The 70,917-nt window shown below is 33.6% G+C and overlaps 8 protein-coding genes and 2 long non-coding RNA genes across 13 annotated transcripts in view; 4 read left to right on the top strand and 6 right to left on the bottom strand.

Annotated features, from left to right (window-relative positions):
- Nucleotides 1–6,164, top strand: part of LOC108469418 (protein disulfide-isomerase 5-3) — a 13,427-nt gene extending 7,263 nt beyond the window's left edge. The window contains exons 10-15 of the mRNA XM_017770304.1: nt 2,785–2,851; nt 2,962–3,081; nt 3,201–3,422; nt 4,428–4,589; nt 5,186–5,263; nt 6,087–6,164. Coding sequence (XP_017625793.1) covers nt 2,785–2,851; nt 2,962–3,081; nt 3,201–3,422; nt 4,428–4,589; nt 5,186–5,263; nt 6,087–6,164 — 727 coding nt within the window. The remainder of the gene's footprint in view (nt 1–2,784; nt 2,852–2,961; nt 3,082–3,200; nt 3,423–4,427; nt 4,590–5,185; nt 5,264–6,086) is intronic.
- Nucleotides 6,165–9,027: 2,863 nt separating this feature from the next.
- LOC108469634 (rab GTPase-activating protein 22-like) lies at nt 9,028–14,625 on the top strand. Of its 2 annotated transcripts, XM_053031489.1 has the most exons (13): nt 9,028–9,237; nt 9,408–9,605; nt 10,427–10,522; nt 10,650–10,753; nt 10,832–10,971; nt 11,053–11,151; nt 11,254–11,376; nt 11,549–11,637; nt 12,212–12,317; nt 12,598–12,695; nt 12,909–13,166; nt 13,728–13,811; nt 14,393–14,625. In XM_053031489.1, the coding sequence occupies exons 2-13, from the start codon at nt 9,516–9,518 to the stop codon at nt 14,405–14,407; spliced, it is 1,302 nt and encodes a 433-aa protein (XP_052887449.1). In that variant the 5' UTR covers nt 9,028–9,237; nt 9,408–9,515; the 3' UTR covers nt 14,408–14,625. The 2 variants fall into 2 exon arrangements, with proteins under 2 accessions (XP_052887449.1, XP_017626075.1); XM_017770586.2 differs by having other exon boundaries at nt 9,028–9,605.
- A 116-nt stretch (nt 14,626–14,741) lies between these two features.
- On the bottom strand, nt 14,742–19,694 carry LOC108469633 (formin-like protein 5). Its single transcript, XM_017770584.2, has 7 exons — nt 18,991–19,694; nt 17,569–18,247; nt 16,778–17,489; nt 16,493–16,695; nt 16,069–16,304; nt 15,099–15,971; nt 14,742–15,001 (listed from the first exon to the last, which is right to left on the bottom strand). Exons 1-6 carry the CDS (start codon nt 19,156–19,158, stop codon nt 15,126–15,128), a joined length of 2,844 nt encoding a protein of 947 aa, XP_017626073.1. The 5' UTR covers nt 19,159–19,694; the 3' UTR covers nt 14,742–15,001; nt 15,099–15,125.
- A 2,062-nt stretch (nt 19,695–21,756) lies between these two features.
- LOC128296332 (casein kinase 1-like protein HD16) lies at nt 21,757–22,736 on the bottom strand. The gene is made up of 4 exons (XM_053031488.1): nt 22,451–22,736; nt 22,278–22,351; nt 22,120–22,189; nt 21,757–21,875 (listed from the first exon to the last, which is right to left on the bottom strand). Exons 1-4 carry the CDS (start codon nt 22,550–22,552, stop codon nt 21,801–21,803), a joined length of 321 nt encoding a protein of 106 aa, XP_052887448.1. The 5' UTR covers nt 22,553–22,736; the 3' UTR covers nt 21,757–21,800.
- A 13,334-nt stretch (nt 22,737–36,070) lies between these two features.
- Nucleotides 36,071–41,504, bottom strand: LOC108469533 (leucine-rich repeat receptor-like serine/threonine-protein kinase SKM1). Of its 3 annotated transcripts, XM_053031441.1 has the most exons (4): nt 38,685–41,504; nt 37,944–38,074; nt 37,228–37,319; nt 36,071–36,308 (listed from the first exon to the last, which is right to left on the bottom strand). In XM_053031441.1, the coding sequence occupies exon 1, from the start codon at nt 41,354–41,356 to the stop codon at nt 40,052–40,054; it is 1,305 nt and encodes a 434-aa protein (XP_052887401.1). In that variant the 5' UTR covers nt 41,357–41,504; the 3' UTR covers nt 36,071–36,308; nt 37,228–37,319; nt 37,944–38,074; nt 38,685–40,051. The 3 variants fall into 3 exon arrangements, with proteins under 3 accessions (XP_052887401.1, XP_052887400.1, XP_052887399.1); XM_053031440.1 differs by having other exon boundaries at nt 37,944–41,504; XM_053031439.1 differs by having other exon boundaries at nt 37,252–37,319; nt 37,944–41,504.
- A 5,881-nt stretch (nt 41,505–47,385) lies between these two features.
- On the top strand, nt 47,386–49,376 carry LOC108469323 (uncharacterized). The gene is made up of 2 exons (XR_001869077.2): nt 47,386–47,637; nt 47,929–49,376. It is a non-coding gene; the product is annotated as an uncharacterized LOC108469323 (long non-coding RNA).
- Nucleotides 49,377–50,677: 1,301 nt separating this feature from the next.
- On the bottom strand, nt 50,678–51,187 carry LOC108468549 (uncharacterized). Its single transcript, XM_017769429.1, has one exon. The coding sequence runs from the start codon at nt 51,185–51,187 to the stop codon at nt 50,678–50,680; it is 510 nt and encodes a 169-aa protein (XP_017624918.1).
- Nucleotides 51,188–57,974: 6,787 nt separating this feature from the next.
- Nucleotides 57,975–59,027, bottom strand: LOC128296675 (uncharacterized). Its single transcript, XM_053032127.1, has one exon. The coding sequence runs from the start codon at nt 59,025–59,027 to the stop codon at nt 57,975–57,977; it is 1,053 nt and encodes a 350-aa protein (XP_052888087.1).
- Nucleotides 59,028–61,660: 2,633 nt separating this feature from the next.
- On the top strand, nt 61,661–62,615 carry LOC108468912 (uncharacterized). Its single transcript, XR_001869010.2, has 2 exons — nt 61,661–61,908; nt 62,199–62,615. It is a non-coding gene; the product is annotated as an uncharacterized LOC108468912 (long non-coding RNA).
- A 3,176-nt stretch (nt 62,616–65,791) lies between these two features.
- Nucleotides 65,792–69,476, bottom strand: LOC108469446 (receptor-like protein Cf-9). Its single transcript, XM_017770326.2, has 2 exons — nt 66,130–69,476; nt 65,792–66,027 (listed from the first exon to the last, which is right to left on the bottom strand). Exon 1 carries the CDS (start codon nt 69,421–69,423, stop codon nt 66,154–66,156), a length of 3,270 nt encoding a protein of 1,089 aa, XP_017625815.2. The 5' UTR covers nt 69,424–69,476; the 3' UTR covers nt 65,792–66,027; nt 66,130–66,153.
- Nucleotides 69,477–70,917: the final 1,441 nt, after the last annotated feature.

Raw genomic sequence — 70,917 nt, 5'->3', positions numbered from 1 at the left:
TCACTCCGAAGTGATTTCCATAAAGAGCTTTCTTTGCCCTCGGATCTAACTTTGACTCCTTCACATGGTAATATGCAGTGGATCCAAACACATGTAAGGAATCATAATCAGAATGGGTTTTCCGCACCATACCTCCATAGGAGTTTTTCTTTCTAATGCAGATGATGGCAAACGATTAACAAGATGGCGGTATGTCACAAACCTCAACCAAAATTGCTTGCCCAACCCAAAGATTGGACAACATACATCGAACTTTCTCCAAGAATGTTCGATTCATACGCTCTGCCACTCCATTCTGCTGTGGTGTATCCCTAATCGTGAAGTGTCGAACAATACCATACTCTTGGCACACATCGAAGAACGGATCACTTCTATATTCCCTCCATTGTCCGTTCTAAGCCGCTTGATTTTCTTGCCGGTCGGTTTTCGATCATAGTTTTCCATTTAAGAAAAACTCCAAGCACTTCATCTTTAGTTTTCATGGTATACACCCAAACTCTTCGGAAAAGTCATCAACAAAAGTAACAAAGTAGTGTTTTCCTCCCAACGAAAGTGTTTTGGAAGGCCCCACACATCTCGAGTGAACATATTCCAAAATACCTTTTGTATTATGGATAGCAGTCTTTCAATTTCACTCTCTTTTGCTTTCCCGAACACAATGCTCGTAAAATTTTAATTTGCAAGCCTTTGCACCTTTCAACAATCCTTGCTTTGCGAATTTGCAAGGATTTTTCACGGCATGTCCCAACTTCATATGCCACAACCGCATTGAGTCCAATTCTTTGTTACTGGAAGTCTGCAATGATCGCTCCAATAACTGTACTACCTTGGTAGTAATACAAGTTATTTTTCCCGATGCCCTTCAATATCACAAGTCGCCAGATGTCACTTTCAAAACCCCATCTCTCATAGTAACAACTGAACCATTGGATTCCAAGGCTCCCAATGAGATGAGATTTTTCTTCAAACTGGGCACGTACCGAACATCAGTTAGAACTCTGGTTGATCCATCTTGATTCTTTAATTGGATTGAACCTATCCCAACAGTTTTACAGGCATTGTCATTGCCCATATAAACAACTCCTCCATTTAGTTCTACTAAATCAGAGAACCACTCCCGGTTAGGGGACATATGATAGGTACAACCCGAATCCAATATCCACTCATCTGAATGGAACGACGATGATGATGCAACCAGTGATAATTCAGAGTCACTGGTATCATGCTTTGCAACACAAGCATCTACAGCAGCTTTTCCCTTATTCTTCAGCTTTGGACAATTTTTCTTCCAGTGGCCTTTCTCATGACAAAAGGTACATTCATCTTTCCCGAGTCTGGACTTTGACTTTGATCTCCCCTTTTGAGTTTTCTTCCGAGTGTATGAACGACCTCGGACTACTAAAGCTTCTGTATTTCTGATTGAGTTTTTCTGTTTGTCCTTCTTTCTCTGTTCATAACTGTATAAGGCCGCACAGACTTCGCTCAGAGATATATCACTCCTGCCATGAAGTAGAGTAGTTTCTAGGAACTCAAACTCCTCAGGAAGTGACCCCAACAGCATCAAAGCCAAATCTTCATCTTTGAATGTCTCATCCATATTCAAAGAAATCGGTGACTAACTGATTAAATTTGGTGATGTGATCATTCATTGTGGTACTTGGGACGTAAGTGAAGCGAAATGTCTTTTCTTCAAGTGGAGCTTATTTTGACTGTTTTCTTCAAAATTTTTCTTCAAGTGCCACCCACAACTTATTTGCGAAGTCTCCTTTGAAAAAGCATACCTCTTCTCGAGAAAGGCATGATCGAATTGTGCCACATGCCAACCGATTGATCGCCTTCCAATCTTTCTCCGTACATCATCTGGTTTCTCTTCATCAATGGCAATGTCTAGACCTCTGAAAAGGGCATCTAGAACCTCACTTTGCCACATACCAAAATGGCCCGTGCCATCAAAGATCTCTACGCCAATCTTGCATTTGCAATTGTCGGTCTTGTCCACATGGACGATGTTGAAGCTCCTACACCGACCGCTTTTCTCCATAATCTTTCAATATACCTAAGGAAATCTTTTCGATGTGGAAGATCGGTTTAAGCGCAACCACAGAGCATACTACGATTAACCTTCTCTCGATACCACTTGTTGTTTCAATAGGGTCGGAGCGTGTAAATTATTGTACTAAAAAATCACACAAAGTTCAATTCCTGGGAAGAGAGGTGGATCACAAGGATCTCTTAAATACCAAGTCTTTCCTTAGTCGAATATCCCTTTATAGTAATTTAATAGCACAATTAAATACTACTATTATACCCTCAAATATTGAAAGAAAAATAGGACAAGAAAGAACACAAGAGTTTTAACGAGGTTCGTAAATTATACCTACGTCCCCTGCACTAACACCGGATGATAACTTTACTATCTCCAAAATATTACAAACAAATAGAATTCCTTAAGAATTCTCAAATGGGAGAAGAGAGAAAACTAAGAGAGAAAGATTGGTTGGGATGATTGAAATGAGTAATGGTTAGGCCTATTTATAGTTAAGGCTCAGGGACTAACTTGCAAATGGCCTAAAAAATTAGGGACCAAAATTGCAATTATCCCATTCAACTTTAAACAAGTTGCTTGCCACTTTTTTTTCTTTCGGTGCCAATTGCACCTCCCACCACCCACCATTTTTGACTTTTCAACACTCTAGATTCTAGAAGATTATTTCTTCCTAGCTATTTAATGCGGCTGAACCTTCTGTATGCGGATTTTCCTTGCCTGACTTGTAAGTACTTTAGGGATGACTATGGACACCATGAACATGAATCTTATTATGGAGATCGTGATACAGACTCACTGGTTAAGGTACACCTAAAATTTGATTTAAAATGGCTATTTCCAATTACTGATCGGTTTCAGAAACCATATTAGATGAAGGTGCATGCATGAACCATTGCAATCGTCGTTTCTTCCAGGCAATGGAAGAACTGGTCTCACCTACTCCATTGGAGAACCAGAAGCCGGCTTTAGAGAAGAATAGACCAGCACCATTGACAGGAGGATGCAGAATTGAAGGATACGTGCGTGTGAAAAAGGTGATAATTACAATCCCAGATTAGATTCTGACAATTGTACTTATTTTACGTATTATTTGTCTGTCCAATCATTTATTTATTTCTTAAAAACTGAAAGCACTTGGTGTTGCAATATGCAGGTTCCTGGCAACCTTATCATTTCGTCTCGTTCAGGAGCCCATTCTTTTGACTCTTCTCAAATGAACATGTCTCATGTCATTGGCCATCTTTCCTTTGGTAAAATAATTTCACCCCGAGTACTAAGTGATGTGAAGCGACTAATACCGTATCTCGGTAGACGCCACGATAAGTTGAACGGTCGATCATTCATTAATCACCAGGATTTAGACGTAAATGTTACAGTAAGTTCATTCTTTCATATGATACTTTCTGTTTCAATTGCGCGTTTTCCATTTTAAGTGCCAATGTGTTGACCGTGAATCTTCTTTTTATCTACCTTTTTCCACAAAGCAATCAATTGGTGGAGTAAGATACTAAGTGCATATTTAAACCACAATAACAATATTGTATTCTAAGAACTCGTTAGGAATCTATAATCTATAGCGTGACTCTTCAGCAGAAATTATGGCAATTGCCATTAGGAAAACTAGATACTCAATTGGGTAAATCGGGCTAATTTATATTAATTCAAATTAAATTTTATTTTGTTTAGTATTATATTTGGATCATTTTAAGTTTGAATTATTTTCAGATTTAAATATTTTCGAGTTTAAGTCATTTTGAATTTAGCTTAAGCCATTAGAAAAATTTGATTAATCAATTGGGTAAATCGGGCCAATTTATATTAATCCAATTTGAATTTTAATTTTTCCGGGTCATTTCATTTTAGTTAGTCTCATATTTAAATCATTTCAAGTTTGAGTGAATTTTAAATTCAAATCTTTTCAAGTTCAAATCGTTTTGAATTTAGTTTTTTTTTTAGATTCAAGTCAACTAGGTTTGAGGTTTGAGTTTTTCGAATTTAGTCATGATAAGTCAGATATTTAATGTTCTAGTCCCCTCTTCTAATTCAGGTTATTTGTTCATGTCTTTTATGTTCAAAACGCTTTAGACTCAAGTTGTGTTAGATTTGGATCAAATTAGGGTTTGAAACAATTTGAGTTCGGATTAATTCAAGTTTAGATTAGACAAATTTAAATAGTTGACTTTTTTAAAATTAAATTGGATTGAATCAAATTTGTATTTTGATTGATTTGATTGAATTTTAAAATTAAATTAAAGACTTAGAATGAACAGATTTGAAAAAAACCTTGTAATATGGTGCAAAATCTGAAAGATAAGCCACAGGAACTAGAAGAAAACTCTTTAAACTTACAAGCATCACCATTCTTAATTACTTTTTTCAGATTGAACATTACCTTCAAGTAGTGAAAACAGAGGTGGTTACGGTCAAATCTTCTCATGAAAGTTCGTTAATCGAGCAATACGAGTACACAGCACACAGCAGTCTGGCACAAAGCGTAAACATGCCTGTTGCCAAATTTCATTTCTGGTTATCTCCAATGCAGGTAATTATTCTTCAAAACTGCTTAATTACATTTAACCAGGTTTTTACCTTCAATCCTTCTGGTTTTTTCTTTAGTTGGACAATTTTCACTTAGTATAATAATAAATTTAATCCTCAACGTTTATATTTTTTTTTTTTGATTTTTATTCTTTTTTGAGTTAATTTTGACCTTTAATCTTTTATAAAAGAGTCAAATTATATTTTTAATGATCTCTAAAATATTAATTTTTAATGTTATTGACTTGATAAATCGTATAACAGTTCAAGTGCACGTCATGGTTTCATCAACAAATAATTCAAAAATTATAAAAATCAAAATTTAGATACATAAAATGTTTATAAAAGTTCAAAATAAATTAGTATGAAGTACTCGTGGAGTATTACCTAGGTTGCTGTGTTTAAAAATTTAACATTTTAGTTGTATTCTTGTTAAAAAACATCATTTCAACTCTTTTTTCAAAAGATTAATGATCAAATCCGACTCTTTTTAAAAAATTAAATATCAAATTTAACTCAAAAAAAATTAAAACTAAATTAAAAAAAAAAAGAAGAAGAAGAAGCAAAATTTGACATATTCCTTTCCTTTTTCTTACACAGGTTTTAATAACCGAAAACCCAAAATCATTGTCACACTTTCTCACCAATGTTTGCGCTATAATTGGAGGTGTTTTCACGGTTAGTATCTTACAGTCTTTCTTGGATCATTTTCGGAATCTTTTATTTGATTCATCTATTATACTCTAGTTTAAAATTTAGATTATCTATTTTATAATATTAATAGTTTATCTAAATAATTAATATCATTAACTAATTCAATTAAAATATAAATTTATATTTTTTCTTAATAACAATAAATCTTTTTTAGTAGGATGATTTAAAAGGGATCTTTTTAGAAAAGAAAACTTGTATTATTATTTTAATCAAAATAATTAATGGCAATGTTTTTAGAACCAGATCAGTAGTCGACTAATCAAGTTATTGGTTCGTCAGTCCGACTAAAATATTAACTTTTTTTTTAAAATTCAATTCAATTGATTCGTACCAGTTTTTAATTCAAACAGTTTAATGTCATTTTTTGAACTAATACCTTGATTGATATTTAGTCTAACTAGCTGTTCCGGTCCGATTCAAATATCATTAATTATTGATGTTAATTATTTAAATTAACTAATGACATTATAAAAATAAAGTACCAAATTATTTGAGAATTATTTAATCTATTATTCTAGATAAATCTCAATTTGAAGTCTAGCTTGGGTTTTAGCGAACTATAGAGATTGAAGTTGAGCATGAACATCAAGCTGGTTTTTTAATAGGTAAACGAGTTTCATCCAGCCTGTTTGAGGGAGGTCGATTTTTATCTGAACCAAGTTTAAGCTTTAAAAATGAAATTAAATTAAATTTAAGTCAAGTTTAAATTTCTAGTGAAATTTTAGTTGAGCTAGACTCAATTACAACCTTAACTCTAGTGTTCATAAATCTTCTCCACGGATTGCAGGTTGCTGGGATTTTGGATTCAATCTTATACATTACAATAAGGCTGATGAAAAAAATGGAGATAGGCAAAAACATTTGACAGGCAAGCAAAAAAAGAGAGACAATTTTGTTACTATGTAAAGATTTGTAACGAGTGATGAGGATGATTTTATGGAAAAACACAGTTGAAATGTAACCATTTTAGCTTCTGCTTGTTTACTGGGAAAATATTGTTCATTCTTACTTTTGTCTTCAAGTTCATTGATTTGCTGGGAAATCAACCCCAACCATAATCCATGTATGGTTTTTTACTGAGAAAATATTGTTGATTCTTACCTTTTTCTTTTTCTTCAAGTTCATTGATTTGCTGGGAAATCAACCCGAAGGTACAATTCTTATCCTCGAACAAGTTTTTTCTCAAAATTGAAAATTTAATTTAATTAATTTTAACTCATATTCAACATTTCTGAGCAACAATCCGAATTCGTATAACTCAAATTCTTGAATCTATAGTAATTTAATTCCAAATTGTCTTGAATAGAAAATTGATATAAATTTTAAATGATTTGAATTGAAACAATTCAAATCCGGAAAAATTTAAATAATTTAGAATGATATAAATTTAAAGTAATCGAATTTGAAATAATTCGATCTCATAATAATTTAACTTAAAAATATGATTTGAAATTCAAAATAATTCATACTCTAAATAATTATAACTCAAAGCGATTCAAATCCAGAATTATTCCTTAAATCGAAATAAACAGAAACTTTAAAATTTAAGTTTGAATTGTTTCATATTTAAATCATTTCGAGTTTGAATTATTTTAATTCAAATTATTTAAACCTTTTTAAAATTATTTCAAATTTAAGATATTTCAAATATAAATCACTCTATATAAATATTTTGAATTTGATTAATTATATCATCAATTAAATTAAATTAGGTTCAAAATTTATATTAATAATATTTTTTGGTGGAATTAATTTTGACAGATAAACTTATTGATAGTCTTCTTATGAAAATATCAAGCTGATGTAAATTTTACTCATCTTCAAGTGTTTTATGAATATCTTCAAATTGTGCAGAAATTAATTCAAAAAGATATAATGGAATTTTAATTTTCTGTTTGTTTCAAAGGAAAATTACATTAATAATGTTGAACTTCAAAACAAATTTGAAGAGACTGCCTTTGACTTTTCTTTTTTTTTTTTAGGTACAACTACTTTTTTTTCATTGGTAAGCTCACCACTTTTGCTTGGTCATGAAGAATGGTTATTGACTTGGCTCCAAGAAGAAATGGTCAACACCTTTCCACAATATGCATTCATAAGTGGTAAAAATATTATAGACATCTTAGCATTAAACATTAAATTATATTTTATTTTCTCTATTAAAAATAAATTTATTAAATTTTATATATTAAATTAAAAGTAAATTTATTTTTTGTTAAAAATTTTATTCATTTCTACTGTTAAAATTAATCATTGTACATTAGTATAATGTATACATGACATGTTACATGTCATTGTTTAGTTATTCTATCAGCCGCGTTAGATTTTAACAGTACAAATGATCGAATTTTTTAACAGAAATGATCAATTTACTCTTTGATCTAATATGTAAGGAATAATTTATTATATTTTAAGGGGACAAAATATAACTCGATTCTTAATATAGAAACCTCTATAATACTTTTCCCGCATTTAACTAATATTTTTAAGAATATTTACTTGATTTAATACTAAATTATGTTTAGATATTTTTAATTATTTTATTTAAATATTGTATATTAAAATAATAAATGATAAAAATGTCATTGTAGTTTTAAGTAAGTAATTTCTCAATTTAAAAAAATATTTATTGAATTATTTTAATTTAATCCGTAACACTAATTCAACAAGATATACTATAAGATATAAATAAATATTTACTATATAAAAATTATGTTCATCAATTCATTGAATAATGTAGATCGATTTTAAATTCGATTTCTAGATTATTTATTTATTTATTTTAAACAGTGATTTTTAGTTGTTTAATTTAAATTTGTGTATAAAATTATTAAAAACTAAAATATCAATATAATAAAATTTTCTAATTTTAAATAATTTTTACTAAATTAATATTTTTATTTTTATTATTCCATGCACTTTTTATATTATTTATAGGAAATAAATTATATTAAAATATCATATTTAAAACCATAATTTTTAACATCATATTATATATTCATCTATATTTAATATATTCTCCAACTTAATTTAACTTTAATTAAATTACTTAAAATAATTTATTTTTAAATTATAAACAATTATCTTTCATTCTTTTACAAGTTTTAATCATTTTTTCATAAGTTAATATTTTTTATTTTTGTTCAACCAATTTTTAAAAAATAGTAATTTTTACAATTTTTCCATATCGACACATAATTTTGATAATTATTGTATCCTGAACCTCGAATTTTGAACTTGAACTCTAAATCTTAAATATTGAGATTCGTGGTTTGGGTTCTAGATTTAATGTTTAGGGTTTGTGTTTTGAGTTCGGGGTTCAAGGGTTCGAGGTTACTGTGTTCGGGTTCAAGATTTAATATAAAAATTACCAAAATTATTTATCAATGACATGAAAAAAATTATTGAAATGTTATTAAATAATTAAAAATAACTATGAATAATATGATGGTGTGAAGGTTCTATAAAATAATTTATATATAAATAAATGTATAATAATAATTTAATGTCTTTAAAATTTGATAACGTGACAAAACTTTATTGGTGCTTAAAAATATTAAGCTTTAAGATCAATGCAAGTTATTCAGATAAAGAAAAATATTTAAACTGCATCAAACTAAAGTGTTCTAAATTTTAATAATATTAACTTAAAAATAAAAAATTAGGATAAAAATAATAATATTCAGTATTTATAATTTTTAGAGTTTAATTTAATTACAATGAAAAAGTGGTGATTAAAATTTAGACAAAAGACAGAGAAACAATAGGGAGACTAATAAAATAAAAGCATAAAACCGCATTTAATGTCTTTATTTTTTAAAGAGATATCATAGATGCCAACCAACATGGCTGCCACTACCACCACCACAACCACCGCTACCACCGCCGCAGTCATCACCACCTCCCACCAACTAAACCCATAATTAACTGCAAAAAAAGTAAGATTTTTTAAATTATATTTTTCTTTAAAGAAAGGGTAAAAAGACCCCAAGAAAAATATAGGATTTTTTTTGTTGTTGTTGGGTTCTTTAAAGAACTTGACTTGACTGGACTGACCCTTCATTTCCTTTGATTTTATTTTCTGGGTATTTATTTTTATCTTCAAAAGTTCTAGCTTTTGGTGATATTGCAGCAAAACAAAAAAAGAAAAAAAGAAGAAGAAAAATCCTTTTTTTTTAGTCCACAAAAAGAATTTTTTTTTTTTTGTTCTTGGTAAATGTGGGGAGGTCCTGCAGAACCTGCTGATTCTTATTATGCAGTCAGACCTGAATGCACTGATGTTCCTAGAACCAGATTTAAGATCAAGGTTTGTTTGGTTGTTTTTTTTTTTTTGCTTTATTATTGATTCTAATTTGATTGAATTTTAGCCTTAAATGAATTTATCCAATTCATTTGGATCTGATATTGAATTATACATATGCAAAAATGCTGTTATCAAATGTTTTTCTTTAGGCTATGAACTTGATGTAGATTTTTGGTTTTTTCTTATCTTTGATCAATTCATTGTTTATCACTGTTACAATGATTCTTTTGCTGTGCTAGTTTTGTTGTACTTGTGTCCGATACATCTTCGAATATAGCCAAAAAAATGGAGAAATTTGAGTATATTCATGTTTGGGGTATACCCATATCCGACCCTCATCTTGAGTTGAAGATCGGTCCACTGTTTCTCTGGTTCGATCCGTACATCCTTTTCATCATATGGATTGTTTGAGCTTAAATGTGTAATAATTAGGGAGGAAAATAGAAAATTGAGTTGCATAATAGGCAACAAGTATATTGATTGATATTGGTGTTCATATAGAATTATATGGCTAATTATAGAAGTAAATAAACATTATTATGTATGGTATTGCATTATTTGTTTTCATATATTTATATTTAAGACACTGGTAGACGGTGTTTGCAAGTTCAAATTCGAGTCTTAACATTCAGGCACGTGTTGGGTTGACCACTGATACTCGAGTCTGTGTAAATTAGTTGTCAAGTCAATGCTTTTCGTGTTATCTTTATTGTCTTTGTTAATTTTGTAAATGAAGTCGAGTTCGAGTTTTGCATTAATTGTTAATAAAAAGAGGTGCTTTTGATTCGATAAAAGATGCTTTTCTCATTTATTTGCTTGTGCAGCCGGGTAAAACTCTAAGTGCAAGAAAATGGCAAGCTGCATTTTCTCTCGATGGGCATTTGGATATTGGAAAAACTCTACATCGAATCCAACGTGGGGTAAGTTCATGTCATGTTCGAATGATTGTTCTTGGTAGAATAGTTTTCGAGTTTCCGAAGTAATTCATTTGAAATAAACATATATTGAGCTGTGTAAGGCTATATTTATTTTTGTTGGCAAACACAGGGGATTCATCCATCAATTAGAGGAGAAGTTTGGGAGTTTCTACTTGCCTGTTACGATCCCGAGAGCACATTTGATGAAAGGGATCAAATAAGGCAACATAGAAGGTAATAAATTGTTCCCGTCTTGTATCAGTTCTCTGCTGGGCTTGTTCTAAGTGTTGTTTTCTCATTTTTATACCTCAGGGTGCAATATGCTAGATGGAAAAATGAATGTCGTGAAATCTTCCCCGTTATTGGAAGTGGCAGATATATTACAGCACCTGTTATTACTGAAGATGGTCAGCCGATTCAAGACCCTTTTGTACTTTCAGAGATAAATCCAGGCAAGTTACAGGCACTGTTACCCCTTTTTATAATGCTGAAAGTGAAATAAACCCGGAACTCATACATGATCGATAATTCAGGTATGAATGGTAATAATACAGAAATGATGAAGGAGCTAACCCCTCGTGGTCCTTTGGATAAGAAAGCAATCCAGTGGTTGCTTACGTTACATCAAATAGGTTTGTTTGTTGTTTTTCGACTTTAAATGCATGTCTCACTTTGATTCGTTGCTTTCTTCTCTAAGTCATGACCTGTGTTTCTCGTATATACGTTTCTGCTAGGTCTTGATGTCATGCGCACCGACAGGACTTTAGTATTCTATGAGAAACAAGATAATTTGTCGAAACTTTGGGATATTCTCTCTGTTTATGCCTGGATAGATACGGATGTTGGCTATGGACAAGGTTAGTAATTACACGAATATTTCCTTTTTAAAACGATAATTATAGTTTCTATTTGTTGACGGCCTCAATCAATCGAAATTTCTTTTGTACAAAGGGAATAATAAATTTTTTTATCTACATTTGTAATCTAATACTAATTCTGAAAGCTAAATTCAATTATAATGCTGAGCAGGAATGAGTGATCTTTGCTCTCCCATGATTATTCTTCTCGAAGATGAAGCCGATGCATTTTGGTGCTTTGAGCGTCTTATGCGTAGATTGGTACCTTTCCTTTCTTTTTTGGCCTTGTTTATCTTTTTGGCTCTGTTTATCGCAAAACTATGGCAATGTGATGGCTTATTTTTTTTCATATGCACTAGGTCGATTTTCGAGTATCTGACTTAAGTTCGAGCTCCTACTTGATTAAATATGTGTTTAAGCATATCTCTAGAGTTGAGAGCATATCTCTAGAGTTGAGAATTAAGTTCGTTTCTTTTCTTTTTTTAAGTGGAATTGTAACCCCTAACATCTTTATGGTCCTTTCGAGATTCACATATATTGGATGTGACAATTATATCTTTAATTACTGCTTGTGTTCGGGATTGTCTAGTCCGAGAATTTCTACTCAGTTCTACATGCTTTGTATCCAGAATGCTATTTTTCCGTCCTTTGGATTCATTATACTTGCTTGCATATATATATTGATATCCAGAATAAAAAGCGTATTTTAGTATGATTGGTTACATGTTTCGTGATTTACGGTACTCGTTTCTTCGTTTTCCTTTTCTAGTATTTTCTTTCTGTGAACTTTGTAATGAGTTTCTAGTGATATATTTTCCTATTTTCAATCTTAAAGCGAGGAAATTTCAGATGCACTGGGAATTCTGTTGGGGTAGAGAAACAACTTAGTTATTTGGCCGCAGTAACTCAAGTCATTGATCCGAAACTTCATCACCATTTTGGTATGGAATGAAATTTATTTCTTTCATTCTCCGGTGTTCATGCATTGTGCTTTCTTTCTCATTTTGCTTTAAGTATCAATGTTGGACCCATATCCAGAAATGGGTTTGAGGATATGGTTCTCTAAGGATTCTCCAAATATCTGGAAATCTCGGAAAAGATTGAACATTCCTTTGTTGGACACATACTCGTGTTCAATACTTGCACCATAGTCCAGTAACATAGTTCTTCGAACATCTTGGTTGGGACTTATTTGTTTTGTTTCTTATATCGGTTTTACAGAGACACTGGGTGGAGGTGACTATCTCTTTGCTTTCCGGATGCTAATGGTTTTGTTTCGTCGAGAGTTCTCGTTTTGTGATTCATTGTATTTATGGGAGGTATATTCAACACTTACTAATGCTAGCATGACGATTGTTATGAAACACTTAGTTCTTTAATCTATAGGATGACTGGTTTCCGAGGAATATAGCTAAAAGATTGAGATAAAGTACAATCAGTTTGTATTACAGTATTCTTACTTATGTGTCTTGACATTTTTCACAAGAATTCTACTCAAAGTTGCTTTGTATTGCTACCTAAACTTTCTGCAGATGATGTGGGCTCTCGAATATGATCCGGACTTGTTCTCTCTGTATGAAGAACCTGGATCAAATATTACGAAGGCTGTTGGTTCTAATAAAGGGAAACCAAAATCGGGACGTCCATGTGGGAAGTACGAGAGAGAAAATATGAAAATTAAAAGCTCCGATGCCTCCCTCCCGATTTCTGTTTTCCTTGTTGCAAGTGTCTTAAAAGATAAGAGCTCGAAGCTACTACATGAAGCTCGGGGCCTCGATGATGTAGTTAAGGTAAGCTTACATGTTTGTAGCTTTTATTCGGATTGATTACTTGGTGAATAACAACCATAACAGCACCGATATGGGTAAGAGAACCATGGAGGCACCTGTACTAGGAGTCGGATTGCATTTTGCCCCATTTACTCATAAAATGGGCAAATTAGGCCTTGTACATTAGGTCAAAGAGCAGTCAAAAATATTTCATCCATTTTTATTGTTAAAAAACTGGCCCTTGTATGTTAGCATAAAGTACACATAGCACACTACGTTTAACTATCTGGTTATTCTGTCAATCAAGCCGGTTTTTAATAGTAGAAATAGATGAAAATTTTAATAGAAGGGCTAGTTTACTCTTTAATCAATATATAAACATTAATTTGCCCTTTTTTGAGCAAAAGAAAAATGCAGTCTAACTCCTAGTATAAGGACCTCCATGGTAATTTTACCCATCGTTATGCATTGCATCTTCCAAAACCATGAACATTGACAAAAACACGAACATATCAAAATTTATATTAACAGCATTATTATTTATGTTGTCTTAACGCTTTTGCCTCTGTTTTTTTTAATCAGATTCTAAATGACATGACTGGTAATTTGGATGCCAAGAAAGCCTGCACTGGGGCAATGAAACTTCATAAGAAATATTTAAAAAAGGTATTGCTTTTATTTTTTGATTCTCCCATCAATTATTTAGGAGGTTAAATCTCATTATTCGGGATTTGAACTTGGCAACAATTTCCACATTCGAGCTTGTACTTTGTTTTGGTTTTAGTTAGTCCCTAAATTTGGTAAGTGTTCTCACATTGGAGTTCGTTCTTTTCCTTGTCCAAGTTAATTCTTAAACTTGGCAATTATTATGATATTGGGGCCTAAACTAAGGTTTTCAAGGAAATATCAGGGACTAATTTGAACAAAAAATAGTTCAGGCCCCAATATGGGAGTAGTTGTCTAAGTTCATGCCTCAAAAAGTTTTCTTTTAAGTTTTCTATACTCATGTCGGATATATACATCGAGAATCTAAAATGCATTACATGTCAATGTTATCACTAAACGATCCATTCGTGCCTAGCATTCATTTCTAAGATTAGGATCATATGTTCATGCCTATGTCCGAACATATTTCAGACATGTAGAGAATGAAGAGTCTCGATAACATAACTTAAAGTGCACGTAAACATCAATGTCGTGAAATGGTGCATTTCTAAGATTTTTCTTGTTTCATGTTGTGACCACAGGCAAAGAAGACGTAATATTTGGTAAAACAGATGAAATTTTCCAGAACTCAAGTCAAGAAATAATTATTATTTTTATTTTTTTGGTTTATTTTCCGTGTTGTCGCATGCCAATTTCTGTATACGAATCCATTTTGTTGTATTTAATGTATTTGTTTGCTCATTAAAATCTCAGTGAAATACAGAAGAAAACAGTTGCTTATGTATAAATTCTTCATACCCTTTTTCATGAGAAACATCAATGGTGTTTTCATAAAAGCGAAAATATTAGTTAAAAATTATGGTAATTCTAGGTCCAAAACCACCTTGATGATAATATGTATTTTTTCAAAGAAAAATTATTAACAGAGAATTAACAGAAGGATTATAAATTTTAAGAAAAAAAATGAAAGAATCTTTAATAATCCAACTACTAATGCACAACAAGATGAGCTGAAAAGGGAAAAATCAACTATAAAATCTAATACCAATGGTCTCGGCTGCAGTTTTTGATGTTAGCTTCATGAGACTTTATCATTGAATTTGAACCCCTTTTCTTCTGGCACTTCAAATGTATCCCCTTTATCGAACAATCCCGGCACAAATGCTTCAATCGATTCCGGTTTTCATCAACTGCTAATATCAGGTGAGAAAACCGGAAGTTAGATCTCACCACCAACATAATCTAAGGCCACATGAATCTTAAGTTTCAGCATATAGGAGAGCATACCTTGTTTAAAAGGAACACTATCAAGTATCAACTTTCGTCATCAGAACTAGAACTAAAATTTTCCATCCTTCGTTCAGCAATTGCATTAAAAAGCTTCTGATGAGGATCAGGAGAAGTTGGTGCAAGACGAGACTCGGAAGAAGAAGATGATGCATTGGAAGCATGTTTTTTATGTGTTTTAACCGGTTTCCTTGGGGCATTTCTAACTTCTTTGCAAACCTTGTCTAAAATTATCAAAAAGTCGCGTACTATGACGAACAAGCGTAGGCCCTCGTCTTTATGTGCGTTACCATGAAAATAATCACCAGTGCTCTTTACTAATGCCATTATTCTCTTCTCTTCCTCGAGCAATGACGTGACATCAACTTCTGCATTCTGCACAAAACTCTTTAATGCTTCATGGAAACCACTTTGTTCGTTCGTATTTTTCATCTCCGACTTCAAGAAATCTCGTGCTTTTAGGAGTCCATGGCCAAGTTTAGCAACCGTTCCTGTTAAGGTTTCTGCATCGATAGATGCTGCTTTCTTGACATTTTCGAGTTCACTACTTAGATGTGAAACCACCTCAAGACCAAGGTTATGGTAGTGCTCTTCCATATCGGGGGAAACATCCTCAAGAAGAGAACTTTTGTTTTCTCTTGCAGCACGGGCAGCTCTTAAACCTTCTGTACGTATAATTTCTTGGACGACAAAGTGCAATAGTGTGGTCTTACCATCTACTCCTTTGACATCTGATAACTTCAAAAGTGTGTCAAGCTTGAAAGCTTGTGCACCACCACGGAATGTCCCATCATTCATGCGATTTCCGGTTTTAAGAACAGCTTCTAAGAGCTTGAGGAATAAGCGGCTACTTCTGAGTTCCTTGCATGCAATCTGCCGAAATAGCAAAGACACGTTTTTCCATGAATTATAGGACCTAAATATCAATCGTGATTCAAGAAAGTCATCCAAAGTAAAATTAATGACCCACCTCTAATGTTTCAAAGGACTCTCTAGCAAAAGTAACCTCCTCGTAAAGAGAGCACATATAAAGCAGCACTTCCATTCGTTTAAAAGCAAAAGGGATGTCGACCAAAACTTTTAGGAACCGCTCAGCAGGACCGAGTTGAGAAATTTCACCATTGAACATTCTGAGTTTGAGTTCTTCATCCGCCGTTGGGGCCATCTTCAATAATGTTTGAAGGAGTTCAACGGGGAGCTCATTTCCTGATTTAAAAACAACAGGTTAGAATATCATGTTTGAAAAATAAACAAATTATTACTACCCTTTTTTATATTCTTCATCTCTGTTCAGCTGCCCTTTCCAACAATGTATGCCACACATATTCTACGCATATGTTTCTCATAAGCACATATTTGAAAGGACAAAAAAGGATGGGAGGATTCGAAATCACCTTCACGGAGTGCGTCGCAAACTTCTTCTGTGGTCACATTCAATGCCCGCAGAAGGATTGCTAAGTTTTGTGCCTTCTTGGGATCAAGGAGTTGAATGTACTGAGGCACGGATTCCTGTGTAGAAGCATCTTTCTTTTTATCATTTTTGTTCTTGTCAGCAGATGCATAACCGAACAGGGTTTCTATCATCTCCTCATTGAACCTGCAAATATAGTATAAAATGTATCCCACACTGATCCATTGGCGTAGAGAGTAAAAGAGAAAACAAGAGAACTGTTACGTACTGGAATGATCCGGATTTAATCTGATTCCAAACCATCGAATGGTCAGGGTTAGCTGCAACTTTATCCCAGAAAAATGGCTTCAGTTTAGCTTTAGGAGCGTTGATATCGTCCACTGAACCAGACCCCTCGCCAGAGATAGCATTTGCTGTTCGTTGTGGTCCACTTGGTGGTCTAGGCACCTTGGAACCTAAGGGCATTGGTGGAGGTGGCCTAGGAGGACCGATACCGGTACTTGGAGGAGGTGGTGGGCGGGGACCAGGTTTGGCACCTGGAGGCATAGGTGGTGGAGGAGGTCGGGGGGCCATAGTGGCAGAAGCAGGTTTCATAGAGGGTGGTGGTGCAGGAGGACTGGCTCTAATTGGGGCAGCAGGTGGTGGTGGTGGAGGAGAACTAGCTCTAATCGGGGCAGGAGGTTCTGGAGGAAGAGTAGACTTCAAAGGAGGTAATCCAGGTTGGGAAGCACCGACCCTTCCTGGAGGCAATGGTAGCGGTGGAATAGTATCAAAAGATTCAATTGAGGCTTTGTTGGCAGCACCAACACCTCCGAATGATGACTTCCCACCATCAAAGGAGATTTGTTGAGCATTAGATTCAACATAGACATTCCCGTAACTCGAGGTCTTTTTATGTAGGCTTGATTCATTTCCTAATGATTGATGATGTCCTAGCTTCTCTTCTTTATTAGTTCCAAAAGCATATGCATGAGAAGAACCTGGAAAAACAAAATTTGTTTCAATCAAAAACTTCTCAAAAGCTTCTAGAAAACAACAGTGAATGGGGAAAGTACATACCACCGGAGAAATCACTTAAGTTTAAACTGAGAAGGGGCCTCTCATCATTTTGTTTAGATGCCGATCCTCTACGACAGCATAAAATGAAGAACAACACTGCCACAACCGATGTTACTACTGCAGTCACAACACAAGCAATAATAATTGTCCTACTGTTATCATTCCCCTTGTGGCTCGGATCTACGTTGGTTGGACTTGTACTTTCTGGAAGATTATTCGTAGAAGGGAGTGGAGAGGATAAAGATGCTGGACTTTGCAATGAAGCTGGACTCAAATGAGGAAAAAAAGAAGTAGGAGAAGGAGCCGGAGCTATAGATGGGCCTAAGTTCGGGGCAGGGGCTATTGCATTGCTCTGAGTAGCTAAAGTCCTTCTAGGAACATCATGCCAATGAAACAGTGAATCAATATATCGAATGTACCAAGTCTTAAGGCCACAATCTTCTCCGGATACTTGGAATAAAAGATTATTCTTTCTTATGCAGTCAGAAATAGCTTGTTTAAGCTCAGGATGGAGAACATTAATCAAGTACTGACTGTTTTCTTTTGCTAATGAGTAACCTTTTGTAGTAATATCGTTGGTTGTACTGAACGTTTCCCCAAGAAGATATAAGTTCGGATCTCCAAAAGCTTCATTTAAACCATTCAAATCTTGTCTACAACTTATCCACAACAACTCAGCCTGCAAGCAAACAATTGAATAGTCATTTTAAAAAAAATTCTTACAAAGAGAATTTTCACTTATGTTGTTAATAAGCCATGACCAAGAATATTGGGACATGGTTAAGAATAATGCAGAGTGCACCTAATGCATAAGTTCTTTTAAGTAACAATGTACGACAGCCATGCCCAGCAAATATCGGGACATGGGTATGAGATAATGACCCGTATTTGATCCTTTAACTACAAACACTAGCACCCAAGTCCAAGTAACATAGGAATGCACTATCCGTCCATAAATTCAAGCTACCGATTCATGAAAACACTCTCTAAATTGAGCAAATTTTTCAATTCATTAGCACATAATACTCGCATATAGGTACGGTTTTCATTTTCCCCGCTTCTACCCAACATACAAACATGTAATCTGAAAAAATACAACAAAACGATATGGAAATCACTAGAACTACTTTAATACCTGAAACTAATCATTGAAAGATCATTACATGTTAATACAAAGTTTAAAATGCTTGAATTCGATGCTCAAGTATGGTTCCAATGTATTCCCCCAAGGTTCCATTAAACAAACTATCAACCATTTCTACCCTAACAAAAAAAGATTAAAGCATAGTTTTCAATAAAAATATGAACTATCTGTTAATAATAAACAAATGTATAATTACTTTCAGTCCATAAAAACAATATTGGTTCAAGCAAATCAATAAACATTAATGTAAAACACAAAAGCAAAGCAATTAACTTTACCAGATTCTCATCAATCTCTCCAGTTACTGGATCTACTAATTGGTTAAAAAATGCTTCTTCTTCTTCAACCTTACTGTAATCTAAGCTGCAAGTCAATGAAACACAAAGCAGAGCTACCAAAAACCCTAAACAAGTTGTTCTTACAACACCATATATCTTCACCATCATCACAAGCACAAAATGGGTTCTTTTTCATTTCATCAATAACCAAAACCCTCTCCACAGTCAAACCTTAAACCCTTGAAATCTGCTAGGAAAACAAGCAGATTTTGCTAAAGAAACTTAATGAAAGATTGAAACTTGGAATCAGAACAAACAAAACCCAGAATTTATCTTCCTTTACAAAGCCAAAAAAATGGATCAAAAAATAAAAATTTGGAACTAAAAGAAATATATATGTTGAATGAAAAACTTAAAAGGAAGCTCAAAAGAAGAGAAAAATAAAAAAAAGAAGACACAATGAATTTCAAAAAAATTTCTTCTGTAACTTTACCAACTTTTCAATATTAGTAATTGAAAAAACCCCAAGATCTGAACACATGAAAAGGACAAAGATGGGTCCTTTTTATCATAAATGAATCATATACAATCAATGGCAGGCAACTCATTGGAAAGGAAAAAAGAAATATGCATATAAAACTTATACGGCATGTAAAAAAGTTGACCGGGAATTTTTTTTTTTGCCTTTATTATTACAGTAAGGTGACAAAGTACAATTTTTTTAATTATTTTATCAAGGTTAGTTTCTTATTTTGAGATTTTTGAAATTAATTTGAAATTTTTTACTACTTGTTTTAGAAGGATAGATTAGATTTTATTGTTGAAAGAAAAGATTTGATTTTTTTCAAAATTAAAACAAACAAGGTTAGTTTTTTAACCATAAATATATGAAAATATCTTACTCTTAAAGAAAAAATCTCACTTTGTTATGATTTGGATTTTGAATACTTTTTTTTCAAATAAAATGAAATTAAAATAAGGTTCAAATTATTCATTATGATTTTTTCTTACATTTTAAAAGAATATTTAATTTGGATAAAATATTTTTTAAATTTAATCTAAAGACTAAATATCCTTAGAAAAATATGGATTGAATTTTGGTTAAATTAGTTAAATATGTCGAAAAAAACTTTAATTTGACAAACTAGGTTGCTTTTTTCTAAAATTCAGGGAAATAACTCATTTTTTGAGAGAGCTTGTGAAAGTACGCCTAACTGGACGATAGGGGTGTTCAAACTTTGGTTAAAACTGAATTAATCGATTGAACCGATTTAATTCGATTGGAGGTCGGTTAAAAGTTTTGTGAAATTTTAATTAGCGGTTAATTCAGTTTGAAATTAGGTAATTAACCGAATTAACCAAACTTAATAAATAATATTATATATATTATATGTATTAGGCTATTACCAGTTCGGTTAATTTGGTTAATCCGATCAAATAAATATTAAAAATTTATTTTTTATATGTTTTATACTTGTTTTAACAAAAAAATATAAATTTTGGTTAATTCGGTTAATCGACCGAATTAACCAAAATATTTTGGTTCGGTCAATTTTTTTGAAAAAGCGGTTCAATTAACGATTAAATGATTAAAAAGTTCGGTTAATTCGATTAATACTAATTTGATTCAGTTAACCGTTTGAATGCTCCTATTGAACGAGCTTTCCTACTGACATGTCAGGGAAAGCACAACCAACTAAACAATTTTCTTATAATTAAAAAGAAAACACGCCCATCTAGACGCATTTTATACTCTCTTTGAAAACGACTCATTTCCCTAAATTTAAAAAAAAAAATTATCTATTTAGCTAATTAATTTTTTTTCAAAAAATTCAGCTAATTTTTCCTTAAGTTTTATTTTATTTTATAATTTCTAGAAAGAAAGTAATGTTTTGAATTTTTCATAAAAGAAAATGTCAAAGTTGACCCTAATTTCTTAGCACCTTCATAAGACAAATGTACAGCAATTAAGAAAAAACCTTATAAAAAGCAACGCGGCTGTTTTAATATATTTAAATTTAAATTTTAAAATTATTATTTTCACCATTAAGTAATTTCTTTTTATTTTCCTACTTTGGACGCGTTAAGACTTTGTGGGCCTCACCATTTATAAAGGTGGGCTGTATTTCAAAACTGTTTCTCGATTTATAAATAATATTATATTTATTTTATATAAATTAATTTTAATTAATTCTTTTATTATATTAATATTGATTTAAGTGGGCATAGTAATTTAATGATAAATAGGAGTGCTTAAATGGTTGGTTCAGTTATTAATTGAACCGAATTACTATTAATTAAATTGCTCAAATCTAAAAATTTTTAACTTTTAATTGAATTGAATTTTTTTAAATATATTGACGAATCGAATATTTCGATTAATTCGATCGGGTAACCGAATTAATCGAAATTTATATATTTTAATTTTTGGTTAAAATAAATATAAAACATATAAAAATATATTGCTAAGGTTTTCTTTTAACAGTTCAAAAGATAAGTTGTATATAATATATATTATTTATTTCCATTAATATAAAAATAATAGTTACAAAATTCATTTCTAATATAAAAAATATATTATATAAATATATATTATTTATTTCGGTTAATTTAGTTAATTACTCGATTTCAAACTAAATTAACCGAAAATTGAAATTTTAAAAATTATTAACCAATCCCTAGGTAAAATTATATTTTGATCACCCTTAAAACGGATAAAATTTTAATTTAATTCTATAAAAACTATAAAAATATAAACTATTCAAATGGTGAAATTATATTTTTATTATCATAAAATTAAAAATTAAGATTTAATTTTGACACGTTGAAAAAAACTTCTGCCTCCGCGCCTGAACATAGCTCCCCAACCGGCAACGGCCTAATAACTTAGGAAAGAAGAAATGGTAAATAGTAAGGGAGTATTTCTGGTTCTTCGACCTGTGTCTAATGACAAAGCTAAACTTCTTCTTATAATCTCTCGTTTCCGAAAAAGCAAACCATAAGAAAAAGGAAGCAGGGCAGGGATGGAGTGTTAACAAGGTAATAAGACATGTCACTGAACAAGTACAAGTCAAGCATGGATTTAAGATAGATGCACAAATAGAAAACAAGCTGCAGATCAATTCATACCATCACATCATAGTCTCCTTGCTTCCCTTTGTAGTGTACTTTGTGAACTCCATGACTGCCACCAAGAGCACTGTTCACAACGAGGTCAACAGTGTCAGATATAGTCACGACTTAGAAAAGTTCCAAAGAACAACTAGAAACGAGATAGAGCCACCTACTTGTAAACTTGCCATTCATACGGAGGACCATCTTTACATCCTTTGCTGTTTCTATGCTCAAATTTCAGAGCAACCTAAAAGATGGCAAAAATAGTAACAGAACTGATATTAATATAAATAATTATGATCATATGAAACTTCCTATAGGCTTGAGACAGTAAAAGATGGTTTACCTCCATGGCAGCAGAACCGGTTACACGTTCATTTCCACCATTAACACGTCGTCTAACAAACACCTGACCAAATCCACCTTTACCTAGTTTTCTCTTTACCATGAACCTATCCAATTATCCTGACTAAAAGAATGATATTATAATGGTAGGACACAGAGATTACTGGAAAGAGTGTTTTAGGAGAAGGCAGGGAAAATAGGTGGACATTTCTCTCATTCCCTCAAAATTCAACCCTTCCACAGGTGCAATCACATCATTTACATGTTTACTCAATCCTTTTCCATCCTCCCATTTTCCATCTATTGTAACTGTAGAAACTATTTTTTGAAAAACGAAAATTGACTTAAGATTTTGAAAATGAAAACGAATAGAGGAGCCACCAATCCTTTTTGATGAGGTGTGATCGGGTCACCTTAAATTAATCATTTTAATAAAAGTGAAGATTTACTAAAACGATAATTTTTGGTCTACGAAAACCAGAAAATGAGTTCGGGAGTCGGTTTCGCGCGAGAAAGGATTAGCACCCTCGATACGCCCAAAAATTGGTACCTAGTTGATTAATTAGTGTCTTAGTGTCGAAGATTAAAAACTTGAAAGACTTTGAAATACGATCCCTCTTTGTAAAAAAGGCTCAAATATTAAAGACCTTCTCGTCTCGAATTAACAAAACACCATGTCCAGTAAGTTAGTACACGACATCTCGAACTTTGAGAACGAGCTTGCCTTTGTATGTCGAAACCATTTTTTAAAAGGATGTTTGGTCGTTTAGGGTGGACGAGAAAAGTCGAAACCCAGTAAGTTAGGGCACGTTTTCTTGAATTTCCCAAATACCGACTATTGCCTTTACTTGCGAGAAATGTTATTTCGAGGTAACAAAATGTCATACCCGGTAAGTTAGGGCACTACATCTCGTATCTCCGAGAGTAAGTATTTTTTTTAAAACTCGTATTGTGATTTAAAAGAATATTCCGTTATTTAGGTTAAATGAAAAGAATTGAAACCCATTAAGTTAGGGCACGATTGTCTCAAATTACCAAATACGAAATATTACTTTTATGAAAGAATTATTTTAATGTATTGAGTAAAAAATATAATGTGATTTATAGTAAAAGATAAAAGCGAATCATGGTATTAATACGTATAATAACATAATAGCTGCGACAGTGTCAAAAACAATAATATGAGCAATTATAACAGATGAAATAATAGCAAGGCTAGTAATATGTAAATATAATCAAATACATGAGGAAAATGAAATGATCGAATACATAAGTAAATAAATAAATAAATAAATAAAATAAATAAAACATGGCAAAATAAAAATGACAATGGTGACGAAAACGATAATAATAATAATAATATAAATAATAATATTATAAAACGATAATAATACATATGGTATTAAACATGATAATAATAGTAATAATGTAAATATGAAATAGTAGGGAACATATATATGTAAAATATATAATACTAGATTAAAAAATATATACGATATTTATTGAAAACAGAATAATATATAAAATGACTAATAACAACGATACATAAATATATACATAGATGTATTAAAATATATATGTAATAATAGAAATAAAAAATATATATGTAGTATTAAAATATATACATAATATATACATACTAGAAATAATAATAGTATCAAGTATTAAAAGTATATATCTAATATAGACGAAAATATAGGCGTAATATAGTATTGAAAGTATTTACATGGGATAATATAAAAATATATGAATAATGTGATATTAAAGATATATACATAATATACATAAAAATATAATATTAAAATATATATACATGACATATATATGAAATATGTACATAATATAGTTATAAAAGAATATACATAATAAAATGTATGAAAAATATGATATTAACAATATATACATAATATATAAAAATATAATATTAAAAATGATATACATGATATAATATTAATATACATGTGTATAATATGGAGTATAATATATATGTATTAAAAGGATGTATATATGACATACGAATATATTAACAAAAACAATAATATAAAAACTATTAATAATACTATATAATATATATATATAGGTATTAAGTAAAAATAATAATAATGAAATGCTAATAAATAAAAAACATAAAAATAATAACAATAATAAAATATAAGAGTATGAATAATATTAAAATTAAAATAAAATAATGAGAAAAAGTAAAAATGGACTAAAATCAAACAAAAACAAATTTTGGGGCTAATTTCAAAAGAAATAAAAAGAAAATGACCAAATTGTAATATGCGCGCAACCTAGAAGTACTGAAAATGCAATATTCCCCCATCCTAAAATGCAGCGCGTGGCTGAGGACCAAATTGAAAAGCGGGACAAATTCCAGGGCCGAATTAAAAGTAAAAATAACTTGATTGTAGATGCATGAAAAAGCAGAAGGGCTAAATGCGCAAATAACCCTTCCGCTAAAAAAAACACGCGGATCTCTTCCCAGGCGGGTCGGGTCACGAGTTCCCTCCCCAAAACGACGTCGTTTTGCATCTGGGGAGGGTATCCCAAAACGCTGTTGTTTCCTTAGTGCTATAAAAGCAATTTTTTTATAAAAAAATCATTTTTTCTTTGCCTCAGAAAAAAAAAGGGGGGGTTCTCTGTGTAACAGCCAAATTTTTTAGTGGTGTCGGAAACAGTGATTCGAGATCACTAAATCCGACGAGTAAGTTTAGAAATTTTAACAAATAATAATTATAGGCCAAGCGAACTTAAAAGAATTATTTTAATTAGTGAATTTTGCGATTTTAAAAGAATTAATCGTAAATTTGGTTGAAAACGAGGTATCGAGACCTCGATTATAAACCGAGCCATAAATATTTTTATAGATATTTATGGAGTGTTATTAAGTTAGTATTAAAGTTTCGTTAGAAAATTTTAACGTTTGGTTAGTCAATTAATTAAAAAGGACTAAATTGAAAATAGTGCGAAATTTGTTAAATTGTGATAAATAGTTTAAGTGATTAAAAAGGAGGGATTTAAAAGGCAATTGGACCCAAATTGTATGGGCTGGACGGTTGGGCAAGAAAATCAGCAAAAAAGACAAGGAGATATCCTCATTTTTCTTCAGCAAAAATGCCATGGGAGGTCTGAAAGCTGCTGGTTTTTCATACTTTGACATATGTGAGTTCAATTCTTACCCTTTTCTTTGAGATTTTTATGTTTTTGTGACTTTTACAATTAGGTCCAAGTGTTTAATTCATTAGTTTTTGATTTTATGAACAAAATTAAAAGCTATCATTGATAAGTGTTAGCTGTTTATGATGAAATAAAATGAATTTGAAGCTTTGATTTTGTTGTTTGATGATTTTATCAAGTAATTTCAATAGATATTGATTTTAGGACCTAATTGTGAAAAAGTTGTGAATTAAGGTTTAGTGTTAAAATTCTGATTTTCAAAGATTGTGTAATAGTTTAGAATGATGGAATAAAATGTTAATTGAGAAAAATTAGCTTAATAGATGGGCTAATTGAGTAAGGACTGAATTGTATGACCTTTGAAATTTAGAGGAAAAATGGTAATAAACATCTTGAACTAAAACAATATTGGACAGCAGAAGTAGACTAACTTTGAAAAATCACCATAAATTGTAGAAATCGAATTAGAAGATGAATAAAATATTAAATTAAAGCTTATTGAGTCTAGTTTTTCATAGAAGAAACGGTGTAAGCAATGGATTTGTAAATTATGAGATCTAATGAATTTTTTGAGACAATGTTAGAATGAATTCGGGTTCCCTGTTTTGACTTTGGAAAATCACCAAAAATTGGATAAAATTAATTAGAGTCTCAAATTTATATGCTTAGAATCCTTAATGAGTATATTTTCAATATAAATCAATGGGAACATTATCCGAGTTTTGTACTGTGATATAATTAATTTTTAGTGAAGAGAGGTCAGAACTGTTGGATAGTGAAACATGGGAAACTTAAATGAATAAACTGTACTAATTGGCTAAACCAAAAATTCTTAAAATTTTATGGTGGAATTATATATGAGTCTAGTTTTAGGTAAAATTTACGGATCTTAATTTTGAGCTCTGTAGCTCGAATTATAAATAATTGAGTGACTATGACTCGTGTGAACAGATTGATGTGAGCATTAATAAGTAAATTGTGAAATCGTACTTACAAGAATGTTATATACATTAAGGATGTGGAATGGAGAGGAGGAGGAGAAAAAATATATATGATTATTCAGTTAGCATGGCTAATTTGCATGTTTTAAGCTCATAGACTAAATTGAATAAAAGTAAAACTTTAGGGGGCAATTTTGTAAAAATGTCAAAAAGACTAAATTGAAGGGAATAAATTGTTTTATTATCTAAATTAATAAATTGAATGAAATTATCGATTTAAGATTGGGTGAAATTTGGGAAAATGGTAAATTACCAATATGCCCCTAAATTTTGGTATTTCTGCAATTTAGTCAGGTAGGTTCGGATACCCTGAATGAGCATGTAAATATGAAAATTTAAGTATTGTATCGTATTTTACATGAAACATGAAAATGAATACTAAATAATATAAATTAATTGAAATTATTCTGAAAATTTCGGTAATGCCTCGTATCCTATCCCGGTCTCAGGTACGAGTATGGGGTATTACACTTTGTTCTCTCTGGCCAAAGCCGAAATCCGCAAGGAAGCCATCAGGATCACCGCCACCATCACACCGCCACCACACGCGGTGGCTGAAATTCCCAAAAGGTATATTTTTTCTTCCTTTTTTATTTTTTTTATATTTATTTAATATATGTGTGTTGTTTTTAATAAAATAGAATGATATGTGCCAATAAATTCGGAAAAAAAAGCAAAAAAAGATAAAATAAAAACGGTAAATAGACCTTTAGATCAGTCTTTGATATTCCTTGCTGCAAGTTTGAGTTTGTATCACGAAGCCTTTTGATGTTATTCTTCTTTTTATATTTCGAAAAGAAAGAGAATCAAGAACCAAAAAAAGGCCCCTTACACCCAATCCCTTTGTGGTTTATATAGCCCGTTTTTACAAGTATTTTTTTCTCTTTCTGCACACTGTCTTTTCTTCCTTTAATGTTGCAGGCGAACGGTGGTAGAGGCAAGTGCCACTTGCACTGGCGATGTGACTGAGGCGATGGGATTAGGTGATTTAGGGTTTCAAATTCTGAAACCTTAAATTTGGGCTAGTTGGGTCAAATTAGGGTTTGGGTCTGTTTGGGTTTTGGGGGTTATTTGGGCCCGGGCAAAATGGGCTTGTACAGTACCAAAATGAATATAATAAAACCAATTTCAGTGCCCTTTCCTTTCCCTCATTTTCCTTCCTCTCTAACAAGTAGTGTCGGGTAGGCAACAAGGCTCGAAGTAATTGGCTCTCAACACTTAACACACACACACATTCACACACACAGAGGCATAGACAACTATCAATAGGAGTTAAAAGGCAAAAAACTGCTAAATAGAAAATATAGTGGCTTGGAACCATAACAAGAACAACTATCAACAAGCAAGTACCAAAGAAACAAAATACATAAATAATGGACAAGCCAAAACCACAAGCATATAACCATACCCTCTCTGGAAAAGGTGCAGTATTTTCTTCCTCTTCCTGTCCAACAGCCCTGTTAACACTCAACCCACCACTATCGTCCCCCATCCCACATTCCTTCCCTTTAAATCAAAACTAAAATACTAAATTAAATATTAAAATCAAACTCAAATATCAAATAATATGGTAAAACCCTTTAGGTTGAAAATATTGAGTTGTGATGAAGCCCCTTCCAAAGATTGCTTTGGAGCAGACTGAACCATTTTTGCACTCATAATCTCTGGTAATGCTACTGTTTGTTGACAAGCCTCTACATCAAGAAGCATACTAGATACGATATCAACATGCAATGGAAAGTTGTGATATCTAGGCATGTGATTTTTGATAAGAACGTGTTTCCTTTTGTTGAGAAGTTGAAGCTGTTGGAACATTGCAGCAACAAAGCAGTAAAAACATAATACAAATTTGACTTTGCAAATAAAACCAGGTGAAACCGAAGCAAAAAAAATGGATGAGAGAATAATGAGTTTGAACAATAAGAGATTGGAAGAGAAAATCAATATTTTCATTGATAATAATTCAAAATATATGTAAGTTACAAAGAAAATAAGTCAGTTACCTACTAACATAACTTCTCCCACTAATATGTCTAATACAAACTTGATTTACACACAAAAACAAGCTGGCATATCAGCTTCTACATCAATTTCAAATCAAATTCTAATTCTATTGATTTTAAGTACAAGTTACAAAGAAACCAAACTAAGTTACATAGGAACAAAATGAACAAAATGAACAAATCATGCTGCTGCACTTGGTTCTGCTCCCTTGCATAGTTGCTGGTGAGTTGCTGCTATCTTACTACTGGTTACATGTTGTAATGCAGGCCAATGCTCAACACTCCTCCTTGGACTATATGCAACATACACCAATCTTGTTTTTTAAAACCTCAAACCTTGTTGCACCAAGTGGCTTAGTCAAAATGTCAGCCAATTGGTCTTGTGAGCTGTAATGAACAAGAATGATTTCTTCTGATTGCTCAGCCTCTCGAACAAAGTGAAACTTGATCTTAAAATGCTTGGTCCTCCCATGAAAAACTGGATTTTTAGCAATAGCAACTGCTGATTGGTTGTCAACTTTGACTTCAGTAGGTTCAAGTTGCTCTTCATTTAGATCACATAGCAACTTTCTAAGCCAAATGGCTTGATTTACTGCTGCTGCAGCTGCAATGTATTCTGCTTCAGCTGTGGATTGAGCAACAGTTTGTTGCTTCTTAGAACTCCAACAAAAAACTCCTGAACTAAGAGTAAAGAAGTAGCCAGAGGTTCTCTTCATGTCATCAACAGAACCAACCCAGTCACTATCAAAATATCCTGTTAGCTTGAGCTCATTTTCCTTCTTAAACATGACTCAATGGTTTAGAGTCCCTTTGATGTATCTGAAGATTCTTTTAGCTGCCTTGACGTGAATCACATTGCAGTAGTGTATAAATCTTGATAGGAGACTAACACCAAACATAATATCAGGCCTAGTTGTTGTTAAGTAAAGCAGGCAACCTACTAGGCTTCGATATTCTTTTTCATCAACTCTTGCTTCATTCCCACCACTGGACAACTTCTCCCCTTGTGTTACTAGTGTGCTCACTTATTTGTAATTTTCCATGCAAAATTTGTCAAGGATCTTCAATGCAAAAGCATGTTGGCTGATAAAAATCCCTTGATCAGACTGGTTCACTTCCATGCCAAGGAAGTATGTCATAATTCCTAGGTCTGTCATCTCAAAAACTTCCAGTATTTGCTCTTTAAATTCATTGATCAGTTCATCTTTGCTTCCAGTCACAAGTAGATCATCTACGTAGAGTGACACAATCAATAAGGTTTCACCTTCTGATCTCTTCACATAGAGTATGGCTTCACTGACACTCTTTCAAATCCAAGCCTAGACAGGTAAGTGTTTTTCCTGTCATACCAGGCTCTTGGTGCCTGTTTCAGGCCATACAAGTCTTTCTTTAGTCTATAAACCTTGTCTTATTGTCTTTGGACTTTAAAGCCTTCTGGTTGCTCTATGTAAATTTCTTTCTTGAGAAAACCATTCAAGAAAGCTGATTTGACATCAAGTTGATGAATCTTCTATTGTTTCTGTGCAGCCAAAGTAAATAAAAGCTTGATTGTGTCAAGCCTAGCTACTGGAGCAAATGTCTCCATAAAGTCAGTGCCATATTGCTTACTATAGCCCTTCACCACCAACCTAACCTTGTGTTTGTTCAAAGAGCCATCAGAGTTGAACTTGGCTCTAAAAACCTACTTGACACCTATGAATTTCTTCTGGTCTGGCCTATCAACCAAGTTCCATGTCTCATTCTTCTTGATCATCTCAAGCTCAGCTTCCATAGCCTTTCTCCAGCATTTGTCCCTTGCAGCTTCTTCATAGCTCGGAGGCTCAACTATAGCAACATTGCATCTATGGTAAATGTCAGCAATGGTTCTGGTTCATCTCACAGGAGGATCATCAATGTCTGCATTTTCTGGTTCATTCTCAGCTGGTTCTAGGTTGATGTCAAATTGGTCTTCATCAAACTAGCTTGCATCTGAACCTTCCAAACTCCAAAACTTCTCCTCATCAAATTTGGTGTCCCTATTCACCAAAATCTTCTTTGTTGAAGAGTCATACACTTTGTAGCCTTTTTTGGTACTGCTGTAGCCAAAAAATATACCAGGAGCAGACTTTCTTTCAAGTTTAGTTCTTTTTTCAGCTGGAATGAGTACATAGCACACACATCCAAACACTTTCAGATGAGAAATAGATGGTTTGAGTCCATACCAGGCTTCAAAAGGTGTTTTGTCCTTCACTGCTCGAGTTGAAAGCTTGTTCAGTAGGTAAACTGAGGTGTTGATAGCCTCAGCCTAAAATTTACTTGGAAGTTTGCTTTGAAACAGCAAACATCTAGCCATATTCATCACTGTTCTGTTCTTCTTTTTACAAACTCTATTTTGCTGTGGAGTGTAAACAATGGTTAGCTGATGATGGATCCCTGTATACTCACAAAGCTTTTGAAACCTCTCAGACAAGTATTCAGTCCCATTGTCAGTTCTCAAGGCTTTGATCTAGCAGCCTGATTGGTTCTCTACTAGTGCATTGAATCTACTAAAGGCATCAAACACTTTTGACTTTTGTTTCATGAATTAAACCCAACAAAATCTAGTCAAATCATCAATGGACAACACAAAATATTTGCTGTCATTCAATGAAGAGGATTTCATTGGTCCACAAACATCAGAATGCACCAGTTCAAGTCTTTCTTGAGCTCTCCATGCGTGGTTCACTGGGAATGGCAATCTGGCTTGTTTACCAAGCTGACAAACTTCACAAACAGCGTCCCTTGCCTCAACTTTGGATATATCCTCTACCAAATTTAGCTTGTGCAACAGATCAAGTGATCTGAAAGTAGTATGGCCTAGTCTTCTATGCCATAGGCCAGCATTATCAGCTAAGCTTGTATAAGTTTTCTTCTCGAGCTGATTCACATCAAGCATGAAACATTTTTCTACCATGCCTACAATAATCATTTCCTGGCCATGAAAGTCCTTAATAACACATGAACCATTCTTGAAAACTAGGGAATACCCTTTTTCAACTAACTGACCAACACTCAACAGATTCTGATCAATGTCAGGTACAAAAAGTACATCTCAAATGACTTTTTTACCTGAACCAGTGCTGATCACTACATTCCCCTTGCCTTTTACTTCAATCAGACTCCTATTTTCTATTATGATTTTTGAGGCATAGCTTCTGTCAAGGTCTTTGAATAGACTTTCATCAGCTGCCATGTGATGTGTGCAGCCACTATTCACCAGCTAATTGCATTTGACTTTGCTTGTGGTAGCAAAGCTTGTAGCTGTGAAAACATGCTCCTCTTGAGCCTGAAGGTCCTCAGCAGCTTGAGCTTGGATCTGCTACTGTGCTGGTGCCTTTGCTTTATTCTTACACAGTTTTTCAACATGGCCAAACTGCTTGCAGCTCCTACATTGAATGTCTGGCCTAAACTTACAAAATTTTTCAGAATGTGTGGTCTTCTTGCAGTGGACACATGGTGGAAATTTTCTCTTTCCTGAATCTTTCTTTGGCTTATCCCTCTTATCAAGCCAATGCTTCTATCATTTCTGGCTTGAACTTGGACCATCTTTGGCTTTTACTTGGAAGGCTCCTTCAAGATGTTCTTTCTGCCTGTTGGCCCTTCTCTGCTCCAATGCATAAAGTGAGTTCACCTACTCAAACAAAGAAATGGTTGTCAAGTCCCTTGAGTCCTAGAGTGATGAGATTTTAGACTCAAATCTCTCAGGAAGTGTGGTGATAACCTTTTCAACAACCCTACTATCACTGAAATCTTCACCAAGCAACCTTATGCTATTGACAGTGGCCATGATCCTGTCTGAATATTGCTTGATACTCTCTGATTCTTTCATTTTCACGTTCTCAAAATCTCTCCTCAAGTTAACCACTTGCTGCTGCCTTGTTTTATCTGAACCCATGAACTCCTCCTTCAGCCTTTCCCATGCTTCCTTAGGTGTGCTGCAGGCCATAGTTCGAGTGAAGATTACATCAGACACTCCATTCTGCAAGCAAGCCAAGGCTTTGTGCTTCTTTGTACTCTTCTCAACATGTTGCCTCATTTGAGCAATTGTGGGATTGGCCCTCAATAGAGGTGGTTCGATGTCATTCTCAGCTACACTCCACAAGTCTTGAGCTTAAAGATATGTCTTCATCTTGACTACCCAAATGTGGTAGTTTTCACCAGCAAACATTGAAGGTGGAGGTGGTGTGAAGCTCATCTTGCTGAAACAAACTCAACAGCTTCGATTTCTTCCTTCTTAATCTTATATTTTCTCAACAAAGTAACCAACAAACAGAGGCCCTCAAAGAATTAGGTTCTGATTACCATTTGTTGGAACATTGCAGCAACAAAGCAGTAAAAACATAAAACAAATTTGACTTTGCAAATAAAACCAGGTGAAACCGAAGCAAAAAAAAAATGGATGAGAGAATAATGAGTTTGAACAACAAGAGATTGAGAGAGAAAATCAATACTTTCATTGATAATAATTCAAAATATATGTAAGTTACAAAGAAAATAAGTCAGTTACCTACTAACATAACTGCTCCCACTAATATGTCTAATACAAACTTGATTTACACACAAAAGCAAGCTGGCATATCGGCATCTACATCAATTTCAAATCAAATTCTAATCCTATTGATTTTAAGTACAAGTTACAAAGAAACCAAACTAAGTTACATAGGAACAAAATAAACAAAATGAACAAATCATGCTGCTGCACTTGGTTCTGCTCCCTTGCATAGTTGCTGGTGAGTTGTTGCTGTCTTGCTACTGGTTACATGTTGCAATGCAGGCCAATGCTCAACAGAAGCCAATATCTCACTCTGACTCACAGTCTTCTGTTACATCTGCTTGTTTGCCAGTAATTCATTCAGTTCAGTCTTTTTTAGAAGAGCTAGGTGTTAAGTTACAGACTGTTCCTGTAGTCTGGTGCTGCATGCACGGTCCAAACCTGTGGAGCTACAACTTCATTTTGTCAGAGAACGAGTTAATGTTGGAAAGCTTCAGGTGAATCATGCTCCTGTGGAGAGCAAGTTCCAGATATTTTTACAAAATCAGTTTCTGAAGGCTTGTTTTGTTATTTTAGAGACAAACTCAACGTTACTACTGTTACTACTGTGATTTAATGTTGTGATTTTGAGTATAATTCTAGAATTCTCTATATTTCTCTTTTTCTCTTAATTATGTTTACCGTTTTCATGCTCTTAACAGCTTGATATGTAGGTGTTCGACAAGATTGATTTGATGAGGGATCAAGCCAAAGAACCCATTCTAAGAGAGATTTAGACGGGTTATGCTCACCAACTGACTAAATGACTCCGTTGAGATAGCACCATCGAAAGCGTTGTAAGCAAGGTTCAGTCGTCGGAGTCTATGAAAGTGAAACAGGCTGCTGGTTGTTCTCAAGAAGAGGGCCATCGAGGTAGTTGTAGCTCAAGTTAAGCCATATGATGGCTTTGAGGTGTAAAACACTTTTCTTAACGCCTTCAAAATACAATAAAGCCCATAATCGAAAAAGTTATTTATAAAAAAATCCATTAGATATTTATCTAATGGGTGATCTTTCCACAAAATACTCTTTCATAATGATGTATCTTTTAATCAGATATCATTTTACATAAAAATTATTTCTCAATTTGAACTATCAATTAGTGGATATATTCCAGAGTTCTAATAATGTTGTCGGTGTTCGAAGATTGAACCAAAACTCCTAATATTAGAAGTTGAAATCCACCACACATAATATTCATTTATGGTTCTCTCAAAGGTTGTTTTACCACTAATATAGTCATGTGCATCTTGTTCGTAATAAACATTTACAAGAGAGACTCCACCTCTACTTGTTGAAGCGACAGGACTTTTTATGTTTATATAAGTAGAGTTTCTTTAATTCTTCATTGTTTTTTCTTTTAAACATTTAAACAATAAGTAGTGAACTCTATTAAGAGTATTTAAACTCATCCTCTATATGCAATGGACCATTCTAGTTTCAACTAAACTGCTTTTTAAAATGAGTTTTGCTTGTACATTACAAACACATAATGATAACTTATTTTTACCTATTGAACTTTAAAGTTAGAGGTTTTACTAATTAAAGGTTGGGTTCTCGGTGTCTAATAATAAGGTTGACACTAATCCTAATTGTAGTACTATTATATAAAGAAATTTATTTTCTCACATTCATTATCATAAATTAGTGATTAAATCGATAATCTATAATCAATTCATAAGCTAACATGTCCAAATGTCTATTTTACAATATGTTTTTTTGGACATTGTTTCATTTTTCTAGGAAATAATCGGCATCGGTTGTGGTCACAACTCATTCTCATTAATATAATTTTAATTATTCAATTTCAGTAACTTTAATCCTAACTTGAAGTTGGATAAATGAATAAAGAAGACAATTAAATGGTTCATAATTTAATTACAATAAATATTAAACATGAAAATTAAAATCATATTTTTTTAGTAATCTCATTATGAACCATTTATGTTTATATAGGCAGAGTTTCTTTAATGTTTTCATTGTTTTTTCTTTTAGACATTTAAACAATAAACAATTAACTCCATTAAGAATATTTAAACTCATCCTCTATACGCAATGGACCATACTAGTTTCAACTAAACTGCTTTTTGAAATGAATTTTTCTTGTACATTACAAACACATAATGATAACTTGTTTTTACCTATTGAGCTTTAAAGTTAGAGGTTTTACTAATTAAAGGTTGGGTTCCCGGAGTCTAATAATAGGGTTAAAACTAATCCTAATTGTAGTACTATTAAACAAAGAAAATTATTTTCCCACATTCATTATCATAAATTAGCGATTAAATCACTAATATATAATCAATTCATAAGCTAACCTTGTCCAAATGTCTATTTTACAATATATATTTTTGGACATTGTTTCCTTTTTCTAGGAAATAATCCGCATCGGTTGTGGTTACAACTCATTTTCATTAATATAATTTTAATTATTCAATTTCAATAACTTTAATCCAACTTGAAGTTGGATAAATGAATAAAGAAGACAATTAAATTAATTTTTAAGATTAAGAACGAACTTAATGAATTTTTATTTAACAAGATAGCTAAACTTATTAACTTGTATAATTTCACAATGAAATTATACCGTGGTGGTATATATAATATTTTTAAATTTGTTCTTAAGAAACCAACACATCCACCATGTGCAAAATGTACATTCTTTTACTAAAGAATGTTTAAATCAACATTCAAGATATCATATATCAATATTCTCTTACGTGCATCTTTTCACTATTTGATGGATTCTTAAAATTATTTCCACATAACTAGGAGGTCTCTGACTATCCACCTTTAGTGAAATTTCACTAAATTATTCGATGAAATTTTGCTAGCATACCAACCGTTTGATATCTTGAAATTTCACTTTTTTTTTCCCAAAGCTTTAGAACTTTTGATCAACTCAATAATATATCAAATATAGTAACCATGTGAAAGAAATGATAATATTACTTGGAACAAACATAACTACACAACACCTACAAATACAAATTTAGAAATTATGATGAACACAAAGACACTAATATAATTTGTTAAATTCACAACACCCCCACTTATTTCTTCAAATCATTCCCAAGGAACTGAAATACTGAATCTTTCCATCCAATTCAATCTTGACTTCCAATGCCACTATCACAAATTAAAAAAAAAAAGTTTTAACTTAAATATTAGATTAAGAAAGATGAAACTTATGAAATAGTTGTTAGAAAAGAAACTTGTAACGCCCCCACGCCCGAAACCATCACCGGAGTCAAGCTTGAGGTGTTACTAAACTTATCTTACCTTTTAAACAACTCTAAATCACTTATTTTAATTTTCGGAATAAACTGTTTTTCTACGTCATGGTTACTTAAAAATTCATTTCTCGAGTTTCAAAACTCGAAATTAAGATCCGTAAATTTTTCATGAAACTAGACTCATATATATATCTACTAATTTTTTTCTAGAATTTTTGACTTAGCCAATTAGTACAGTTTATTATTTAAAGTTTCCCCTGTTTCAAAACTCGACTGCACTGACCTCTTCTTACTACGAACCATTTTTCTTCCTGTACAAAATTCATATGACTAAGTCGTTTGTTTCTCTCAAAACTAGATTCAACAATAATTCTAACCATATAAATTATACCTTCTAATTATTTTTGTACAATTTATGGTGAATTTCAAAGTGGAAACAGGGATCCAGAAATCTCTCTGACCCTGTTTCACTAAAACTCAGATATATCATAAAATATAATACTTTTACCTATTTTGCTTATTCCATAAGAAAATATACATAATAAGCTTTAATTTCATATATTATTCATCTTCAAACTATGTTTCTACAATTTTAGTGATTTTTCAAAGTTACATCATTTCTGTTACTTGAATCTGTTTTAGGTTACTTTCACATTTTTCATAATTTTCATGTGATAATCATCATTCAATCATACATATTAATAAACATGTATATCATCAGCTATTTTCTTAGCTAATCACTAGCAAGTATTTACACATCATTCATTATTCATATTATACCAAAAGTAGCTAAGTTTCTATACATGCCATACCCAAAACAAAACGTCTAGTTATACCGAGTTATTTCTTTGATAGTGTGATCGGCCTCCGACATTTCCTTCGATCCCGAGTGACTAGATAAGTACTATAAGAAGAAGAAAATAAAGAGATTAAGCACTAGGCTTAGTAAGCTTACAAGCAAATAAATCACAACATTCAACATAATGGATAATTATGCATAATATCATCTAACATCATAAATTTCTTTACTTCTCAATTTCTATTTTCTTCTTTATTCCCTTACCTTCTTTCTTACTGACCTTTCCTTTTCATAAGTATAATCTACTTTTCCTTTGCTGTTAATTCACTGTAATTTAACTCGATCCCGACCCGTTGAACCACTCGGAATACTAAGGATACTAGGGTCGCTCCTGTCTATCAATATCACCTTAATGCCATGTCTTTGACATGGACTTACATGAATTATTCTTGTCTCCAATGCCATATATAATATGGACTTACATGGCTCAATCTGTCTCCAAAGCCATATTTCTAATATGGACTTACATGGCTCATTTCGTTTCATTACATCGTCAACCCTAATATCCTAACATTCCTAGGGTTCAACCGGGGCTTTCTAACACTTTTCCTCTGTCACTTCACCTTAAATTCGACTTTAAATATTTTCATAACATAATATATAAATGCTGGAAATTGACAATAATAATGTAAAATAAAAGAATATTGCATTTATTTACTGTAAACTTACCTTGATACAAAATGTGACTAAACCTTACAATTTAGTCCTTTACTTTTTCTTTTCCTCGTTCTTCTTTGGATTCTTGATATGGTGCAAAAATATGAAAAACCAGCATAGGAGACCTGCTACGGCGTTTCTGGCTGAGAAAGATGAAGAAATGTCTAGATTTTCAATTACATCATTTTTTTAACTATTAACTTTTATGCTAATTCCAATTTTGTCCCTTGTTCACATTGTTTTCTTGCTTATTTCATACCCAAACCGTCCAGCCATTAACCTTTGGGTCTAATTGCTCTTTAAATCCATCTTTTTAAATACTTAAGCTATTTACTCACAATTTAACAAATTTTGAGCTATTTTCGATTTAGTCCTTTTAATTAATTAGCTATCCAAACATCAAAATTTTCTAACGAAACTTTAATACTAACTCAATGACACTTCATAAATATTTATAAAAATATTTATAGCTCGATTTTCAAATTCGAGGTCTCGATACCTCGTTTTTGACCCGTCTGACCTAATAAATTATTTTAATTCACTAATTTCACCATTTCACAAATTCTTCTAAATTCTTACTTGACTCATAAATATTAAGTTACTATCTTGTTCAATCTTATTTGTCCGATTTAGTGATCTCAAATCACCATTTTTGACACCACTGAAAATTAGGCTGTTACATTCTACCTCGGATTTGTGGTTTCGCAACCACTGTTCCGTTTAGGCCCTATTTCGGGATGTTACAAAACTTACGTAAGCAAGATGTTGGATGCAGAGCTAGTTTCTTCTTACTTTATTTCTTTGTACCCACTTCGTGAAATTGTATTGCCAATCTCTCTCCACCTTTCTAACAAACCACCATGGTCTTCCAGTTGTGAATACAATGTAACCCAGGCTCAGTCCTATCACTACTCCACTTCCATACCCCATCATTACGACTTGCCAAAAGAAGGGTATCTTAGAACCTTCATGTTCCACCACTAATGGTGAAGGCGGGTCGGGCCCCCAATGGTTGACACATTGCTTGGATAATGGTAATCCACACAATCCCAAGTTACCGCTGTAGGAATCATTATCAAATGTATCCAATTGATTCCCATGAGGAATTGGTCCAACAAGTTTGTTGATTGAAAGATTCAATACTTCAAGAAATGTTAGATTCGTCATTTGAGAAGGAATCCCGCCACTAAACTTGTTTGATGAAAGATCCAATGATTCAAGTGCTACCAAATTTCCAAATGATGCTGGGATAGGACCAGTGAAATTGTTGTGAGAGAAATTGAGCATTTGCAAGGAAATAAGCCGCCCAACATCCTCAGGAATTTCTCCAAAGAATTGGTTGTTTGACAAGTCCATAGATACGAAAATGTCCAAGGTCTTTGTCAATTCCATCTCCAATCTTTTCGTTGTTACATTCACAGGAATTTCATAAGTAAAACTGACTTGTCCCATGAATTCAAAAAATATGAATTTGAGTAGGTTAACCACTCTCTAGGTTTATCTTTCATTGCTCTCAAATTTCGTAAGAGTTTCGTGGGCAATGTACCTGTGAACACATTTGCAGAGAGATCAATTATTTGCAATGCAGAGAAGTTAGATGAAATTATGGAATGAGGCAATGATCCATAAAATCTATTAAATCTCAGGATAAGAACTTGCAGAATTGAAAGCGAAGCTAACCAACGGGGAAATCTATCCGTTAACTTGTTGTTCCCTAAATTTAAAAGTTCCAAATAAGTAGAATTAGCCAAAGATGATGGTACTAATCCTTCCAATTGATTGTTATTGAGTAAAAGACGCCTCAGACAATTATTCAGAAAAGAATTAAGGATTTTGCCAATGAAGTTGTTCAATTGCAAATCTAAGGTCCTGAGATAGCTTAAATTTCCAAGACAATCAGGAATAGTTCCACTGGAGCTATTTTCGGACAAATCCAGAAGAGCAAGTGAACTCCAATTACAAATAGAAGAAGGGACGTTTCCTGTCAATTTATTCCCTGAAATGATGAACTCTTCCAACTCCTTTAAAATTGGAATTTGAGGATTCAAGTAAGTTGAGAGAATTGGTCCTTGAAGCAAGTTGGAATGAAGGTTGAGATATCCCAAATTGTTTCCCGGAAATTACTCCAAAGCAGTCAAAAAGTTATGAGAAAGGTCCAACGTTACCAATCCTTCCCACCCTTCAGCTTCCCATTTGGAAATTCCACCAGAAATCATGTTATTGGAAAGATCTAAATATTTCAAGTTCGATGTTCGAAAGAAATTCGGGAACTGCCTTACGCTACAACCAGAGAAGTTCACACTTTCAAGCCGGGGGAAAGAATAGTTCACATCATTGCCGCTTGTGCTTAATGATAATAAACTATTACTTGAAACATCAAGAGCAAAAAGACTCGTGAGTTTTGAAAGCATATCTGACTTGATCACACCACTCAAGTTGTTTGATGACAAATAAAGATCAGAAATGTTCACAAGATGAAAAATGGAATCTGGTATTGGACCACTCAAGTTGTTTGATGACAAATCAAGTGAAGTAAGGTTCACAAGATCACAACTGAAATCTGGTATTGGACCACTCAACTTATTTGATGACAAATAAAGTGAATTAAGGTTCACAAGATCAAAAATGAAAGCCGGTATTGGACCACTCAAGTTGTTTAATGACAAATCAAGTGAAATAAGGTTCACAAGATCAAAAATGGAATCGGGTATTGGACCACCAATGTTATTATAACTCAAATCAACCTCTTGGATGGAACTAAGCTTCTGAATTCGATCAATCGGACCAACTAGTTTGTTATAACTGAGGTCCAAACGTCGAAGAGATGGCAGAGTAAACAGCCAAGATGGTACTCCACCACTTATAGAGTTATTATATAACCCAAGTTCCTCTAGCAATTGAAGCTCACTAACATGATTTGGCAAGAGACCTTCCAGGTGATTGTATGACAAATCCAAACGGGTAATTTTTGTAAGGTTGAAGATAGCTATTGGAAGTGGACCACTCAAACTGCATGAAAAAAAGCTCAAAAAAGTTAATTTTCTGAGGTTTCCAAAAACATCTGGAATCTGTCCTTCAAGCGAATTTCCTGATAAATCAACGGAAATGATTTGAGTGAGATTTCCAAATGATGCTGGAATTGACCCCCTCAAACCACAATGGGAAAGGTCCAACAACTCAAGGCCACTACTCCAGCTTGTGTTAGGGAGATAAGCTGTGAGATTTTTATTCATACTTAAATCTAAAACTTTGAGGTTTGGAAGCTGAAAAACTTGAGTAGGGAATTCCCCATGTAAATTACACCAACGGAGACTCAAATGTTCAAGTGATAAAGGCAAGTTTAGAAAGGAAGTGAGTGCAACATCAGACATATCTACAGTGCGAAGCACAAGGTTTCTTAATTTGGTCAAGTTTCTTGCAAGCATGTCAAAACCTTGGTCATCAAATCTTAATTGGAAATCGTAAAAGGAAAGGTCAAGTGAAACCAAACTTGATAGGAGATGGATTTGATGCGGGATCAAGCCATCGAAGTCATTATAAGCGAGATTAAGATGGGTTAAACTCACCAACTGGCTAAATAACTTTGATGAGATGATGCCATAGAAACGGTTATCAGCAAGGTTGAGTCGTTGGAGTCCATGAAACTGAAACAAGCTGCTAGTGTTCTCAAGAAGAGAGCCTCCGAGGCTGTTGAAGCTCAAGTCAAGCCATTGGAGGTTTTGAAGTTGAAAAAGGCTGTTGTTTGCAAAGAGAGAACCATGAAGGCAACTGTGACTAAGATCGATGCCGATTACATGACCAGTCACGTTGTCGCATTCCACTCCCTCCTATGAACAGCAATCGATGCTTTTGTTCCATGACTCTATGTCTGTCTTGGGGTAAGGATCTATAGGAAAAAAAACAATCAACAGAAATGGTGGTTTTAAAATGGAGCAAAGCATCTCTTTGATGTGGGAGACATAAATGAGAGGATGGAGGAGCAACAGAGGAAGACAAACTCTATGAAAGTTGCAAGATCACCAAAACCAGGCAAAGGGTTCCCATATTTTTTTTTCTTCGAAAAACAAACAAGTACTAAGTTAAGAAACAAAGGGATGTCTATCATAACAACAACCAAGTCCTTTTATAGAATTAGATTATTTACTTTAGTTAAAAATAATTTACCATATTTTAAATTACTTTTTTACTTTTTTTATTAATTTGATATTTAAAAACTTGTGGTCTAATAATGTCCCTAATTTTTGTACCCTTTGAATTTTTGAAATTTAGTCCCTATGGTTTTAATTCTAAGAATTTATCGATTTAAAATTAAAGTCTAATTAATAATATTGTTAATTGGTTTAACGTGCCTATATTATCATTTATTAACTTATAACTTAATTAATGCTTTAGTTACTATCAATATTAATCGTAACTATTGAGTGAACTTACTAATAATCTATTGGCTTAATTGCGTTTGTGTTGTATGACTTGAAAATTTGAGTTAAATCCTATCCTACTTTTCTCTTTAATTATTACTAAAAAAATTGAGTAAATACTTCATTTTTTTTAATTCATTTTTAGTTAACCATCACTTTAAAGACAACCAAGTCAAGTTTCTTAAAGTTGAGTTCGTTTAAATGTTTGAAAGTAGTGGTAATTGCATTAAATGGCGTATCTAAGGAGGCTGGTAGGGGTTTTGACCCCCTAAAATGATTTTTTATTTAAGTTATTTAAAATTTTAAAATTTTAAATTAATAAAGTTAAAATTATACTTTGACCATTCTTAAAATTAATAAAAATTGATTTAATTATTTAAAATTATAAAATATAAATCATTCAAATAGTGAAATTGTATTGTTACTATTATAAAAATTACAATTTAATTTCGATTCCCCTAAAAAAAATTTCTGTCTTCACCCGTGATTGCATATGATTTTGAATTTATTTTATAGTTTGAGTATTATTGCTTTCCAAGGTGCTTTGTAGAGTTTTCTTTTCTTATATATATATATATGCCACCGACTTATAAAATAAGTCAAGAGAATTGGCCCTTAAAGCAAGTTGGAACAAATGTTGCGCATTTCCTAACTCTTTCCTGGAAATTGCTCCAAAATGGTAAAAGAAAAAATTATGTTGTTGGAAATTATGAATGTTGAATAAAAGTTTATGGTATTTCAACTATGAAATTGATCAATGCTCGTATGTATAATAGAATTAATAACATATGATACACATAATAGTTTTTTTTTTACAAGAAATTGAGTTATTCATTGTATATTTATTCAAAAAATATTTTTAAAATATTTTTTTACTTATTTAAAAATTTTTTCCTGATGCCAGAGCGGTACGTTAGCAATCAATGCTGACATGGTGTTTGTTAACGGCCACATCAACATTGTCATTAATTATTAATGGTCAACATCAGTCAATGTGACTACTTAATCAGTTTTATTAATCCAAGTACTCAATTGGGTGCAAAAAGTTAAAAATGTGCCTAATTGATTTTTTCTAAAGTTTAGGGACTTATTTTATCAATAAACCTTAATTTAATCATTATACTAAGACTCAACCAACAAATCATATCTACTTAAATCTCAAGTGGGTGCATAAAATAATGAAAAGAAAAAAAAGTGAAAACATCAATAATTATTTTGAAGTTAAGACCACAAAAGTGTTAGTTATACCACAAAAGTCTATCCCATTTTAGAAGTTTAAGACTTAATATTTACTTGATTTCCCATTTCATTCTCTACTTTTCATTTTGTACCAAAAAAAAAGTCACTTATTTAACTCTTAATCTAATTTTATTTTTTCTGCTCTGATTTTTATTTTTATTTTTAATTTCCTTGAATTAGACTATTTAATTTAGTTAATAATAATTTATTTTTAAAAATATTTTTATACATTTCTATTTATTTGATATTTAAAACTTTTAGGTCTAATAGTTCCTATTCCCATACACTTTGGAATTTTGAAATTTTGCCCATTTACATTTAATTCCATGAATTTAATCCCTTCACTTGTATGATTTAAAATTAAAGTTTGATTGATAATAATGTTAATTTATTTATGATAATTTTGAATATATAATATGAATTGGATTTTAATGTTCAAACTAGACTTATAAATACTAAAATTCCACTTATTCAAATATAAAGAAAGTTTACTAATAGTATTATCGATTGAGTTCTAATTTTCAAATTAAAAAAATAGAGGTAATCAATTTTAAATGTCCAAAAGTAAAAAAAAAATGGGAGTAGAATTTTAATATGAATTTACAACTTTATTTTTTATTATTTAAGAAAGACTCATCATAATTTGTAAGTTGAATATATATATATAATTTAATTTTTAAGAGTATATATAAAATTTAATATTGTTTGGACTTGTTCTGTAGTGAGATTTTTAGCATTTATTATGTTGATTAGAAATTTATTATTGTTAGTGCTTTTTATAAGTAAACAACTTAGTCACTTGATTTATAAACTAAGTTTTCAATGAGAAAATTTAATGGAGAGAGACCTTGATATTTTAAGTGCAAAAGTGAGGTTGTTAAATCGGGGTATTAGGACTTAAATTATGTTTGTACGATGTTGAAAGATAGTGAATTATCTTTTTGAGAAAGGCCTCGTAAGCATAGGGAAATCGAATTGCACAAACATTAAAAATAGAAAGTATAATGTCTCTAATGAAAGCATGTGAAATCAAATTTTGATCCGAAGCTAAAAATCGAAAAAAATGTTTATCTCGAGTTCAGAGGCTAAATTGAATAAAATACAAAATATATTTGAAATAAAAAAATAGATTATTTAAGATCATGTATCTCGTGGCATTATTGTTGTGATCCATTGAATGACTATTATGTGTTATCATGTGATATTGATTGGTATAAATATATATTTGTATAGAACTGGAATTGGATAAAAGTGGAACTAGTAGAGGAAAAGCTAAATTTGCATAATAGGCATGAGAAACCTACTCGTTTGTATTTTGAAAGGCAAGTTCTTATGGTTATTACTACCCTTCCTTGCTTAATAAGGTTTGATTGTGTTGTTTCCATTTTTATCTATTTTTGAACATAATTTGAAATGTTGATAAAAATTGGCATACATGGATAATAGATGAGATTGAATTGAATTGAAATAAGTGATTGATGTTGTATCTATTGAATGAAACTACAAGAATGACAAGGATTTCAAAATGTATCATTAAATGTATGTGTAATATATGTTTGGATTCAATTGATGGAATTAGAAAATTGATTTGTGACAATACAAGATATGAATATGCAATTATTAATGATTGATGCCGATCTGAACTTAATAAAAGGGTAGGATACAGTTAGTATGTCAATAGAGTCATATGCGCACTTATGTATGAGATAGTTGACGATATGGAGATTATGACATGTTATTTTGGGATCCAGCATTTGTTGTGGATCTTCAAGTATTCATTGTGTCTACGAAGACCTTGGTGTGGTGGAGGGATGTATTTGAATGTCGAAACCATTTTTAAAATTTGAAAAACGGGGATCGACTTTAAAAATATGAATGGAGTCGCCACCAATCCTTTTTGAGGTGTGATTGGGCCACCCTAAAATTGATCGTTTTAATAAAACATTTGGGCTTATTAAAACAATGATTTTTGGTCTGCTAAATTTGAGAAAACGGGCTCGAGAGTCGGTTACGTACGAGGAAGGGTTAGCATCCTCGCAATGCCCAAAAATTGGTACCTTATTTGATTAGTTAATGTCTTGATGTCGAAACTTAAAAATATTTTAGAGTACGATCTTCTTACTTACAAAAAACATAAATTGGATAAAATGTAAAGACCTAATCATTTCGAAGGAGAAATATGCCATACCCAGTAAGTTAGGGTCTAACACTTCAGACCTTCGGAACTAAGTTAGTCTTTGATTTTTTAAAACTCTTGTATGAAGGTTCAAGAGAAGGGTATTTGGTCATTCGGGACTCATGAAAAATTAGAACTCAATAAGTTAGAGCTCAATCTTTCAGAACTCCTAAGTGCCAGGTATTGCCTTGATTTTAGAAATCCCTATCCTCAAAATCGCAATGCCACACCCAGTAAGTTAGAGTGCAACATCCTAAATTTCAAGAATAGGTTTTTATTCGAACTTCATACAATTAGATTTAAGAAGGGTACTCGATTATTTAGGTTTAACGAGGAAAATTGGAACCCAGTAAGTTAGGGCACAATCTTCCCAAGGATCCTAAATATCAAACATTGCCTTTATTTTGAAAACAATCGAGGATAAATCTTTAAATAAAATGAATTTGGGCGGTTGAAACTTAACAAAAAAAATGATAACATGCAATATGAAAATAGCAATATAATAACCCTAATAACATATATTAATACCTAAAATATAGCAAGCATAAAGAAAATTAAGAACAGTAGTAATAACGGTAGTGATGAATGTAATAACATGATAAATACAACAATGATTAAAAAAAATGCATAATGGAAAGGAAGATAATAAGCCAATGATGATGTTAGATATAGTGATGAAAGTAAAATAAAAATAATAATTATAGTAAATTAGTAGTAGTGTAAAATAATAAATAATAATAGTTTAGTATAAAAATAGTGACCGATAAGAACAATGGTATATATAAAATAAATAAATAAAAATATCATAATAGGTCTATTGATAATTATATTTCAAAAAAAACTTTAGTGAAAAACAAATATAAAAAGTTATAAATAATAATAATAAAGTAGTAGTAGTAAATAGTAAAAATAAATAAAGTATAACAAGCAAAATATAGTAAGTATAACAATCTATATTTAAAATTATTAACCTTTAATAATATATATATATATAAATATTTAAGATAAAGAGTACAAAATGATTTTTTTAAAAAAATAATATAACAAATAATATAATAAAAATAATAAAATTTATACATAAAATAATTAGTTTTACTTTTAAAATATACATATATAATAAGCATATAACAAATATGTAAATAAATAAATAATATAATAATGTGAAACATAACTCAAATTGATTAAGTTAATTAAAATAATATAAAACAAAATTTTTTAAAAATAATAATATAATAAGTATAATAGGTAATAGTATAAAAACAGTATAATAAATAGTGGGATAGAAAAACTATAAAAACAGTAGGATATAATAGAATAAAATAATAAATATTACAAACAAAAATAATTAATTTTATGTTAAAAGTATTTAAATAATCAAAATGGGCTTAATTGAAATTAAAATGGGAGTTTTTGGGCCAAAATAGGAATTAAAAAAGGTTAGGGGGACCACGTTGGACGCTCATGTGAACTAGGGGGACCATAAATGGAAAATTCCCTTTTGCCCAATGTACAGCATTTAATACAGGACTAAAACGAAGAGGCGCGCAAATATTTGGGGCCAATTTTTAAAAAAACAAAAAAGTAGCATAAAAGGACTCAATCTAGTGGCCACACGCAAAGGGGGGACTAGGCGCGCCATAAGCCCAAAAAAATTAAGTGGTCTACTCTCTTTGTAATTAAAACCAAAAAAGTTGGCTGTCTGCCATTAATACTAAAATTAAAGAAACCCTCCCATTTCTTTAATCCCATTCTGCCGAATTCAAAAAAGAAAACCAAGGGGTTCGACCCCCTTTCTCCTTCTGCTAGGGCGCAGCGCCCATCATCGCAGCGCTTCCCCTCCCCTGCGCGCTCATCAGCAACCGTCGGAAACCAGGTAAGGCCTTCCTAAAATCTTTTTATTTTTTTAAACTCTGTTTTTCAAAAATATAAGATAGATTCACAAAAAGCTCTAAAGATTAAAAAACTAAAAAAAAAATTGTAACCACCTTATTCTATTCAGATGTATGAAAGCTTTTACTCAAAACTTGTTGTTTTCATATATTTCTCTCTGATTTTTGTAGTAAAAAAAAAACCGACCCCTTTACATTGTTTAGAATGACTTTTATAGCCTAGAAAAACAAATAAAATCTTCTATTGGTTGCTATCTGTTTGCTTCCTGTTACAGGTGTTGTTGTGGATATCTCGGAAGCATGAGGTGTGACAAAGAGGGACTGCTGATAGCGCACGTCTCGAAGGTGCGGTGGATGGTGGAGTGGGACGCTGGTGAGGGGCGTATGGCGCGAGGGCTCAAGCAACAACTTTAGGTTTCTATTTGTTTGGGCCTTGTTTGGGTTTATTTTTGGGCCTGTGTTTTAGATGTAAATGGGTCTTGGGTTTGTGAGCTTTGGGCCTGGGTATAAATTTGGTCCTACAGCTGTCCTTATTTGCTCATTGTCGTGTAACGAGAATAGAGCAAAGATTTTAGAAGGGCCAAATTTGCCTGGGCTAGCTGAGTCTTGTCTTATTTGCCGCAATCCACCGCACCTTATATCTTCAAAACGCTCCGTTGTTGTTTCACGGAGATGTGATCTGCTGTAATTTGATCTGCTTTACTTCTGCTCAGTAAAGATAAGATCTGGTATGTTTAGCCTGCTCCACTCTTGCTTAGCAAATATAAGGCTGGTGGCTGAAATCTGCTCCATTGCTGATACATGGAGATAAAATTCACCAAAATTTGATCTGCTCCGCTCCTACTCAGCGAAGATAAGATCTAGTATATAGCCTGCTCCACTCCTGCTTAGTGAAGATAAGGCTGGTGGCTGAAATCTGCTCCATTTCCGATACATGGAGATAAGACTTGCCAAAATTTGATCTGCTTCACTCTTGCTCAGTGAAGATAAGATCTGGTATTTAGCTCGCTCACTCTCTTTCGGTGAAGATAAGGTTTGGTGGCTAAAATCGCTCCATTCTTAGATACATGGAGATAAGACTTGCCAAAATTTGATCTGCTTCACTTCTGCTCAGTGAAGATAAGATCTGGTATATAGACTGCTCCACTTCTGCTCAGTGAAGATAAGGCTGGTGGCTGAAATCTGCTCCATTGCCCACTAGGGAATCCATCTGTAGAAGAGTGATATGCTTATGCTAGATGATTAGGATGCCATGATTAATATGAATCAAATACTCCTAACTACATGTATTATGGATGTTAAATGCACAAAATGCAAAATGTCATGAGAATGATCAATTTTAATTTTTGGGTTGTCATCGCTCATTGTTTACTAAGGTAACATCCTTGACATATGCCTTCTTGTTCAGCTTGGTAGAAGAGGACTTGGAGATGCAGTTAATTCCTTATTTCTCACACGTTTCTAGCCCTTTTAAGCTCGGTGAGTTCTAAATAATTATCCTGTTTCAGGTTCTTGTACTGTTTAGAAACCTTTCAGAGTAATATGCAAGCCCTTCTTCTGAGAGCATTATTAGTTTATTAATCATTATTTCAATAAAAATACTCGAAAAAGATTATAATGATAGGAAGAACTGAAATTGATTCGAGTCAAAATTTGCGAAAGATGTATCAACAAAGAAAGCAGACATTGTTTGATATACAAAAACGGATAAAAAGGAATAGAATAGGTGCCCCAAATTTCGCAGTTTGAGCTTCCCTGTACGAACTCTTCGAGAACCCCTTTAAACTTGGCACGCGCTCAAGGGATCCATAGCATTTTGTTGATGCCCCAAGATGTAGCTTATCTCCTCTTTGTCGATTCAAGTGTAGTGAGACTGCTGCTTACCCCAGTTTGGATCGAAATTTGAATTGCCCTTTGTGGGTTTTCAATTTAAAACCCCTTTGGTCTCAATACGCCCTTTTACGAGTTTTCACCTTGGCCTCTCCCTTTTTTTTGTTTTTTTTTATTTTTTTCGCCCTTTACGAGTTTTTACCTCAACTGCTTCAAGCAAAATATATTTTGACAGAATTCAAATTTATTGGGTTAGGCGAGCTCTTGCCAGCCATCTCTGCTAGTATCAATGCCTCTCTAGAGAAAGCCTTTTTTACTACATAGGGTCCTTCTCAATTTGGCATCCATTTCCCCCCTGAAATCTTTTTGCATAGGGAGAATCTTTTTCAATACTAAGTCCCCCTCATGGAACACCCTGGGGTAAACTTTTTTGTTATAGGCTCGCATCATTCTCCTCTGGTACATTTGACCATGACAAATAGCCTTCAGCCTCCTCTCTTCAATCAAGTTTAGTTGATCGTAACGAGATTGGATCCATTCTACTTCGTCTAACTTCAGCTCTAATAAAACTCGGAAAGAAGGGATTTCGACCTCAATAGGTAAAACTGCCTCTATCCCACAAACCAATGAGAAAGGTGTTGCTCCGGTAGAAGTTCTGACAGATGTTCGATAAGCATAAAGGGCAAATGGGAGCTTTTTATGCCAATCTTTATAGGTCTCCGCCATCTTCCCCACAATCTTCTTGATATTCTTATTAGTTGCCTCAACCGTCCTATTCATTTTCGGGCGGTATGGTGATGAGTTGTGATGTTTAATGTTGAACCGACTACAGACTTCTACTATTGCGCTATTGTTCAGATTTAACGCGTTGTCAGATACGATTCTTTCTGGCATACCATAATGACATATGATCTCCTTCTTTAGGAACTTACTGACCGCCGACTTTGTCACATTGGCGTACGAAGTAGTCTCTACCCATTTGGTAAAGTAGTCAATGACCACAAAAATGAATCGATGTCCGTTGGAAGCCTTTGGCAAAATCGGCCCAATGACGTCCATGCCCCACATTGAGAATGGTCATGGGAAAGTCATAACATGGTGGGGTGAAGGAGGCACATGGATCTTGTCTCCATAAATTTGACACTTATGGCACTTTTTCGCGTAATTGATGCAATCTCCTTCCATTGTGGACCATTAATATCCGAATTTCATGATTTGTCGAGCCATTGTAAAACTATTGGCATGTGTCCCATAGACACCATCATGGACTTCCTCTAGAATTTTCTTTGCCTCAACAGCGTCAACACATCTTAGCAACACCTGATCCTTTCTCCTTTTATATAGGATCTCACCGTCTAGGACATTGTCACTGGCTAACCTCCTCAATGTTCTTTTATTATTTTCGGTTGCTTGATCTGGGTGCGCACGGCTCTTCACATATTGTAAGATATCATGATACCAAGGATGATCACCTCTCTCTTCCTCTTCATCGACATTACAGTAGTGAGCTGGAGCCTCACAAATACTCATTTGAATTGGCTTCATATTCTCCTGTTCATTTACTTTGATTATGGAAGCTAGTGTAGCCAAGGCGTCGGCCATCTGATTCTCGTCTCGCGAGAGGTAATGAAAGGTAATATCATCAAACTCTTCAATTAACTCTAGGATTAGCTTTCGGTAACTGATTAATTTGGGATCTCTCATTTCCTACTCGCCTTTAAGCTGATAAATTACCAATGCAGAATCTCCATACACTTCTAATACTTTGATTTTGCAGTCTATAGCTGCCTGAATTCCCATGATACATGCCTCGTACTCTGCTATATTATTTGAGCAGTCAAAATTCAGCTTGCAAGCGAATGGATAATGATCTCCATTTGGGGAATCAGTATTGCCCCAACTCTATTTCTAATGGTATTTGATGCTCCGTCAAAATTTAATTTCCAAGAATGATCTTCAGGCATGTCTCATTCAGCGATTGCTACAGACATTAGGTCTTCATTGGGGAAACTAAAATTCAAAGGTTCATAGTCCTCCAAAGCTCTACTGGCTAGGAAGTCTGCTATTGTACTCCCCTTCACAGTTTTTTGGTTTACATAGACTATGTCAAATTCGGAGAGCAGAATCTGCCATCGGCCCATCCTTCCATTTAAAGCGGTTGACTCCATCATGTATTTGAGAGGGTCTGGCTTTGAGATTAGCCAAGTTGTATGGTACAACATGTATTGCCTCAACCTTCGTGTTGTCCAAACCAAAGCACAGCATAGCTTCTCAATTAGCGGATACCTCATTTCACACTCAGTGAATTTTTTACTGAGGTAATATATCGCTCTTTCTTTTCTCCTAGTCTCATCGTTTTGGCCGAGCACACACCCCATCGAATTATCAAATACTGTTAAGTACAGTATCAATGGTCTACCAGGGCTTAGTGTTGTTAGCACTGGGGGACTGGACAAATATTGTTTAACCTTTTCAAAGGTTTTTTGGCATTTATCATCCCATACCCTAGGATTGTGCTTTTTAAGAAAACGGAATATGAGGTCACACTTCTCAGTCAGTTGTGAAATAAACCGTGCGATATAGTTTAGTCTCCCTAGGAAACTTCGAACTTCTTTTGGAGTTCGTGGAGAAGACAGCTCCTGTATAGCCTTGACTTTATCAAGGTCGACTTCGATTCCCTTCTCATTGACTACGAAGCCGAGTAACTTTCCGGACCTAGCTCCGAAGGTGCATTTTGATGGATTGAGCTTTAATTGGAATTTTCTCAACCTCAGGAACAATTTCCTCAACACTCTCACATGCTCCTCTTCAGTTCGGGATTTTGCAATCATGTCATCAACGTAGACCTCAATTTCCTTGTGCATCATGTCATGGAACAAGGTTACCATGGTTCTTTGGTATGTGGCTCCTGCATTTTTCAACCTGAAGGGCATCACCTTGTAGCAAAACGTTCCCCATAAAGTTATAAATATGGTTTTTTCCATGTCCTCATGATGCATCTTGATCTGATTGTACCCGGAGAACCCATCCATGAAGGAGAACAGCGAATAGCCTGCCGTATTAACTACTAGAGTGTCTATGTGAGGCAATGGAAAGTTATCCTTTCAGCTGGCCTTATTTAAATCTCTGTAATCTACACACATCCGAACTTTCCCATCTTTCTTAGGGACAGGGACGACGTTGGCCACCCATTCTTAATAATTGACCACCTGTAGGAATCCAGCATTAAACTACCTCTTGACTTCTTCCTTTATTTTCAATACTACATCAGGTCTCATACTTCGGAGCTTCTGCTGAACTGGCTTGTACTCCTTTTTTGTAAGGACACGATGCACTGCGATATCAGTACTTAGACTAGGCATATCCTAGTATGACCATGCAAAGACGTCCTTGAATTCTTGCAACAGCTCAATGAGGTTCTGTCTTGTTTTCTCGTTAACGCAAGTGCCAATTTTAACTTCCCTCCCCTTTTCCAGGGCCACAATCTCAGCAGTCTCTTTGTGTGGCAGGATCTGCTCCTCTTATCACTCCACCATCTTTAACAAATCGGGAGATAAACCACAATCCTCGTCCTCTTCAAAATCCTGAAATCCCTCAAGGCACATGTCTCGCTTGAAAGGAAATTTCGGGCTCGTATCAGCATTACTCATGACGTTGACATCCAGGGGCCTATTATGAGTATAAGAGAATACCCAAAGAAAACGAAATGAATAATTCATTTGTATGGTATGATTGCGTATGAAATTAAAAGGAAGAAAGAATAATTGCTCGAACTGATATGTGAAAATGTATTTTTTATTGAAAATAATAATGTTTGAACATGAGCCTATTTTACAAAAGATTCTTATTATCCCTAGGCTAGAAGACAACAAGTGGGTTTTGAATATTACCCAGTGTTAGCTCTAAAGATTACAGGAATTTCTTCCACAGCCCAGTTATTCAAAACACTCCCAGGCTCATATGGGCAAATGCCCGATAAATTCCTTTCCATTGCTTCCTCTTCAAACGTAGCGTTGATGTTCCAAATTTTCAACAAATCCTCGACCATTTCTTCTTTTATCCTCTCCTGTGCAGAATGAATAAACCCTCCAGATACAAATGTTTGGGAAATGTAGAGGAAGCTCATCGGTTCCCACCTGACTTCTGTCCCACTCAATCTCGCTCTCCGCTGTTCTTGTTTCCTTTCAAAATCCTTCTTCACTTGGCTTGCATCTGGCCTGAATCCCAAATCGAAGCGATCCCACTTGCTAACCGAGACTGGTACTCTAACTTGTCCATGGAGGTGCCTCTCGAATCCTCTGTCAGGTAACGCCCCTTTCCCAACTGTCAGCTGCAGGCTCATTTTCGTAGCCTTTGATATCTTAGGTATTGGAATCCTGCTTCCTTTAGCTATAAACGTTGCGTTTACAAACTCTAATGATCGAAATGAACATTCAACCGCTTCGTTGTCATTCTCTACGTAGGGTGCATCATTGGTAACTGACGCAATAATATCCTCCTCTGCATTTATTGTTATTAGCCAACCCTCAGTAACCATCTTTAGCTTCTAGTGCAGCCAGGATGGCACTGCCCCAGCTGAGTGAATCCAAGGTCTTCCTAATAGATAGTTATAGGAAGTCTTAATATCCATCACGAGGAAATTTACCTCGTTCGCGTTTGGGCCAATCTGAAGAGGTACCTCTATCATTCCCATTACTTTCCTTTCTGTGCCATCAAATGCTCTTACTATGTTCTGATACGTCTTCATATGGGAACTATCTATAGGTAAACGGTTTAACATAGACCAAGGCAACACATTCAATGCGGACCCATTATCAACTAGTACTCTGGGTAGCGTATACCCCTTGCAACCTGTAGTGATATGCAGAGCCTTAGTAGACCCCCTACCCCCTGGCGGTATCTCATCATCGCTGAAGGAGATGAAATTGTCAGCACTTATGTTGTCGACAAGACGATCCAATTTGTTAACTGAAATGTTATCCGCACCATAGGTTTCGTTCGACACTTTCATCAATGCGTTGCGGTAGACCTCCGAATTTAACAGCAGAGCCAATATTGATATGCGATCCGGTTGTTGGTGTAGTTGTTCCACAACACTATACTCGATGTGTCTTAGGAACTTCAAGAACTCATTGGCTTCATTTTCCATTACTGGCTCATTAAATAGTGGTTCTGATCTCTCTACTTCTTGCTTGAGCATGACGGGTTTCCCTTTTGCTGGTTCGGCTTCTGTGTTTAGTGTGTTAATCGAACCCTCATTCTCTGCAATTGCTATACTATAATTATAATTCCAAGGCACCTTATGGCTATCTTTATAAGGGAAAGCTATTGGCTTCTGGATTATAACTCTTGGTGTAACTCTTGCTTCTACTTCACTAATTCTGGGCTTCGAAATAATTATCACTGGACGGTTGCCTCTGCAGCCTTCTTCACTTGACTCTCCTCCTAGAGAGCATACATCCACTTCTTCAATAGACTCGAGGAACTTCAATTTCTTATTATCTATTAAACCCTGCACTAAGGCCTTGAACTCAATACAATTCTGGATCTCGTGATCTTTCTCATGATGGAACTCACAGTAGTTCCATGTATCTTGGATTTTATCCCCCAACCCCTGCGGGACTAAACCTTTCTTCTACATTTCCTTCCAAACTAACTTCATTGGGGTTCTCACCTCCGCGATATTCAGCTTGACTTTCTTCCCCATATTCTCAATTATCGCGTATACCCCTTTATCAGTATGACTGGGCAACGGATTTCCCGTACCAGGTGTATCATCGAATTTTACAACACCTGCTTTGATAAGCTTTTCTATGCACCTTTTGAATGAGGTACAGTTTTCTATCGAGTGCCCCGTAATCCCTGCATGGTATTCGCACTGATCATTTGCATCATACCATTTAAGGTATGGGGGTTGTAACGGTTCTAAGTGGAAAGGGGCCATTACATGTGTATCGAACAGCTTTTTGTACAACTCTCTATATGTCACTGATATAGGAGTGAACTGGAACCTCTCTATATTCTGCCTTGTGTTAAACTCTCGCCTTGGTGTAGCCTGCTGGCCTGTGACTATCGTTCTTGATTGATTAACGGTGACAGGTTTTAAATAGCCTAAGCTCACGTTGCTTACCTCGTTTTCCTTTTTCTTCGGGGCTGACTTTTTCATGCTTTCCCCCGTTTCTAACTTCCCGCACCTTATTACATTTTCTATCATTTTGCCAGACATTACTATATCAGCGAAACTCTTAGTTGATCTCCCCAACGTATGATTAAAGAAATGTGCCTTCAAGGTATTAATAAACAGCATAGTCATTTCTTTTTCCAGCAGTGGTAGTTGGACTTACGTAGTGACTTCCCTCCACCTCTGAGCGTATTTCCTGAAGCTTTCACCTGAACTTTTCTTCATGTTCTATATTGTAATCCTATCAGGTGCTATATCAGTCATATGGCCATACTGTTTCATGAATGCCTGCGCCAAATCTTTCTATGATTTGACCTGAGCACGGCTCAACTGATTGTACCATTTGGCTGCGGCTCCGGTCAAACTATCCTGAAAATAGTGAATCAGCAAATGGTCATTGTTGATATATCCCGTCATTCTCCGGCAGAACATCGTAATGTGAGCCTCAGGGCAACTGGTTCCATTATATCTTTCAAATTCTGGCATCTTGAACTTCGGCAGAAGTACTAAGTCTGGGACCAAACTGAATTCCTTTGCGTCAACTCCGCAATAATGATCAACACTCTCTAGCTCCTTGAACTTCTCCTCTATCCATTTGCATCTATCCTGGAGCTGCTTTGGGAGCTCCTCCCTTACTTTTTCCCCTTCGACCTCATTGAAGTCAGGGATCGTGGGATTTGCCATATTGTCTCCAAGGTTAGAGTACGAGCCCGTTGGAAAGTTTACCGGTGCCAAAGTACTGGCTTGATACAGAGGTTTAACATTAACAGACACCCTTGGTGGCTGTGTTTGAATGTTTACTGGGGCAAAGCTTGTAGGATAAGCAGAGTCATCGTTGTCATTCCCAGTATCACCCATAGGGCTTTTTCCTTTGTCAGACCCTCCCTTCAGCAGCTGTGTCAGCTGGCTCATCATGTTGTTCTGTGACTCCAACATGTTTTTCTGGGACTGCAGCATTTGATCCCTCATCTCCTACTGGATCCTAGCCAGCTGTTCTTGCATCTGAGCTTGCAGTTGCTCCTGCATCTCCTTTTGCATTTGTTCTAATTTCTCTAACCTCTGATCTATATCCCTTGTTTTCCTCCGTGTATAGTAGCGATGTTCCAGGGTAACTAGATAAATTATCACTAATTAATAGGGTTCTTCTATGTAACTTAATGTTTATGATGCTATGCAATGCAAATGCATGACATGAATGCAAAAAGGTGTCAATCTGATTCAATTTTATTTAGAATAACTTTACTAAAAGATAAAATCCTTTACATAAAAAATAGACTACATATACGGCCTAGCCCTTATGCCCAGAGCTCTAACTTTTTTAAGAAGTTCAGCCAGCTCTTGGCCTCGGTTCGATACTGACTCATATTTTACACTTAATACATCAGCTTGGACTGCCAGGATTTGTAAATGTTTCGCCACTTCTCGAATCTGAACTATAGCTTCTCCCATGAGGTGATCTCTATCTCGAACCTTATTTTGAGACCGGTGAAGTTGTTCCTCCAGTTGCTCACTATTTGCTTCCAGTGATTCAATTCGGTGTTCACAATCCTGTAGCGCAGCCCTAAGTTCTTTTATCTTCCCCTTCAGATTCTCGATCTCACTTAAGCTAGCCTTTAATTCCATTACAGAGTTGCGACTACGATGCTGATGCAATGTCTTTTCTAACTCTGTTATTCGAGCTCTTAACGTCACATTTTTGCTTTGGCTCTCTGATATAGTTCTTTTTAATGGTTCCTCTCATGCTCGAGCATCACAGAACCTCCTCTTCTATTGATCAGCCTTAGACTTTTCTTCTTGGATTTCTTGTTGCCATTGCTTCGATTTTTTTCCCAACCTGACAGTTTTCATCGACATATTCAGCTCCTTGTAATTTTTCTTCAAACTATCCAAGTCTTCTTCAGCTTTTCTTTTCCCCTTTATCAATTTCTCAGCGTCTAATTTCTGGACATCAATGTCCAATTTTAGATATATCTTCTCCTCTTCGAGTTGCTCTATCTTTTTCCCTAACTCTGAACTTCTCTTCTCAAAATCCTGTTTTATAATTTTCAATTCGGAGGGAACTACCCGCAGATACTCCTCTATCGGTTGAGCACCCTCTAAACTCGACCCAGGGATATTGTCGTTAACTCGTCTACTCAACCATCCATCATACTCAGGGGTCGTCATCGGATCTGCAGCCAACCTTTTCATTCGACGAGTCTGATTCCAAGCATTAGAAATCTCTTTAACCCTTTTTTTGTAATCTTCCTTATACGAAAATTCGCATTGAGCAAGCCCATGGGTTACCGGTATGAACTGTCTTGCTGCATATTACCTAAGCACGAGCAATGGAGCATATCCAATGGCTCCCCAGATCCCAAGCAAAGGGACCCAATCGAAACTCCCACATCGAAAAAGAATTTTGTTAGGCATCCACCAATGTGCTTTCCACTCAATGTCCTCTCCCTGGAGATTCCGCAGGAGTACGATCCAGTTTTCTTCCGATATGTCATCTCTTCTGGGTGTAGCTGCTATCTCCTTTAATGGGGAATAATTCCCAAAGAAAGCTCGATAATGACCTTTGTTTATCTTCCAAAAATGACTGTGAAACCATATTAACAATAACTGTGCACACCCTATAAATCTGCCCTCGCCGGTCCTTCTACACGCGTTCAAGGACCTGAATGTCTCAGCTAAAATTGCAGGAACTGGTGTGACTCCCTTATCAAGTCGGTCGAATAGATCCGTGACCGCCTCATCAACATATCCCAATGCCCTAGGGAAGAGCATCAACCCGTAGATGCTCAAGGCGAAGAAGTTTACTTTCTTCTTTATATCAAGATGTGTTAGGGTCAAATCTCGCAAATTCTTCCATGGGATGCACTTACACTCCCCTTTCTGCTTGATCCTTACCGTAACCCACTGTTCGCTCATTCTAGTAATATTCATTAGCTTTTTCGAAAACGCCGGAACATAAGCAGCTCTCGAATAGGCCTTATCGACTTGTACCTTTGAACAATTTAATAAAGTCGTATACTCCTCTACCGTGGGTACTAAATCCACCCTCCCAAACGTGAAGCAGCTATATGCAGGGTTCCAATACTGAGCAAGGGCCCGGAACAAGTGTTCGTCTATTTTGATAATAAGTAGGTATGGTAGATCTCCATAGTTGCAGTAGAATAATTGTTTAGCCTCATCATCCCACTGATCCCATATCTCCTTCAATTCCTGATGATTATTTTGAGTCACGCTAATGTGAATATAATCCCATAACTCATATTTGTATCCCTTGGCTAGGCTGTCTCCCTTCTTTAATTGTGTTATCTCTGACCATTTACGGACATCCGCATTATTTTCTACCTTATCAAGGAATTTGTCCCCCATGACGAGCTTTCTAATTCAGAAAATTAAACACGAATTGACACCTTTCAAATATGGAATGACATGCAAATATGGCAAAACAAAACACAGCAAGTTAGTATCATATATCAGAAACATAACTCAAAGTAAAGAAAATAGAAACAAGCACCTATTGGGGGTAATCACTAGGGTTTAGCGTAGTTCTTCCAAAGGTGGGCCCTTAGGGTTCCTCTATATGTGGTTTGGTTCTAGAGTTGAGGTACCTAAACCAGCAGATTCCTCGATCCTTACCCATTATAGGCTCATATAGACCGAGTTCAGTTCAGGGGGATACATTTCCCTATGGCTGCACGGAGGTGAAAACCTCACGAAGACATAGGTACGGATGTATCCCGAAAGTGATCCACTATCCTGCACGGAGGTGAAAACCTCACGAAGGAAATAGCTTCTCACTCCCACTTAAGAGGTGTGACCACAACGGTCATACAATGCCATGACAGAAGATATAAAAGAACTTTGAAAAAAAAATGCCGAAAAACATAACACCAAACAGATGAAATGCAATAAGAGGATCGTAGACTCCAAACCACATTCAACTTTCGAAAAAAGACAAAAAGTAATCAAATCGCGGCTTAACTCTCTTATAGGTCACTAGCGGAGTCGCCAAGCTGTCGAAACTATTTTTAAATTTTGAAAAACGGGGATCGACTTTAAAAATATGAATGGAATCGCCACCAATCCTTTTTGAGGTGTGATTGGGCCACCCTAAAATTGATCATTTTAATAAAACATTTGGCCTTATTAAAACAATGATTTTTGGTCTGCGAAATTTAAGAAAACGGGCTCGGGAGTCAGTTACGTACGAGGAAGAGTTAGCACCCTCGCAACGCCCAAAAATTGGTACCTTATTTGATTGGTTAATATCTTGATGTCGAAACTTAAAAAGATTTTAGAGTACGATCTTCTTACTTACAAAAAAACATAAATTGGATAAAATGTAAAAACCCACTCATTTCGAAGGAGAAATATGCCATACACAGTAAGTTAAGGTCTAACATTCCAGACCTTCGGAACTAAGTTAGTCTTTGATTTTTTAAAAGTCATGTATGAAGGTTCAAGAGAAGGGTATTTGGTCATTCGGGACTCATGAAAAATTAGAACTCAATATGTTAGAGCTCAATCTTTCAAAACTCCCAAGTGCCAGGTATGGCCTTGATTTTAGAAATCCCTACCCTCAAAATCGCAATGCCACACCCAGTAAGTTAGGGTGCAACATCCTAAATTTCAAGAATAGGTTTTTATTTGAACTTCATACAATTAGATTTAAGAAGGGTACTCGGTTATTTAGGTTTAACGAGGAAAATTAGAACCCAGTAAGTTAGGGCACAATCTTCCCAAAGATCCTAAATATCGAACATTGCCTTTATTTTGAAAACAATCGAGGATAAATCTTTAAATAAAATGAATTTGGGCGGTTGAAACTTAACAAAAAAAATGATAACATGCAATATGAAAATAGCAATATAATAACCCTAATAGCATATATTAATAACTAAAATATAGCAAGCATAAAGAAAATTAAGAACAGTAGTAATAACAGTAGTGATGAATGTAATAACATGATAAATACAACAATGATTAAAAAAAATGCATAATGGAAAGGAAGATAATAAGCCAATGATGATGTTAGATATAGTGATGAAAGTAAAATAAAGATAATAATTATAGTAAATTAGTAGTTGTGCAAAATAATAAATAATAATAGTTTAGTATAAAAATAGTGACAGATAAGAACAATGGTATATATAAAAATAAATAAATAAAAATATTATAATAGATCTATTGATAATTATATTTGAAAAAAAAACTTTAGTGAAAAACAAATATAAAAAGTTATAAATAATAATAATAAAGTAGTAGTAGTAAATAGTAAAATAAATAAAGTATAACAAGCAAAATATAGTAAGTATAACAATCTATATTTAAAATTATTAACCTTTAATAATATATATAAATATATATATAAAAAATATTTAAGACAAAGAGTACAAAAATGATTTTTAAAAAATTAATATAACAAATAATATAATAAATATAATAAAATTTATACATAAAATAATTAGTTTTACTTTTAAAATATACATATATAATAAGCATATAACAAATATGTAAATAAGTAAATAATATAATAATGTGAAACATAACTCAAATTGATTAAGTTAAATAAAAATAATATAAAACAATTTTTTAAAAAATAATAATATAATAAGTATAATAGGTAATAGAATAAAAATAGTATAATAAATAGTGGGATAGAAAAATTAAAAAATAGTAGGATATAATAAAATAAAAATAATAAATATTACAAACAAAAATAATTTATTTTATGTTAAAAGTATTTAAATAATCAAAATGGGCTTAATTCAAATTAAAATGGGAGTTTTTGGGCCAAAATAGGAATTAAAAAAGGTTAGGGGGACCACGTTGGACGCTCATGTGAACTAGGGGGACCAAAAATGGAAAATTCCCTTTTGCCCAATGTACAGCATTTAATACAGGACTAAAACGAAGAGGCGCGCAAATATTTGGGGCCAATTTTTAAAAAAATAAAAAAATAGCATAAAAGGACTCAATCTAGTGGCCACACGCAAACGGGGGACTAGGCGCGCCATAAGCCCAAAAAAATTAAGTGGTCCACTCTTTTTGTAATTAAAACCAAAAAAGTTGGTTGTCTGCCATTAACATTAAAATTAAAAAAAAACCCCATTTCTTTAATCCCATTCTGCTGAATTCAAAAAAGAAAACCAAGGGGTTTAGCCCCCTTTCTCCTTCTGTTAGGGCGCAGCGCCCATCATCGCAGCGCTTCCCCTCCCCTGAGCGCTCATCAGCGACCGTCGGAAACCAGGTAAGGCCCTCCTAAAATCTTTTTATTTTTTTAAACTCTGTTTTTCAAAAATACAAGATAAATCCACAAAAGGCTCTAAAGATTAAAAAACTAAAAGAAAAGATTGTAACCACCTTATTCTATTCGGATGTATGAAAGCTTTTACCCAAAACTTGCTGTTTTCATATATTTCTCTCTGATTTTTGTAGTAAAAAAAAACGACCCCTTTACATTGTTTAGAATGGCTTTTATAGCCTAGAAAAACAAATAAAATCTTCTATTGGTTGCTATCTGTTTGCTTCCTGTTACAGGTGTTGTTGCGGATATCTCGGAAGCACGAGGCGTGACAAAGAGGGACTGCTGGTAGCGCATGTCTCGGAGGTGCGGTGGATGGTGGAGTGGGACGCTGGTGAGAGGCGTGCAGCGTGAGGGCTCAAGCAACAACTTTAGGTTTCTGTTTGTTTGGCCCTTGTTTGGGTTTATTTTTGGGCCTGTGTTTTAGATGTAAATGGGTCTTGGGTTTGTGAGATTTGGGCCTGGGCATAAATTTGGTCCTACAAATATGTTTAAGCATTTGATGCCTACGGGCTTTGTATATCGATAGCTTGGTGTGGTGTAGTTCACCCACGTGTCCAAGTCCGTTTTATTAAGGTTCCACTGAATGAAACATTGAAATTAAAATTTGAAACGGAAAAATGAAAATTAACCAGATTTGATATGCTGAAAAAGTATGTGCGTAGATTAATGACATAATGAAAGTATATGAAAATGTGATGAACCTTTGTGAAATGGTGCAAATTGGTAATGTTTGAGTTATGTTTGTCATGTTTAATGCATATGAATACTTATGATTCTTATGTTCACTTTGTTGTGACATTTAGTGACATGTGCTAGCTAAATGTATGTCTAACTTTTGGTAGATTACATGCTCACCTATGAGCAAGGTAAGTGTTGTAATTTTCATTTGAATTTACTAAGCATTGAATGCATACTTATGGCTGTTTTCCTTACATGTAGATCCCCAACTTATGGAACTCACCAAACCGGATCACCGTGGATATCACACTATCATCAAGATGATAGGAATATGTTCATTTTGGTCCTAACATTGTGGCATGTATATAGGGTCATTGTGTTATGTAAACAATCATCCTAATGTGAATGTCAATGTTGTACCTGTAGCTAAGGTTGTGTTTGCATGTTAAGCTTGATATATGGTCTAGTTTGTGCCTAGTTTGATTATGCCAATGCCACTTGGATCTTGAATTCAAATTTTACCTAAGCCTTATGCGTTTAAGTTGAAAAATGTGGTAACTTGGCTTGTTATGATTAGTAAATAGCTTGGATATGTCTAGACTTTGATCATGAGTTTCGTTGCCATTATATTATAGGTTACAAAATTTGCATATTATGGTAAATGATAAATTGAAGAAAAAGGGATATAATGTTGCCTACAAAGTCGTAACACCACCTTTTAACATTGTGGCTTTCCCTATTTGAGGTCACAACGTCGACTCACTGTTTTCAATACCGCGACATTACACCTCGGTGTCGCAACGCCAACTCAGTAAAGTTTGAGAAATTTACATTTTGGTTTTTAAGTTGTGTCACCAACCTACTATTTTGGAAGTCGCGACATTGCACCCCTGATGTCGTGATGCTAGTTCGAAACATTTTGAAACTTTAAATTTTAATTCTCAAATAGTCTCGAGTTATCAAAAGAGCTTTTGTAATCTCGTACAAACCCCATATCAAATTATATTTTATGATATAATGATGTAATGATCATGTTAATGAATATAAAGTGTTGAATTGATAAAAATTATGTTGTAATTAATTGTAGTTGCCTCAATAATAAATATGACATCCTGTAGCTCGGACTCACTGGTCGAGTTGAGCAAGAGATATTACATGTTTGGTATAGTAAAAAAAATCGGGTTTACCGAGGCCAAAATCAAAATTGTTGGTGCTTATTTAAGCCTTAAAATCTGTGTAATAAAAACTAATTGAATTTCTTTTCAGGGAAATTTTTCAAATTTAGATAAGCTTCATCATATTAATCTAAATTTATTAGGTTGTAATATATTATTTTTAACTTAATAATTTTTATTCGTTTTACAGGCTTTAGTGTTATTATAAAAGAAGATTTATACGTATGAACTTTAAATTTGTTATAAAATATGTAAATTGTAATTATATTTTTATTATATTATATATTTTATTTGGTAGTTCAATTGTGTAGGATTTTTTTTAAATTTAAGCAAATTTCTGTAATATGTTGGATATATTTGTAATTACTATAATGAATTAGATATTAATAATATTTTTATGAGTGAGATTTAAATTTTTTACTTGTAATTAGTTTGTTTACTTAGTTGTAAATAGTTAATTTTATTAGTAATATGTTTAATTTAAATATAAATATAATATTTGTCGTGAAAATTGTTTAATAGAAATATTTTATTATAAGTTTTAATGCTTATAATATTAGTAACATGTATACTGTTTTCATGCTCTTAATGGTTTGATACGTAGATGTCCGACAAGATTGATTTGATGCGGGATCAAGCTAAAGAACCCATTCTAAGAGAGATTTAGACGGGTTATACTCACCAACTGACTAAATGGCTCTGTTAAGATAGAACCATCGAAAGCGTTGTAAGCAAGGTTGAGTCGTCGGAGTCCATGAAAGTGGAACAGACTGCTGGTTGTTCTCAAGAAGAGGGCCATCGAGGTAGTTGTAGCTCAAGTTAAGCAAGACGTATCTTTTAATGAGATATCATTTTACATAAAAATTATTTCTCGATTTGAACTATCAATTAGTGGATATATTCTAGAGTTCTAATAATGTTGTCGGTGTTCGAAGATTGAACCAAAACTCTTAATATTAGAAGTTGAAATCTACCACACATAATATTCATTTATGGTTCCCTCAAAGGTTGTTTTACCACTAATATAGTCATGTGCATCTTGTTCGTAATAAACATTTAAATGAGAGACTCCACCTCTACTTGTTAAAACGACATGATTTTTTATGTTTATACAAGTAAAGTTTTTTTAATGTTTTCATTGCTTTTTTTTTAGCCATTTAAACAATAAACAGTGAACTTCATTAAGAGTATTTAAACTTATCCTTTATACGCAATGGACCGTACTAGTTTCAACAAAGCTATTTTTTAAAATGAGTTTTGCTCGTACATTACGAACACATAATGGTAACTTGTTTTAACCTATTGAACTTTAAAGTTAGAGGTTTTACTAATTAAATGTTAGGTTACCGGTGTCTAATAATAAGGTTGAAACTAATCCTAATTGTAGTACTATTAAACAAAAAAAAAATATTTTCTCACATTCATTATCATAAATTAGCGATTAAACCGCTAATATATAATCAATTCATAACCTAACATGTCCAAATGTCTATTTTACAATATATTTTTTTGGACATTGTTTCCTTTTTCTAGGAAATAATCAGCATCGGTTGTGGTCACAACTCATTCTCATTAATATAATTTTAATTATTCAATTTTAATAACTTCAATCCAACTTGAAGTTGGATATAAGTGAATAAAGAAGACAATTACATTAATTTTTTAAGATTAAAAACAAACTTAGAGAATTTTTGAATTTGTTCTTAAGAAAGCAACACATCCACCATGTGCAAAATGTACATTCTTTTACTAAAGAATGTTTAAATAAAAATTCAAGATATCATATATCAATATTCTCTTTTGTGTATCTTTTCACTATTTGATGGATTCTTAAAATTATTTCCACATAATTAGGAGGCCTCCAACTATCCACCTTTAGTAAAGTATTGCTAGCATAGCAATCATTTGATATCTTTAAATTTTACTTTTTTTTTTTTAAAGCTTTAGAACTTTTGATCAACTCAATACGAAAGTGTATAAATTTAATAATATATCAAATATAGTAACCATGCGAAAGAAAGGATAATATTACTTGTAACAAACATAACTACACAACACCCACAAATACAAATTTAGAAATTTTGATCAACACAAAAACACTAATATCATTTGTTAAATTCACAACAACCCCACTTATTTATTCAAATCATTCCCAAGGAACTAAAATGATGAATCTTTCCATCCAATTCAATCTTGAATTCCAATGCCACTATCACAAATTACAAAAAAATAAAATAAAAAAAAGTTTTAACTTAAATATTAGATTAAGAAAGATGAAACTTATGAGATAATTGTTAGAAAAGAAACTCACCTAAGCAAGATGTTGGACGCAGAGCTAGTTTCTTCTTCCTTTGTTTCTTCGTACCCACTTCGTGAAATTGTATTGCCAGTCTCTCTCCACCTTTCTAACAAACCACCATGGTCTTCCAGTCGTGAATACAATGTAACCCAGGCTCAGTCCTATCACTACTCCACTTCCATACCCCATCATTACAACTTGCCAAAAGAAGGGTATCTTAGAACCTTCATGTTCCACCACCAATGGTGAAGGCGGGTCGGGCCCCTGATGGTTGATGCACTGCTTGGATAATGGTAATCCACACAATCCCAAGTTACCGTTGTAGGAATCATTATCAAATGTATCGAATTGATTCCCATAAGGAATTGGTCCAACAAAATTGTTGTTTGAAAGATTCAATACTTCAAGAAATGTCAGATTCGTCATTTGAGAAGGAATCCCGCCATTGAGCTTGTTTGATGAAAGATCCAATGATTCAAGTGCTACCAAATTTCCAAACGATGCTGGGATAGGACCAGTGAAATTGTTGTGAGAGAAATTGAGCATTTGCAGGGAAATAAGTTGCCCAACATCCTCAGGAATTTCTCCGAAGAATTGGTTGTTTGACAAGTCCATAGATATGAAAATGTCCCAGGTCTTTCTCAATTCTATCTCCAATCTTTTCGTTGTTACATTCACAGGAATTTCATAAATAAAACTGTCTTTTATCATTCCAAATAGATATGAATTTGAGGAGGTTAACCACTTTCTAGGTTTATCTTTCATTGCTCTCAAATTTCGTAAGAGTTTCGTGGACAATGTGCCAGTGAACTCATTTGCAGAGAGATCAATTATTCGCAATGCAGAGAAGTCAGACGAAGCTATGGAATGAGGCAGCGATCCATAAAATCTATTAAATCTCAGGATAAGAACTTGCAGACTTGAAATCGAAGCTAACCAATGGGGAAATCTATCCATTAACTTGTTGTTCCCTAAATTTAAAAGTTCCAATGAAGTAGAATTAGCCAAAGATGATGGTACTAATCCTTCCAATCGATTGTCATTAAGTAAAAGACGCCTCAAACGATTATTCACAAAAGAATTAGGGATCTTGCCAATGAAGTTGTTCATTTGCAAATCTAAGATCTCGAGATGGCTTAAATTTTCAAGACAATCAGGAATAATTCCACTCAAGCTGTTTTCGGACAAGTCGAGAAGAACAAGTGAACTCAAATTGCAAATAGAAGCAGGGAAGTTTCCTGTCAATTTATTCTCTGAAATGATGAAAAATTCCAACCCCCTTAAAATTGGAATTTGAGGATTCAAGCAAGTTGAGAGAATTGGTCCTTGAAGCAAGTTGGAATGAAGGTTCAGATATCGCAAATTGTTTCCCGGAAATTGCTCCAAAGCAGTCAAAAAGTTATGAGAAAGATCTAACCATATCAATACTTCCCACCCTTCAGCTTCCCATTTGGAAATTCCACCAGAAATCATGTTATTGGAAAGATCTAAACTTTTCAAGTTCGATGTTCGAAAGAAATTCGGGAACTGCCTTACGCTACAACCAGAGAAGTTTACACTTTCAAGCCGGGGGAAAGAATAGTTCACATCATTGCCGCTTGTGCTTAATGATAATAAACTATTACTTGAAACATAAAGAAATTCAAGACTCGTGAGTTTTGAAAGCATATCTGACTTGATCACACCACTCAAGTTGTTTGATGACAAATCAAGTGAAGTAAGGCTCACAAGATCACAATTGAAATCTGGTATTGGACCACTCAAGTTGTTTGATGACAAATCAAGTGAAGTAAGGTTCACAAGATCACAATTGAAATCTGGCAATGGACCACTCAACTTATTTGATGACAAATTAAGTGAATGAAGGTTCACAAGATCAAAAATAGAACCCGGTATTGGACCACTCAAGTTGTTTGATGACAAATCAAGTGAAATAAGGTTCACAAGATCAAAAATGGAATACGGTATTGAACCACCAATGTTATTATACCTCAAATGAACAAATTGGATGGAACTAAGCTTCTGAATTCGATCAATCGGACCAACTAGTTTGTTACAACTGAGGTCCAACTCTAGAAGAGATGGCAGAGCAAACAGCCAAGATGGTACTCCACCACTTATAGAGTTATTATATAACAAAAGTTCTTCTAGAAATTGAAGCTCACTAACATGATTTGGCAAGGGACCTTCCAAGTGATTATTTATCAAATCCAAACGGGTAATTTTTGTGAGGTTGAAGATAGTTATTGGAAGTGGACCACTAAAATTGCATGAAGAAAAGCTCAAAGAAGTTAATGTTCTAAGGTTTCCAAAAACATCTGGAATCTGTCCTTCAAGCGAATTTCCTTTTAAATCAACGGAAATGATTTGAGTGAGATTTCCAAATGATGCTGGAATTGACCCCCTAAAACCACAATGGGAAAGGTCCAACAACTCAAGGCCACTACTCCAGCTTGTGTTAGGGAGATAACCTGTGAGATTTTCATTCATACTTAAATCTAAAACTTTGAGGTTTGGAAGCTGAAAAACTTGAGTTGGGAATTCCCCAAGTAAATTACACCTACTGAGACTCAAATGTTCAAGTGATGAAGACAAGTTTAGAAAGGAAGTGAGTGCAACATCAGACATATCTGCATGGTCAAGCACAAGGTTTCTTAATTTGGTCAAGTTTCTTGCCAGCATGTCAAAACCTTGGCCATCAAATCTTAATTCGAAACTGTAAAAGGAAAGGTCAAGTGAAACCAAACTTGCTAGGAGATTGGTTTGATGCGGGATCAAGCCATAGAAGCCATTATAAGAGAGATTAAGATGGGTTAAACTCACCAACTGGCTAAATAAATTTGATGAGATGGTGCCATAGAAAAAGTTATCAGCAAGGTTGAGTCGTTGGAGTCCATGAAAGTGAAACAAGCTGCTAGTGTTCTCAAGAAGAGAGCCCCCGAGTCTGTTGAAGCTCAAATCAAGCCATTGGAGGTTTTGAAGTTGAAAAAGGCTGTTGTTTGCGAAGAGAGAACCAACAAGACAACTGTGACTAAGATCGATACCGATTACATGACCTGTCACGTTGTCGCATTCCACTCCCTCCCATGAACAACAATCGATGCTTTTGTTCCATGACTCTATGTCTATCTTGGGGTAAACATCTCCATCAAAATAATAATCACAATCAACAGAAATGGTGGTTTTAAAATGGAGCAAAGCATCTCTTTGATGTGGGAGACACAAATGAGAGGATGGAGGAGCAACAGAGGAAGACAAACTCCATGAAAGTTGCAAGATCACCAAAACCAGGCAAAGGGTTCCCATATATCTTTTTTCTTCAAAAGACAAACAAGTACAAAGTTAAGAAACAAAGGGATGTCTATCATAACAACAACCAAGTCCTTTTATAGAATTAGATTATTTACTTTAGTTAAAAATAATTTACCATATTTTAAATTACTTTTTACTTTTTTATTAATTTGATATTTAAAACTTGTGGTCTAATAATGTCTCTAGTTCTTGTACCCTTTGAATTTTTGAAATTTAGTCTCTATGGTTTTAATTCTAAGAATTTATCTTTTCAACTTATCGATTTAAAATTAAAGTCCAATTAATAATATTGTTAATTGGTTTAACATGTCTTATATTATCATTTATTAACTTATAACTTAATTAATGCTTCAGTTACTATCAATATTAATCATAACTACTTAACTATAGAGTCAACTTACTAATAATCTATTGACTTAATTGCAGTTTGTGTTGTACGACTTGAAAATTCGAGTTAAATCATTATCCTACTTTTTCTTTAATTATTAATAAAAAAATTAAGTAAATACTTCGTCTTTTTAATTCATTTTAGTTAACCATCACTTTAAAGACAACCAAGTAAAGTCTCTTAAAGTTGAGTTGGTTTACATGTTTGAAATTAGTGGTAATTGCATTAAATGGCGTATCTAAGGAGGTTGGTAGGGGCCTCGACCCCCTAAAATGGAATTTTTTTTATTTAAGTTCTTTAAAATTTTAAAATTTCAAATTAGTAAAGATAAAATTACACTTTGGTCATTCCTAAAAATAATAAAAATTGATTTAATCCTTTAAAAATTATAAAATATATAAATCATTCAAATGGTGAAATTGTATTTTTACTATCGTAAAATTATAATTTAATTTCAATCCCCTAAAAGAACTTTCTATCTTCACCCCTGATTGTATATGATTTTGAATTTATTTTATTGTTTGAGTCAAAAGAATTTATTTTATAAAATAAGTCAAGAGAATTGGCCATTAAAGCAAGTTGGAACAAATGTTGAGCATTTCCTAACTCTTTCCTGGAAATTGCTCCAAAATGGTAAAAAAAAAAAAAAAAAGCTATGCTGGCGGAAAGTTATGAATGTTGAATAAAAGTTTATGTATTTCAACTATCAAATCGATTAATGCTCTTAGGTTTAGCAGAATTAATAACATATGATACACATAACAATTTTTTTTTACAAGGAATTGAGTTATTCATTGTTTACTTATTCAAAAATAATTTTAAAATATTTTTATTTATTTGAAAAAATTTTGCTGGCGCCATAGTGGTACGTTAGTAATCAACACTGACATGGCGTTTGTTAACGGCCACATCAGTATTGTCATTAAATACTAACGGTCAACATCAGTCCAAGTAACTACTTAATCAGTTTTATTAGTTTAGGGGCTCAATTGGGAACAAAAAGTTAAAAGATGCCTAATTAATTTTTTTAAAGTTTGGGGCTTATTTTATCAATAAACCTTAATTTAATCATTATACTAAGACTCAACCAACAAATCATA

Source organism: Gossypium arboreum, chromosome 8 (assembly GCF_025698485.1).
Source record: "Gossypium arboreum isolate Shixiya-1 chromosome 8, ASM2569848v2, whole genome shotgun sequence".
In the NCBI taxonomy this organism is placed as follows: Eukaryota; Viridiplantae; Streptophyta; class Magnoliopsida; order Malvales; family Malvaceae; genus Gossypium; species Gossypium arboreum.
This window is presented reverse-complemented; position numbering and strand designations above follow the sequence as displayed.

Bases quoted from the DNA above. Each gene is read 5' to 3' on its own strand.
- LOC108469634 (XM_053031489.1), top strand. From the start codon at position 9,516: ATGTGGGGAGGTCCTGCAGAACCTGCTGATTCTTATTATGCAGTCAGA. The intron at 12,318-12,597 runs GTATGGAATGAA...TCGGTTTTACAG, and splicing joins GAAACTTCATCACCATTTTG to AGACACTGGGTGGAGGTGAC. The intron at 12,696-12,908 runs GTATATTCAACA...AACTTTCTGCAG, and splicing joins ATTCATTGTATTTATGGGAG to ATGATGTGGGCTCTCGAATA.
- LOC108469633 (XM_017770584.2), bottom strand. From the start codon at position 19,158: ATGATGGTGAAGATATATGGTGTTGTAAGAACAACTTGTTTAGGGTTT. The intron at 18,248-18,990 runs GTAAAGTTAATT...GTTTGCTTGCAG, and splicing joins GAGAGATTGATGAGAATCTG to GCTGAGTTGTTGTGGATAAG. The intron at 16,696-16,777 runs GTACGTAACAGT...CTATATTTGCAG, and splicing joins ATTAAATCCGGATCATTCCA to GTTCAATGAGGAGATGATAG.
- LOC128296332 (XM_053031488.1), bottom strand. From the start codon at position 22,552: ATGGTAAAGAGAAAACTAGGTAAAGGTGGATTTGGTCAGGTGTTTGTT. The intron at 22,352-22,450 runs GTAAACCATCTT...GCCATCTTTTAG, and splicing joins CCGGTTCTGCTGCCATGGAG to GTTGCTCTGAAATTTGAGCA. The intron at 21,876-22,119 runs GTATGAATTGAT...TTCTTTCCTAAG, and splicing joins AAGGAGACTATGATGTGATG to TTATTAGGCCGTTGCCGGTT.
- LOC108469533 (XM_053031440.1), bottom strand. From the start codon at position 41,356: ATGCTTGCAAGAAACTTGACCAAATTAAGAAACCTTGTGCTTCGCACT.
- LOC108468549 (XM_017769429.1), bottom strand. From the start codon at position 51,187: ATGAGAGATCCCAAATTAATCAGTTACCGAAAGCTAATCCTAGAGTTA.
- LOC128296675 (XM_053032127.1), bottom strand. From the start codon at position 59,027: ATGGGGGACAAATTCCTTGATAAGGTAGAAAATAATGCGGATGTCCGT.
- LOC108469446 (XM_017770326.2), bottom strand. From the start codon at position 69,423: ATGGGAACCCTTTGCCTGGTTTTGGTGATCTTGCAACTTTCATGGAGT.